Source organism: Carettochelys insculpta, chromosome 1, assembly GCF_033958435.1.
Source record: "Carettochelys insculpta isolate YL-2023 chromosome 1, ASM3395843v1, whole genome shotgun sequence".
Classification (NCBI taxonomy): Eukaryota; Metazoa; Chordata; order Testudines; family Carettochelyidae; genus Carettochelys; species Carettochelys insculpta.
This window is the reverse complement of record NC_134137.1, coordinates 8311310-8377144: the sequence shown is the minus strand read 5'-3', so window position 1 is coordinate 8377144 and position 65835 is coordinate 8311310. Positions and strand designations below refer to the sequence as shown.

Below are 65835 nucleotides of genomic sequence, written 5' to 3'. Positions count from 1 at the left end.
TCAATCTAATTCTTGATCTTCACCCCCACCCCTCCACTCTCTGATTTGCTCACCTTGATTATCTTTTTCTGATTTGTCCTCCTTGCTTACTGTTTTTAGTTCTCTGTGTCTTAAATATTGAGTGTGTTCTGGTCTGGCTATGGTCTGAAGAAGTGGGTCTGTCCCACAAAAGCTCACCTAATAAACTATTTTGCTAGTCTTTAAAGTGCTACTTGACTGCTTTTTGTTTTGATAGTGTATAGACTAGCACGGCTTCCTCTCTGTTACTATTTAACTTGAAGGGTGTATCTACACTTGCATTCCTCTTTCTAAAGAGGTATGCAAATGAGGGAAATTAAAAATGCAAATGAGGTGCAAATTTAACTATTTGGCATCTCATTTACATATTCTTATTTCAAAGGAGCTTTCTAAAGAAGAAAACCAGTGTGGAAGCTGATCTTTTGAAAGTAAACCCCATCTTTGAAAGAATCCTTCTTCCTTTTATTTAATGGACCTGGGGGGAGATCTGGGGCACCTTGCACACCCTCAGGGGCACTTGTGTTCCCTCCTCACAGGTGGTCTGTGCACTCAATGGCACACTGCTCCAGAGGGTTGTCTGAGTCAGGGACCTGGACACAGACATCGCCGGATTTCCTGCCATGGGGTTCCTGAACTGCTTTGGGGCCCTGGATGGGACCCACATCCCCATTTGTGCCCCAGACCACAGCGGGGGAAGATATGTCAGCTGCAGGGGCTACCATTCCGTGGTACTGCAGGCCATGGTGGACAGCTGGGGCTGCTTCCAGGACATCTGCATGGGCTGGCCCAACTGTACATACGATGGCCATGTCTTCTGGAACTCAGACCTGTACCTGCCCTCCCTCCCCACCCCCCTTCTGGGGGACACCACCCTGCCCCTCTGTCTCGTGGCAGATGCAACCTACCCCCTCCAGCCATGGCTCATGCACCCATACACTGGCCACATCACCACCTGACAGGAGCAGTTCTGCGCCCTACTGAATCACACCTGCTAAGTGGTGGAGAGGACCTTCAGCCGCCTGAAGGGCCACTGACAGTGCCTCCTTGCCCACCTGGACATCAGCCTCCAGAACATCCGCCAGGTTGCAGGTGCATGCTGCACGCTCCACAACATTGTGGAGAGAAAGGGGGAGGTATTGGTCCAGGGGTGAGCAGTTGAGACCAGTGCGGGCTTCCCCCAGCCAGCCGCTGCACTCAGACAGCAGACCTGCTGTGAGGGGGTACAGGTCTGTGAGGCCCTGAGGGCCCATTTTGATCAGGGAGACCCCTAAGCACCTCCCTGGCCTTCAATGGAGGGCCCCCCACACACCGCCCACACTGCCTGCCCACCTCCCCTACTGACCGCACACCATCCCCCCAACAAACACACGTCTCAGGTTCTTTGGAAAATAAAACTGTGGATTATTGAAAACTTGTAACTGTGTTATGTTCACAACAAAAACTGGAACCAATGTACAGAGGAGGACAACTACATACAAGGGGATCAACTATACACAAGGGGGACAACGATATACAAATGGGGGACCAGCGGATGGCTCGGCCATCGGCCCATCAATCTGGGGTGGGTGTAGAGGGGTGCGACCCCCCCGTGGGTACAGGTCGTGCCCTCCACCACCCTTGTCCGTGGTCCTCGGTGTGGCCGGCCGGGTCTGGGAAGACCAGTGGGTATGGCTGGAATGCCTCCACTGGCTCGTCTTCGTGGGCTCCACTCCTGTAGGGCTGGCAGGCGGCACGACAGGCAGTGCAGTATGTGGGGTGGCAGGTGGCGAGGCAGGAGGGGCAGTGGGGGGGGGCATCGGGTGGAGCGGCTGGGAGGGCGGCGGGGGGCAGCGGGGGGCAGGAGCCGGGTGACAGCATCCCAGATCGACCTGGCTATGTCCTGGAATACGTCCATGAAATCCTGCCACGCTGCCCAGTGTCAGGTGGAACCAACCCTCCCGGGTGAATCAGAACCTCTTCTCTGCCACCTCTGTCTGCCACCAGAGAGTCGCCAGGAGCTGTGGGTCCATGGGGGCCATCCCCTGGGTCTGGCGGTGGCATGCTCATCCCATTGGCCTTGAAGATGTCCCTGGGTGTTGGTGGTGTCTGACCTCCGGCTGGCTGTCAGGGACCGTGGAGGGTGCCTGGCTGTCTGGGGCTTCGGATGGTGCATCTGCGGAGAGGGAGAGAGGGACAGGAAGGCTGTTGGTACTGTGCCCTGGATCATGGCCCATTCTCCTCGCTCCCCCTTGGGTTCTGGGTCTCTGTCCCCATCGGTGGGTGTAGTGTCCTTGTTGGGTGTCCCCATTGCATGGTCCCCTCACCCCCTGAGTTAGGGCACAGTGCTCTCCATGGGTGTGGGTGCTCGGAGGCACTGATGGCCATGCCGCCATCCTGGGACCGTGCTGTGGCCAGGCAGTTGCGGGTTGGGGTCCACTGGGGGTGTGTGAGCCTCCCGGTCATGTCTGGTGCCCCTTCCCCATGGCCCAGGGTTGTGTGCGCTGTGGATACCTGACCGTGTACTGCTGCGGTCGGGGGAACCCCAGTGGTTGGATGTCCAGCTGGTGCTCTGGGAGGGGAGGTCTATGAAGAGCTCCCCCCCGCCCTGCTGCTGAACCCCTCCTCTGCTGTCCCAAGGGGTGGCTTCTTGGGTGGGTCCCAGGAGTGCAGGGCTGGCATCCGGGCCAGACTCTGGAACCAAGGCTTGCTGGGGGTCTTCAGTCGTAGTGTCAAGGGTGGATGGGGGCGGGGGGAGGAGGTGTCCCAGGGGCCCAGGATGGGCCTGAGCTCCCTGTAATAAGGGCAAGCAGCAGGGGTGGCCCCAGACTGGCTGGCCAAGTCCTGGTCTTGGGAATACCCCTGCTGCAACTCCTTCACCTTGCTCCGGACATGATCCAGAGTGCGGGCAGGGTGACCCCAGGAGGCCAGGACCTTGTCCAGTCAGGCAAATGCTTCTGAGTTCCACTGCTTGCTCCCCATGACGTGGAGCACCTCCTCCTCACCCCAGAGCCCCAGCAGGTCTCAGAGCTCGGCCTTCGACCAGGAGGGGCCCTGCCTCTTTTAGTCTCTCCCTTTGGCTGCCGGGGTGTCTGGGTCCCCTCAGGGGGGGAGCCCTGGGGGCTCTCTGGGGGCTGTCTGTCTGCCATGGGTGGTGGGTGTTGGTTTAGGGCCTCTAGAGGTTGTGCAGGGCTAGCACTTGCATGTGCTGCTGCCTGAATGATCTCGGCTTCCTGCCACAGGAAATCTGGGTCTGTGGTGCTTTAAGGGGTGCTGCACCCAGGGACCATAGAGCCCCGCAGGGGCTGGACAGAGTGCCTCAACCCCTCAGCTGATTGCCGCCATGGAGGACCCCACTAAATTGAAGTAGTGGGACGCAGATCATCTACACATGCCCTACTTCGACGTTAAATGTTGACGTAGGGTGCTATTCCCATCTTCAGGTAGGAATAGCAATTTCAATGTCTTGCTGACTAACGTCGATCTCAATGTCGAAATAGCGGATGGCACATGTAGATGGGATCCGTGCTATTTTGACATCGTGCAGGCTACTTTGAAGTAGCCGGCTAGTGTAGACGCACCCATATGAAAATTATAAATGGGATGGCCAAATTGGAGCAATGCTCTGAAGTAAATAGGATTGAATTCAATGAGGATATATTCAAAGCACTCTATTCACACAGGAGAAATCAGTTTCACATGAGCTGCACCCTAGACCGTAGGCACATCCTGGAAGTCAGGTGAAAAGACGGTACAGGCGGGAGACTCCATTCTGTCTCTGAGCTGCACTCCTTCACCCCTGCTCATTGTCAGAGGCCAACACACCCACCTCCACCAACCACTCCACCTTCATCCTGCTGGGAATGCCTGGCCTGGAGACAGCCCCTGTCTTTATCTCCATCCCTTTCTGTGCCATGTACATATTTATCCTCTGGGAGAACCTCACCATCCTGTTAATTGTAAAGAGAGCGCTCGGCCTCTGTGGCCCTGTGTCCTCTGCATGTTGGCTGTCACAAATTTGAGTCTGTACATGTTCCTCCTGCCCAGAACACTGAGCATTTTCTGGTTCAACTCCAGGGAGATCGGTTTCAGAGCCTGCCTTACGTAGATGTACTTTATTCACTGTTTTTCAGCAGTGGGGTCAGGGATCTTCCTGGCCATGGCTTTTGATTACTGTGCGGTCAGCTCTGGTCCCCAGGGACATTCCACCACCATGATGAACTTCATGGTGGTGAGGGTTGGCCTGGCCCATGGAGCCGCATGGCAGCATATGTATACTGCCTGACGAGACATGGCCAAATTGCAGAACCAACGTCATCCCCCACTTTTATTGTTAACACATAGCCCTAGTGAAGCTGGCCTGCACTGACATCCCTATCCATAGCTACAACAGCCTTTGCATGGCAAACTTTCTGACTGGTATGGATCTGGTTTTCATAGCTGCATCATTTCAGATGAAACATTTCTATTTGGCACCTGTCTATGCATGTTCCTTCCTGATATTTTCAAAAATACACCACTCTTCTTCACTTTTGTCAAACCGTTTTATCGTGTGCTACACTGAGGTGTTCTTGTGCTGGTGTGCAGGAAGAGGTTGCCATATTCAGTGTGTTGTAGCCGTGCTGTCAGGAGTGATGTCAAGCTCGTGTCCTAGGAGCTGATTTTCCTGCTAGCATCAGCTTTTTACTGTTGTTCATGGAATAAGTTTTAATGACTTTGGTCCAGACTCCAAGTCTTACACCAGGCTCGTGATTCAGGAAATATGCTGGTTTTGTCTTATCACGTATCCCTTTGTTAATGACTCCCAACATCCTGTTCACTTTTTTGACTGTCACTGCACATCGGATGGATGGTTGAAGAGAACTATCCACAGCAGTTTCAAGATCTCTCTCATGAAAGGTGCCGGGTTTAGGACTAAGAAGTGACAATCTGTGCTGCTCTTGATCTGATGGAGGCTATCACATGGGAGAGCCTATTACTCTAGCTGCGTCTACACTTGCCCCCATCTTCAGAGGGTGCTTATCAATCAGGGTGACGGGAGAATACTAATGAAGTGCTGTGGTGAATAAGCAGCACTTCAGTAGGCTAATGCTCCCCTGCAATAACTTCGGAGTGTCAAACTCCAAAGTGCCAGCATGCGTGTAGCTGTGGGCACTTTGAAGTGTCTGTTCTCCTTCCAAGTGCCTTTATTCCTCAAAATTTTGGGGAGTAGAAGTACTTTGAAGTAGCACGGACATTTCGAAGTGCCCACGGCTACATGCACGCTGGCACTTTGAAGTCTGACACTTCGAAGTTGCCGTGGGGGAGAATTAGCAAAAATGAAGAGCTGCTTATTCACCGCAGCACTTCATTAGTAACCTCCCATCACCCTGATTATCATGCCCCCTTCAAAGTTGGGGGCAAGTGGAGACAAACACTTTATACTAGAAACAAAGATGAATGTTGAATTCTCGGGGCTTCAGCACAGGGTTTCTAAGCCTTAAGCCAGGATACCCTGTTTTATAAAAGGGCATCAACATAAAAATACTGCGAGACAAGTGAGTATATCTAAACCTTGGCTCTTCCCTTTCCCTCCGGAGTTTCAGTCAAGCAACACCAATTTATCAACTCCACAAGAATAAGTTTTCCCTAACAATCTGAGCTTGTGGTATCAGAGAATCATTTCTTCACTCCTTGGGGTGGTTTGCAAGCTAAAGTCTAAGCTCTTCCGATTGCTCATGGGACTCAGGGAATTGTCCAGGACTCTGGAGCCCAAGAGTCTTCAGGGACTGTACAGGGGAATCACAAAGGTTGTTGCCCAGCACAGTGAGTATCAGACATGTGAGATACGTTCACGGATTCTCAGAACTCTGCTTCCCTGTCACAGTGAAGAGATTTCCTCTCCCAGCTGAACAGGACTTCGGTGAGTTCTCTGTTTCTGTATTAATGTTAATGCATAGGGCTGAGGCAGCGTCTCAGCATTCATGTCAGAACAATCCGATCAGGAATTGACTAGCATGGAGGCATGGAATATAGAAATGCCAACAGATTCACCTGGTAAGATTGGAACTATGAATGTACTGAAAATAGGTTTGTAACAGCAACAAAGGGTCCTGTGGAACCTTATAAGGTGCCACAGGACCCTTCATTGCTGTTACAGATCCAGACTAACATGGCTACTCCTTCGATATTTGAAAATAGGTTTGCGTTTCAGATAAGATCCTTGTCTCTCTCTCTCTCTCTCTCTCTTTTTTTTCATGTGTTTCACTCACATTTTCCAATTCAGAAACTTCACTACCCTGTTGGGAAGTACAGCCAAAGTCTATGCAGAGGGTATCTGAGTTGTGAGAGGGTTCACAATAAGGATAGGTCACACACTGGCCGCATTCTGCTCTCACATTCTGCCTTGTCAGGGTGACTCCAGACTGAGAATGGCCTCCCTGATCGCACAATTAGAGCCCTTATATTTTGGACTCCCCGTCCTTCTTAGCCAGTCTCAAAATGCCACATTAACTTAAAGTAACCTTCGGACTCCTTCAGCACCCGACAGAAGAGCAGTCTCTGTAGCAGGAGTCACAAGGATGATTTTCACAGCTGGGAGCTGAAAATTAACCACAAAAACTGACTGTGGTCACAATGACATCAAGGAGAAAAAGATCTGGTCCAGGAGTCCCCCCCACTATCCACATGTAGAAATGCAAATAAGGGTCCTGAGAAATGTCATTGACTTAAGGTGGGGTCCTTCTTTGGCTTCCTAAGGAGGGTGACCTGACAGGAGAGTTCCTGGAATCTCAGACTCACAGGTGTAGATGTTGAAAACAATCAGAAGACAAATCTTTTGTGGGTGGCAGTGGGAAAGGGGAGCATTTTCTCTTCTCGCTGCTGCTGTGTTTCTGGGTCTGGGGAAGGTGAGAAACAGCAAAAGGCTGTAAAAATAGAAGCCTGTTTCTGGCTTTGAGGAGAATGTCCCATGTTTCTGTTTCACCGTGAGCTTACGTTATGTGACAGGAGAATTCGTTCTCCATGAAGTCTCTATCAGTTGTTATTTTAGAACGGGGTCAGCAACCACCAGCGCACATGCTGAGAGTGGCACATGAGCTACTTTTCCTCGGCACGCGACAGGAGCTCAACCTCGTCCCTCCTCCTACGGTGTTTAGCAGGCGCCGCTCCACTGCGAGCACAGCTGGCAGGGACAGGTGGGCCCGGCCCCCAAGCTGGCTGGCAGAGGGGACGGGCTGCGCTGGGTTACAGGGGTGGGGTAGTGCAAGGATGGGCCCTCGAGCCCAAAGGTGGGGCAAGGCAGAGCTGCTCCCCCTGCTGCCCCACTGCTTTTCCAGCAGAGCCGAGCCCTGTGGTGCTTCCCAGGCTCGTGGGGTGGGAGGAGGTGGGGCAGGAGCTGGCAGCTTTGTCCCTGCAGCAGAGCAGGGAGGGGGCATCAGAGAGACATTCACTCTGCACACCCCGGGCGCTGCTTTTAAGGGGACCACCACCCGGGGCTGCTTCTGAGTCAAAGCCCCTGCATGCGGCTGCCTCCCTCTCCCACTCACCACCCGTGCAATGGTTCTTGCAATTGACGTGGCAATCCTGGTTGTGCAGGACCCAAGCTGGTGCTTCAGGCCAGATTTAACCCCAGTAAGTAGGACTAGCAGTGACTTTAAAGAGTATCACTGGCCCTCAGACAGTACATAGAGGTCAAAAGGTCACATTTCAGCACTCTGCCTCCAAAAGGTTGCTGACAGCTGTTTTAGAACCTTGTCCCTGATCCCCACATATTCACCTTCTTTGCAATGTACCTATCCCAGTGTTTTCTACGCCTCGTCATGTGAAAGTTTCCCCTGGCCTTGGATCATTCCGTGAGTCTCTCTAATTCCTCAATAGCCTGAGCAAGAAGGGATCCCAGTATGATACAGGGGAGTCCAGACGTGGGTGACACATTGAGAGACTGCTCTCCTGGCATTACCCGTTCCACTCCCCCTGCATATCCATATGTTACGTCATTTCTGGACATGCTCGCAATGGGAGCAGAATTTCATAGAGCTGTGTGCCATGATGCCCAGTCCTAATCCTGTGCTCATACAATTACATTTTAATCTTGTAAGGTGTTTGAGGAGTTCAAGCTATTTCATCCAATGGGCATTTATTTTGCAGCTTTTCACACTGAGCTTCATCTGCCACCATGTTGCCTATTCACCTCATTTTGTTAGTTCTCTTCAAGGACTTCTCTAGACTTGGCTATGGCCTAAATAATCTGGTAACATCTCCAAATGCTGTCACTTCATTATTCACCCGCCTTTTCTGGACTCATAGTACTAGAACACATATATTATATTATTTAATCTACATTTTGTAACCCTATCACTGTGTTTCTCTCACTTCACAGGTGCCTTCAGGATCTCTGAGCTCAACCAATGCATCAAACCACCTCATGGCTGGTTTCAACTTCACCCCATCTGGCCCTTCAGCATTCATCCTAATGGGCATCCCTGGCCTGGAAGACGCCCACCTCTGGATTGCCGTCACTTTCTCTGTGTTCTACTTCATTGCCTTGTTGGGCAATTTCACAATTCTGTTTATTGTACGCAAAGAGCAGACCCTGCACAAGCCGATGTACTTGCTGCTCTGCATGCTGGCGCTCACAGACGTTGGCATGTCTACCTCTATCACACCAAAAGCACTCTGCATATTTTTGTTCAATTTGAAAGCCATTACTGCGGTTGGCTGCTTCACCCAGATGTTTTTCCTTCACACAGTTATTATAACGCATTCAGCTGTCCTGGGGACAATGGCCTTTGATCGCTATGTTGCCATATGTAACCCTCTGAGATATACCACTGTCCTTACCAATGCACGAATAGCGAAGCTTGGGCTGCTGGGTTTGGTTCGAGCTGTTCTATTTGTTTTGCCCATGCCCCTGCTCCTGAGCAGGCAGCCGTTCTGTGCCAACCACATTATTCCCCACACATACTGCGAGCACATAGCCGTGGCAAAGATTTCGTGTGGGGACACCACATTCAACCGGATGTACGGTTTGATGGTAGCATTTGTAGTCAGCGGCTTAGATCTCACAATCATTGCCCTGTCCTATGGACTGATCCTCAGGGCCGTCCTCAGGATCTCCTCCAAGAAATCCCACCTGAAAGCCCTCAACACCTGCACAGCCCACATCTGTGTGATCCTCATGTCTTATGTTTCCTGCCTCTTCTCCTTTCTAACACAAAGGTTCGGTGAGAGCATCCCTCTCCAAGTACACATCACCGTGGCCAACCTCTACCTTCTTGTCCCCTGCATGTTGAATCCTATCATTTATGGGGTTAAAACTAAAGAGCTTCGTGTTAAAATGGGCATATACACCTGTAGAAGGTAAGTGTTTGGGGCCAGCAACAAAAAACCTTCATGACAAGAGGAGGAAAAGGTACCTCCTCATTAGGTGATTCTTCTGTGTCCCAGTTTGGCCGAGGTCAGCCCTGAGAAATTTACAGTCTGTAGCCCGACAGAGCCCCCCCCCACCTTTGCTATACTCCATCTTGCTTTCCTTAGGTGCTTCAGGCACGAAAGAGTTAAAAGGAACAGCCCAGTCTTGGAATGCCCAAGAGTGCACATGTGCCGATCTCCTAGCACAAGTCTTTGATGCTCCGGAGCAAGAGCCAGACTGACCCTGAGTGGGCCAGAACGAGACAACAAAGGACAATGGACTAACAGACCACCAGGGCCTCGGGCTGCCCTTGGCTGGTACCAGTGATTGATAGGCCCACACTTGGTCCCAGACGGATGAATCTCCGGCCCATTAAGAACAAAATGCCCTAAATTGTCTCCACCTCACAGATGCTAACTTAGCCCTTGAACTCCCTGCAAGAACCGGCATCACGGGACGATTTAATTCAATTGGCACCTTTTAGATAAGGAAGAAGCGTATGTGACCCAAGAGGTATAAGAGGAGGATCTGGCAGACCCCTTGTTGAGCTCCAATTACTTTTCCTGCCAGACAGGAGGGTCTTTGCCTCCCGAGGTCCCAGAGGATGCCCGTTTCCTCGTAAAAGGGTTCTTCCCAAGGGATTGAGAGAAGACACTGGCCACGCCATGTTGGTAACGCAGGGACGAGAATAAGCCCTGTAGGTATTTTACCTTTTGGCTTTGCGCGCATTTAACAAGTATAGATCTATGAATTAAAGTTTGTGCTAGCTCTTTGTGATCAAAGTATAAACCTTGTAACCTTGTCACCATAAGAGCTTAACTCTTTAGTTAAATAAACAAGTAATTGATCAAGTGGTAACCTGACTCTTCCTGTTACTGTGCAAACTGAACACAAAACAAAGAGCCCAGCTGCTTTTTCAGCTGTAACAGCCAGGACACTGGTGGGGCATATTGAGAGCTAAGCGCTGAGTCGGGCTGCCTCCACGGAGCAGACTCTTGGGGCACCCGTCAGCCTTCCTGGATGCCCGCTGAGAAGGGACCCCATCCTAGCAGTTAAAGACACAGGTGTAGGAGGCTCTCAGTACAACCCATGGGGCACCCGTCAACCTTCCTGGCTGCCTGCTGCAAAGGGACCCCATCCTATCAGTTAAAGATTCGGGTGTTAGGACCCTGGGCCATCCGTCAGCCTGCTCGGGCTGCCCGCTGCAAAGAGACTCTGTCCTAGCAGTTGAAGACTCAGATGAAAACAAGGGCATAGGCGATATCTCACCCAACCATTGGCTAACACAGTCCCAGAACCTCCCCACATCTAATGTCTTACCACTTTATGACTCCATTGATCAGTTCTCTTGTTTTGACCAATACTGTTACCCATCAGCCCCCCATCTGCACACCCTGTCCCTCGACATTTCCACATCTTCCATACCCCCAGAAAATACTGACATTTTCGCAAACAAGGTGAATTTCACCGAGTGCAAAGTGGAGTTGCACTTTCAGATTTTCAGTGAAAAAGAAAGAAACTCAACCGCTGATTTCTTTTTTTATCAGAAGTAGAGTGATCCTAGAGCAAGACTTACTTGATTTTTTTCTGTCTCCAATCCTTCAGGAAGCCTGGAGAATAAACTGAGTGTTTCAGTTGGGAAATGTAAATGTAGGAAAGCCTCCGCAGGAATTATTGAGTTTCAGCAGGAGCTTTTTGATAAGGCTTGTGAAACGGAGTGTTTTTTTAAAACAGAAATGCTATGTGAATGATAACTTTGGAATCAAATAAGTTACTGCTTTATGCAGTCCATTTTGGATTCACTTTTAGCTCAAATTGCAAAACATTCATTGACCATTCCTATTGTCAAAGATGTCAAAAGGAAGTGTTGGTTTTTTATGTTGGACTTTGTGAAATGGATAAAACAGACTGCCACCAAACATCCAGTTGACTAAATCACTTGCAGTACTAAGTTATTCTACTTTCTCAGCCCTTCATGTCCCAGATTGCTGATATCTCCTTTTTTGCTATTGTTTTGTGGAGACCACACTCAATTGGAGCAGCAGCGATTTGTCAAGGAGATCAGTTTTGAGCTGAAGTTCTTAGACACTTCTTGGATTTTGCTGGGGACAAAGACTACAGGAAACACGATCTGGCGGTTCTGTTTGCTGCAGTTACCTTTCAGAACTGAAACAGCTGAACGATTGTTTTCTCAGATGAATATGAAAAAACTAAAAAGCAAAACGCCTGCAAGAGGAACTGCTAGAAAATATTCTTTGTGATAAGACACACACACAATGACACAAATTCTCATGTGAATGGTGTGCACCACCACAAGAAAAGACTGTACTGGTCACTCGATGTATGTCCAGCAGGTGAGGTATTCAACTTCTGCTGAAGACAGTGTGAATGATATCTTCTTTTTGAAGACTAACAGAAAAATATAAATTCAAAATATGGCAGTTGACGACCAAAACCGAACTCCTTACGTATAAACAATTTAATAATGTTGTCATTGTTTTTGTACTACGGGTTGAACCTCTCTAATCTGGAACTCTCTTTCCCAGCAACATCCAAAATGGAGCATGATTTTAGCTAGCAGAGAACACTGAAGCTGTGTCGACAATTGAAAGGGGTGCGTTCGAAAAAGCCGTCATCGAAAGAGCACCTGCCACCATTTCTAAGATCGGGGCTCCAATCTGCCCTTTCAAAGTGCCATTGAGGTCTTTCGAAAGAGAGCGTCCAAACAGCCCCAAGCCCTCTTTCAAAACAGGGAGGCAGGAAACGCCGCTGACGGGGTCCCATTACCGACAAGACCTTCTGGGGCCGCAGCAGCCGCCTCCTATAAAGGGCCCTTCCCTCTGCTCTCCCCTCTGCATGAGCTGAGCACTGCCCAGCCTGTCCCAGCCCAGCAGGGCCCACTCGTGGCCACCATAGAGGCCCAGCGACAGCTCCTGCAGGAGGACACCCCATGGTGGACACTCTGCTGGCAGTGCTGTGCACCCTCGCTGCAGCTACAGCCGAGCTTATCGGGTGGCTGCACAGTCCCCCCGAGGCCACGGAACTCCCCCCCACCAGGACACTGCCGGGCGCCCCCCAACCTGGGTGCTTCGATGCCTCTGGACCCACCCCAGCAGCACCGACTGGTGGGAGCGCAGGGTGCTGGGCGAGTGGGGTTAGGAAAGATGGCTGTGGAACTTCCACATGTCGAGGCAGACCTTCAGCAAGATCTGCCACTGGCTCGCCCCCGCACTCCAGCACCACGACACCTGCATGCGGCCAGCCCTCACCCCGGAGAAACAGATTACAATTGCCATATGCAAGCTGGCGACCCCAGACTCCTATCAAAATGGCTGTGCCCTTAGGAGAAAGGGCAGGAGCAGAATAACAAAAACAGCTCTTAACAAACACACTAAACCTAGCTAGATACACCGGAGGATAGCAATAGGGCCCAGACTGACCTAGACAAATTGGAGGATTGGACCAAAAGAACTTTGATGTGATTCAACAAAGGAGAAGTGCAAAGTTCTATAATTGCGATGGAAGGATCCTCGGCATTGTTACAGGCTAGGGACCAACTGGCTAAATAGCAGTGCAGAAGAAAAGGACCTAAGGAGTACAGTGGATGAGAGGCTGAACGTGAGTCAATAGTGTGCCCTTTACCCAAGAAGGCTAAAAGCGTATTGGGGTGCATTAGAAGAAGGATTTCCGGTAGATCTAATTATTCCCCTCTACTCAGCGCTGGTGAGGCTACATCTGGTCGATTCTACACTAGCCCCCTCCTTTTGGAAGGGGCATGGTAATGAGCGAGGTTGGAAGATGCTAATGAGGTGCTGCCATGAATATGGTTTTAGGAAGAAAGGGCTGTTGAAGTACGGCGGGGGTGGCGGTCTTTTTGAAAGGTCCCCATCCAAATGGGTGTTGTGTGATTTGAAACCAGTGCTTTCAAATCGTGTGTGGTCAGTGTTATGCTAATGAGGTACTGCATATTCATGGAGTGCCTCATTAGAAACTTCCCAACTTACTCATTACTATGTCCTTTCTGAATGGAAGGGGCTATTGTAGACATAGCCCTGGAGTGGTGTATCCAATTTTGCCCCTCTCCCAGTACAGAAAGGATGTGGACGCATTGGACAGGGTTCAGTGCAGGACAATGGAAATGATTAAGGGTCTGGAGCACATGACCTATGTGGAGAGGCTGAGAGATTTGGGTTTCTTTAGTTTGCAGAAAAGAAAACTAAGGAGCGATTTGATAGCAGCCTTCAACTTCCTCAAAGTGGACCCTAAAGAGGATGGGGAGAGAGAGGTTGTTCTCAGCAGTGACAGACGGCAGAACAAGGAGCAATGGTCTGAAGCTAAAGAGGGAGAGGGATAGGTTGGATATTAGGAAAAACTCTTTCACCAGGAGGGTGGTGAAGCAATGGAATGTGTTACCAAGGTAGGTATTGGAATCGCCATCCCTTGAGGTGTTTAAGTCCCAGTTTGACATAGTCCTGGCTGGAATGATTTAGTTGGGATTGATCCTGCTTTAAGCAGGGGGCTGGACAAGATGACCTCCCGAGGTCCTTCCCAGCCATAGAATTCTATGATTCTATGATTTCTACCGCTCCATAGGCCAAATGTGGACAGACCTTCGCAGATTTGTCATTATACAAATATACCAGGGTGCCCCACATTTCCAGCCATTCAGACAGGTGGATGGACAGACAGACAGACACATTGTCTGAAATACATAGTAGATAGAGGAAGCCATCCTGGGTCACCACAGTTGTCCTGCTAGCTCAATAATCTGTCCTCTGACAGAGGCCAATGCCAGATGGTTCCGAGGGAATGAGCAGAGCATGTAACTCTCAATTAATTAGCTCCAATCACCCTTTGCCAGATTCCAGCAAACAGGCTGGGAACATCTCACAGTCCATTTTTGCAATCTCGCCCTTCCTGGATTATAGCCACTGTTGGGCCTGTCCTCTGTGAACTTATCAAGGTTTTCAAGTTCCATTATATTCTTACCCTGCACAACATGGACTGGCCAATTTCCAAAGGTTTACCCTGGCTTGTTATGAATTACTTCCTTTTGTTCATATTAGAACTGCTGACTATTAATTTCATTTGGTGACCTCTAGTTCTTGTGTTATGAGGAAAAGCAGCTCACCCTTTCTTGTCTAGCTTTTCCATGAGTCATGATTTGATACATCTCCCCTATAATCCCCTTTCCCTACCCAGATAAGAGCCACTGTTGGGACTATCCTGTGTGAATTTATCTTGTAACTGAACTCTTAGGACAGATTGACCTGCAGGTTATACATCCACTCTGGATCCCAAGAAGGGATCCTGGCAAATATCTTTGTTTCCAGGCTCATGCATTTGACCTCCACAGGATGACACTGATGCATTTCAGAATCTAACGAATTAGGTCGTGCCACTTCCTGGGCAGTATGAAGCAGAACACAGCCAAGATTGCATGAAAATTGTTCTTTTTCCATGTTTTGTAGCAGTATTGGCACACACAGTGTAACTAACAGTGTATTACACTCAGAAAAAAATGTCATCTACCATAGCGAGGTTGAACTCTGCAAGTCTCAGTTTGCCATTGCTATCTGAGCCCCTGCTTTCGCCTAATCATTTCTTCACTCCTGGGGGACACTTTTAGGATGAAGTCCTCTGGGGCCTGTTTCCTGCACTGCCCACTGGTCCCAGAACTCAGGGAATTGTCGGGGAATTCTGGCCAACCCAAAAGCCCCAGGGACTGTGCAGGGGAAAGATAAATGCTGCTTTGCAGCATGCTAAGGTTCGCATAGAAGAGATTCATTCACAGAATTCACGTCTCTTCCGTCCTGTACCAGGAACGTTACTTCATCTTTGGCTTGAGGAGAGCTTTGGTGAGTGGCTTTGTTCTGCACTACAGTTAGTGCAGAGGGTTCAAGTCAGGATGTACCAGTGCAGGAATTCTCCACCACTGGAACTGTTCAGAATATTTGTGTTCTCAGATCAGTTCCTTATTTCTTTCTATTTGTCTCAGTCGCTTCCTTATGTTGGGAAGAGAGGCTTTTCCTCCCCTTCAGTCTAGTTTTCTGATTCAGCAGCTTCACTGCCCACTGAGGAATTACAGCCACAGTGTCAGCACCTTTTCCGCTTAGGAAGAGTGAGCTCGTACAGAACAAGGAAGAACAAATCCAAGAGCTACTGAAATCTCAAACTCTGACATAGAGGTTCACAGCAAGTAGGATAATGGGAAGTTTTGCAAGGAGTGAGGTCTTGTAGCAATCTCTGCTCTGTCTTTGTCCCTGTATCTCTGGCTTAGGAGAGGATGAGGACCCCAAAAGTCAGGAAAAATAAAAGCATCTTTCTGGCTTTGGTTGAATCAGGTGTTGTGGAAAATCTCAATTGTGGGATGTGCAGGAATTCCCAGTGGTGTTTGTGTGTGGGGCTGGGGGTGGAGAGGGGGAACCGTATCTGATGGGCTGATAGTGCTGCTGAAATTCATTTATACTTTGAATGTTTGGCAAATGCTGGAAACTTTCCTGCCCCTTCTCCCCACATGTATGTTGGCTAAGTCTGTTTGCCCTGGAAAGCCACAGCCTCAGCTGAGGTGTTATGATCTCAACTCAGAGCAACAAGAAGTCCTGTGGCACCTAATAGACTAACAGATATTTTGGAGCATAAGCTTTCGTTGGCAAAGACCCGCTGCATCAGATGCATGAGTGGGAGGGTGGTTGCTCTACTTTCCCCCACACACTCCAACCTCCCTGGACACTCAGTGGCAGTTTTAAGGGTGAGAGTTCTGAAACAAAATAAAAATAAAAATCAAATGGAGAGAGAAATCTCTGAGCAGCAATTTATTTGCAAATTTAACTCCATTAACCCTGGATTAAACAGAGTCTGGGAGTGGCTCACAGCTTACAAAGGCAGTTTCTCTGCTCTGGGTGTTAATATCTCCCCATTAGACTATGACAAAGGCTCACATCCCCCTGTCTAACCTGACTTGTTTTTTCCTCCTTTGATAAGTGCTGTTGATACTGGGCCATTTCCACCTTGCTGAATAGACCTCATGGTCTCAACTTCCTTTCGTGACAATGAGTTCGTAGGTCTAATTAGGCATTATATGACGAAAACCTTATTTTCTCAAATCTCTCTTGAATGTCCCATGTTTCTGGTTCACCGTGAGCTTACGTCACGTGACAGGAGAATTCGTTCTCCATGCAGTCTCTATCAGTACTTATTTTAGAACGGGGTCGGCAACCAACAGCGCACATGCCGAGAGTGGCACGTGAGCTACTTTTCTGTGGCAAGCGACAGGAGCCCAACCCCGTCTCTCCTCCTCCCACGGTGCTTAGCAGGCGCCGCTCCACTGCGAGCACAGCTGGCAGGGACAGGTGAGCCCGGCCCGCAAGCTGGCTGGCAGAGGGGACGGGCTGCGGTGGGTTGCAGGGGTGGGGTAGTGCAGGGATGGGCCCTTGTGCCTAAAGGTGGGGCGAGGCAGAGCTGCTCCCCCTGCTGCCCCACTGCTTTTCCAGAAGAGCCGAGCCCTGTGTTGCTTCCCAGGCTCGTGGGGTGAGAGGAAGTGGGGCAGGAGCTGGCGGCTTTGTCCCTGCAGCAGAGGAGGGCAGGGGCATGAGAGAGACATTCACTCTGCACACCCCAAGCCCTGCTTTTAAGGGGACCACCGCCGAGGGCTGCTTCTGAGTCAAAGCCCCTGCATGCGGCTGCCTCCCTCTCCCACTCACCACCCGTGCAATGGTTCTTGTGAGTGATGTGGCAGTCCTGGTTGTGCAGGACCCAACCTGGTGCTTCAGGCCAGCTTTAACCCCAGACAGTGCGAGCGCTGGGCATCCAGGCTGCTGCAGCCACTGGCCCAGTGCAGATTCCAAGGCCTGGCTGCCACTCCAGGCCTCACAGGAAATCCTCTCTGCCCTATTCATACTCCCATCCCCCCTGCTCCAGTCCTTTACTCACCCCACTCTACCAGGCCCTCCCCACTGCACCGTTGTCTCCTTCCCTCCTCCCACAGGTCAGCACCACCACCTTCAAACGCACCCTGCCACCCCAGCACCCACCCCACATGGCCAGGCCCCAGCAGGGGAAGGAACAAAATAACCCTAAGTCACCCGAGGAATATTCCCCATTGTAATCACCATACGGTGTGAGTTTAATCTCCTTATAACACTGTTCACAATTCAGTTCATTAAAGAGCCTTAACACGCCACCTCAGAACGGTTCCTGAGCCCTGACCCGTAAAGGTAAAGCACTGTATATTTGTCTCTTAATGTAAATGTTGTAAGTAGGACTAGCAGTGACTTTAAAGAGTATCACCGGCCCTCGGACAGTACATACAGGTCAAAAGGTCACATTTCAGCACTCTGCGTCCAAAAGGTTGTTGACCGCTGTTTTAGAACCTTGTCCCTGGTCCCCTCATATTCACCTTCTTTGCAATGTACATATCCCAGTGTTTTCTACCCCTCGTCATGTGAAAGTTTCCCCTGGCCTTGGATCATTCCATGAATCTCTCTAGTTCTTCAATAGCCTGAGCAAGAAGGGATCCCAGTACTACACAGGGGAGTCCAGAGGTGGGTGACATGTTGACAGACTGCTCTCCTGGCATTACCCGTTCCACTCCCCCTGCATGTCCATATGTTATGTCATTTCTGGACATGCTCGCAATGGGAGCAGAATTTCACAGAGCTGTGTGCCATGATGCCCAGTCCTTATCCTGTGCTCATACAATTAAATTTTAATCTTGTAAGGTGTTTGAGGAGTTCAAGCTTTTTCATCCAATGGACATTTATGTTGCAGCTTTTCACACTGAGCTTCATCTGCCACCACGCTGCCTATTCACCTCATTTTGTTAGTTCCCTTCGAGGACTTCTCCAGACTTGGCAATGGCCGAAATAATCTGGTGACATCTCCAAATGCTGTCACCTCATTGTTCACACCCTTTCCTGGACTGATAGTAACTACAGCATATATAATATTATTTAATCTAAATTTTGTAACGCCCTCACTGTGTTTCTCTCACTTCACAGGTGCCTTCAGGATCTCTGAGCTCAACAAATGCATCAAACCACCTCATGGCTGGTTTCAACCTCACCCCATCTGACCCTTCAGCATTCATCCTAATGGGCATCCCCGGCCTGGAAGATGCCCACCTCTGGATTGCCATCACTTTCTCTGTGTTCTACTTCATTGCCTTGTTGGGAAATTTCACAATTCTGTTTATTGTATGCAAAGCGCAGACCCTGCACAAGCCGATGTACTTGCTGCTCTGCATGCTGGCGCTCACAGACATTGGCTTGTCTACCTCTGTCATTCCAAAAGCACTCTGCATATTTTTGTTCAATTTGAAAGCCATTACTGCGGTTGGCTGCTTCACCCAGATGTTTTTCCTTCACACAGTTATTATTACGCAGTCAGCTGTCCTGGGGACAATGGCCTTTGATCGCTATGTGGCCATATGTAACCCTCTGAGATACACCACTATCCTCAGTAATGCACGAATAGCTAAGCTTGGGCTGCTGGGTTTGGTTCGAGCTGTTCTATTTGTTTTGCCCATGCCCCTGCTCCTGAGCAGGCAGCCGTTCTGTGCCAACCACATTATTTCCCACACATACTGCGAGCACATAGCCGTGGCAAAGATTTCGTGTGGGGACACCACATTCAACCGGATGTACGGTTTGATGGTAGCATTTGTAGTCAGCGGCTTAGATCTCACAATCATTGCCCTGTCCTATGGACTGATCCTCAGGGCCGTCCTCAGGATCTCCTCCAAGAAATCCCACCTGAAAGCCCTCAACACCTGCACAGCCCACATCTGTGTGATCCTCATGTCTTATGTTTCCTGCCTCTTCTCCTTTCTAACACAAAGGTTCGGTGACAGCATCCCTCCCCAAATACGCATCACCTTGGCCAACCTCTACCTTCTTGTCCCCTGCATGTTGAATCCTATCATTTATGGGGTTAAAACTAAAGAGCTTCGTGTTAAAATGGGCATATACACCTGTAGAAGGTAAGTGTTTGGGGCCAGGTACAAAAAATCCTCATGACAAGAGGAAGAAAAGATACCTCCTCATTTGGTGATTGTTCTGTGGCTCAGTTTGGCTGAGCTCAGCCCTGAGGAAGTTTACAGTCCCAGAAGCTCCCCACATCTACTGTCTTATCACTCTATGGCCATGTCTACATGTGCCCCAAACTTCGAAATGGCCATGCAAATGGACATTTCGAAGTTTACTAATGAAGCGCTGAAATGCATATTCAGCGCTTCGTTAGCATGCGGGCGGCAGCGGTGCTTCGAAATTGACGAGCCTTGCCGCCGCGCGGCGCATCCAGACGGGGCTCCTTTTCAAAAGGATGCCACCTACTTCGAAGTCCCCTTATTCCCGTGAGCTCATGGTAGCCTATGACTCCATTGATCAGTTCTCTCATTTGACCATTACTGTTACCCATCAGCCCCCACATCTGCACACCCTGTCCCTCAGCATTTCCACATCTTCCATACTACCAGAAAATGCTGATGTTTTCTCAAACAAAGTGGATTTCCTCTAGTGCCAACTGAAGTTGCACTTTCAGATTGTCAATTGAAAAGAAAGAAACTGTAATGCTGAACGTTTTTTATCAGTAGTACAGTGATCCTGGAACAAAATTTACTTGATTTTGTTCTTTCTCCAATCCTTCAGGAAGCCTGGAGAATAAATCAAGTGTTTCAGTTGGGCAATGTAAATGTAGAAAAGCTGCCACATGCATTATAGACTTTTGGCTGGAGCTTTTTGATAAGGCTTGTGAATCAGAGTGTTTTTTTCATAACAGGAATGCTATGTGAAATGTTAACTTTTGAATCAAAGAACTTACTGTGTTATGCAGTCCGTTTTGGAGTCACTTTTAGCTCAAATTTCAAAACATTCATTTACTCTTCCTAGTATCAAAGATATCAAAAGTAGGTGTTGGTTTTTTATGTTGGACTTTGTGAAATGGGTAAAACAGACTGCCACCAAACATCCAGTGGACTAAATCACTTGCAGTACTAAGTTATTCTACTTTTCTCAGCCCTTCGTGTCCCAGATTGGCTGATATCTTCTTTTTTGCTATTGTTTTGTGGAGACCACGCTCAGTTGGAGCAGCAGTAATTTGTCAAGGGGATCCGTTTTAAGTTGAGGTTCTCAGACACTTCCTGGATTTTGCTGGGGGCAAAGACTACAGTAAATATGATCCGTCTGTTCTGTTCTCTGCAATTGCCTTTCAAAACTGACACAGCTGAACGATTGTTTTCTCAGATGAATATGATAAAACTAAAAAGCAAAACACATGCAAGAGGAGCTACTGGAAAACATTCTTTGTGATAAGATGCACATTCAATGACACAAATTCCCTTGTGAATGATGTGCACCACCAAAAGAAAAGATCGTACTGGTCACTCTTGATGCATGTCCAGCAGGTGAGGCATTCGACTGCTGATGACAACAGTGTGAATGATATTTTCTTTTTGAAGACTAACAATAAAATATAAATTCAAAATATGGCTGTTGACGACCTTAACCAAATGCCATTACATATGAACAACTTCATAATGATGTCATTGTTTTTGTACTACGGGTTAAACCTCTCTAATCTGGAACTCTCTTGCCCAGCAACATCCAAAATGGAGCATGATTTTCGTTAGCAGAGAACACTGAGAGCCAGGACTGTCTCTAAACGTTTGTTTACAGCCACGAGTCCTGGCTGTCAGCGTTCTCTGCTGATATTAAGCTGGAATTTACCCCATCTGTCTTCTAAGACCCAAATAAGCAATGGAGGTGTTGGAAATGCAGCTAGACAATACTGACCTCCTGTGATCCGACAAATTCTCTTGTCCAACCCAGGTCAGGTCCCGAGGGTGCTGGATTAGGGAGGTTCAATCTGTACATACATTATGAATTCATTTTGGGCTACTCCATCAACATCGTCTGTTTCTGTTTGAAACTCCTACCAACCCTCACTTGGAATACAAGTTCACATATGGGAAGGGTGTGGATTTTGAATTTGATTTTAATCTCAGACCTTTGTAGCTCATGTGTACTAGATATGTAACCAAAGCTTTCATTTGTTACTAAATGTATAGAGCAATGAGTTTAAAAAACAGACAAACCAAAAAAAAACCTTTGTTTCAGGAAATGGTGCTATATTTAGGAGAGTTTCTAAGTGATTTTTGGCTGCTCGTGAACATAAAAGAACATAAGAATGTCCATAGTGGGTCAGACCAAAAGTCCATCCGGCCCAGTAGTCTGTATGCTGACAGTGGCCAATGCCATGTGCCCCAGAGGGGTGGACCAAAGACAACGATCATGTGATTTGTCTCCTGCCATCCATCTCCAGCCTTTGACAATCAGAGGCCAGAGACACCATTCCTACCCTTAGCTAATAGCCTTTAGGGACCTACCCTCTATGAACTTATCTAGCTCTTTCTTAAATCCTGTTATAGTCCTGGCCTTCACAGTCTCCTCCGGCCAGGAGTTCCACAGGTTAACTATGAGCTGAGTGAAGAAAAACTTTCTTTTGTTAGTTTTAAACCTACTACCCATTAATTTCATTTGGTGTCCTCTAGTTCTTGTCTTATGGGCACAAGTAAATAGCTTCTCCTTATTCACCCTCTCCACACCTGTCGTAATTTTATATACCTTATAAATCAGGCACTTCCTCTCCGAGCTAAGCTGCAAACTGACCAGCAGCTGGCAGGAGCCTAAGAGCAGGAGAACCACCCCACAGGACATAAATGGGCCAGAGGCAGAGGAGCAGCAGTAAGGCAGAACTGGGATGCTGGAGCTGGGCAGAGCTGTGATCTGGGGTAGGCATGACCAGCTGCACCAAGAAGGAGCCATGACACTGCTGCAACAAAAAATGCAGGCCCAGAGCCACAATAATGAATGCCAGCCATGACATATGTAACATGGCAGAGAGCATGAGGAGCAGCTGAGGAGAGCAAGGCAGGGCTGTGGGCAGAAGGCCCAGTACAAGGAGACTTGACCAGACAGGAAAGCCTTCAATGTTGGACTCAGGGGAGGATATAAAGCCAATGGGAGGGCAGATGATCCCATCACCTTAGAGCCTGAGGGTGTGTGTATCTGGCACCCAAGGTAGATGGCAGGTCCATGGTTTCCCACAGATGTCCAAGCAGCTATTAAGATGGCCTGACTGCAGCTCTTTAGTCTCAGAGATTGGACAGGGTAAGGATCATGCAGGCAGCTCTGGGCAGCCATGGATCCACCACCTGCCTTGGGTGGGGACAAGGGCTTTGGGCTTTCTCGGACTCCGCCACACTTGGGGGGCGCCAGGCTCCCCAGTCTGGTTCTGGGTTCCCGCTTGCGTGGTGGTGGACCTTGGGCAGAGAAGATGCAGGGGCTGTGCCATGGAGGGGGCAGGACTTTGTGGCCTTCCCATTTTTTGGCAAGTCCTTGGCCCAGGCCTCTGAGGAACAGACTGAATTGTTCAGTGGCGGTGGCTTGGCGTTGCCTGGGCATTGCAAAATGGTCTGGAGCTCCAGGCCTCTTCAAAGTGATGGGCCCCTTGGCTACTCCTGTCTTTGTCTCCCGCCCACCTGTCAACAGGCTTGGAGGTGGGGGACCCTTTAGCTCCCTTCCTAAGTGCCCATGACAAGACTGGGGGCTGAGCCCCTTAGGAATAGCAGGCTTCATGTTGCAAAGATGAAGGGAGGATGAAAATCAGCGATCGAGGGAGGGTCTCCCTTTCCTCAGAGACCCCACAGGGGTTTGGGGCAAAGCCCAGTGGACTGGGAGGGCCCAGACTGTCCAACCTGCAACTCCCCTCCACATCGTGGTTCTGGGCCCTGTAGAGTTCCCCGTCAGCCAGCCCCAAGTGACGGCCGTCACTAGGTGGCAGAGTTGCCAATGCAGACATTTTAATTCAGACTGAACGGGTTTTACAGGTGTCCTGACAGACCAAATGCCCAGATTCCATGTTGCTTTCAGAGCGCACAGGGAGACCAGCCTTCCCTGCCAGCTGAGCGCTAGGGCGGCCATCCAGGAGAAAGTCAGGGGCTGCCCTTCTGTTTCCAGAGTGCTCACAGCTGTGCATTGTGGGCACAACGTGTGTCTATTGGTGGTTCACATTTGCACATACCTTGGTGCATATAACAAAATTTATTTTGCTCATGGATGAAAAGAAATGGAGGGAAACTGGTGCTGGCCAGCTCAGCACGGCTTGGAGAATGATACTTAATTCTGCCAGTGACGAGGCTCTTTAGACAGGAGCTGAAATCATTCCTACGGACCTTTCTCATGGCTTTGCTAATGAGCGGCTCTCTCACCAGCCCTTGGGAAGCAATGGGGACACACAATGCGAGGGAGGCATGGGAAGGTATAAAGGGAGATTCAAGACGTGTGCCTTTATTCTAAATAATGGGCTCTGTCTGTCAGCCCCAGGCAGCTGGAGCGCCTGCAGCAGGGCTGTGTACACCCAGGGCAGGGGATAATGGGGCAGCCAGAGCTCCAGCCACCCTGGACTGAGCAAAGGAGTCTGGGGGAGTCAATGGAGGCCACACAGGGTGCTACACTCGTCCCATGCAGGGGTCTCTTATAGCTGCGCCAGTTCAGAGGTCCATTATGTGTTTTTTTCCTTGAAATCTTCAAATCACAAGCTACAGACACTCATAAACAGATGCCTGAGGTACATCCTGAACACCTAATGGCAAGACTTGGTCACAAACAAGGAGCTTTGGAACAGAGCAGGAAAAGAACCACTTGATGTTGAAATCAAGAGAAGAAAGCGGAGAAGGTTAGGCCACACTCAGAAAACCATCATTTAGCATAGTCCATCAAGCTGTCCCATGCAACCCACAAGGAGAACGCAACAGAGGAAGACCTCAGACAACCTGGAGAACATCTACTGAGACTGACAGACAACAACTGGGATACTCCTGGAGTCACTTGCAAGTTTTGTCCCAAGGCAGAGTGAAGGTGGGGAGATTTGTAGATGACCTCTGCTCCCCTCACAGTACAAGGGTTTCGGTCATTAAAAAAGAATTGTAAACCCGTTAGCAGCAGCGCACTTACTGGAAGAAACAGCTTGCCTGAGAAATGGACCCTTTCGTGACTGAGGGGGAAAACTAAGAGACACAAACAGCAGCGAGGACAGCAGCGGTGGGGCTGGCCCAATGCAGCAGCTGAACATATGACAAAGGTTATTTCAAACTGAGCTTTACACGGCGCACGTCCAGTGATGTGTCCAGGCCACAGCATGTTGGATGCAGTGAAGAACTGGCACACAGCAGTGCATGGGCCTGCGAGATACCTCAGCTTCCCCGGACCACACACACTTCCTCAGCATCCAACCCCGGGGATTATTCTGACAGGAAGCTCAATAGCAGCTGTTCACCTACACACTCAGAGGACTATTATCTACCCTTTCTTCCAAGCCCCCCCTTCACTGAGGCCTCCTGAGTTGTGCCCAGAATGCAACGGACACGTTCGTGGATCTGGGTCTGCAAATCAATGTCCAAAAATCAGCCTTTACCTCTCTGCCAGGCCTAGATGTCATAGGGCTCAGTGTGCCCTGGAAGCTGAGTGTTGGGGCAGCCAACCAGGAGAGATTCAGCAGCTCACACTGATAGACAACAAACGAGAGGGAACGCTCATAGGTACGGATCTCGACTTTGCTACAGGCCAAAGCACTCCTGCCTCTGCGCACGTTCCCCTCCCCTTGGCCGCACGCTCGTAGAGACTGTGCCCAACAGCCCTCAAACATCAGCCCGGCATTACCACCAGCTCATGTGTCATGGGCGTTTTGTGCAAGGTTTCACAGGCAGGGCCTCCAGATTTGTTTCAGGTTGCGAAGGGGGTTGTTTGTCTGGGAGCACAAAGGGCAGAACAGAGAGAGGGATCTGGTTTCTTCGTAAGAAACTGAATGGCAAGACAGGGAGGCCTTAGCCTTGTAATCTAGAAGGCCCTCAGTAGCAAGAACAGAGCTGGGATAAAGGTGAACCATGCAGAACATATCTTTCCCGGGGGGGGTGTGTGTGTGTGTGTGTGTGTGTGTGTGTGTGTGCGCGCGCGGGTGCTGCAGTATCACTCAATCAACTTTGTGTGTTGTATGCGGTGAGTTTCCTCGTTCCGAAAGCAAAGCCTCTCAGTGCAGAAACACCCCATGAGACACCTGTGCCTGGTACCTGTCAGCTGCCTCTGTTTCTGGCTTGCAGAGTTCGGGCTCAGGAGTCATTTAATTGTGCTGTAGACATTCAGGCTTCGACTGAGTGTAGGACCATGGAGGGTCTATGTTTGGGTGCCAGGGAGGAGCTGATGGTCTGTAATGGGAAGGGCAAGAGGCAGGTCCCCTTGTTTCCCCAAGTTGAAGGACATGAAGGAGCTAATGGCTTGTGAGGGGTTGGGGAGGACAAGCCCCCTTTTCCCATCAAGGGGGGTGACTGGCGGCAGAGGGTGGATAGTCTGCAAAGGGCTGAAAAGAAGTTGAGGGGAGAGGGCCACATTGGTCATATATCTGGTGGTGGGGGTAGGGGAGGTTGAATCTGGAAAGGGAGGAGGTGGAAGAGGTGAGAAGCAGGAGAACTGGAGGCCTGAGAGGAAGCTGGTTGGGGGAGGGTGATGGTGGGGAAACAAAGGAGGACAACGGGCTACAGACCTGAAGCCGGGGGCTGAGACAGAGTCCCTGGGGCCTGGAGTGAAGATGTGGATGACAGGTAGAGCTGGGGAGCCTGTGGGGAGGAATGAGATTCATGGGAGACAGGATTACTGGGCAGGAGAAGGGACCACATAATGATGTATGGGTGGAGAGGGCTTTGGAGGAGTAGGCCAGGGGAATGGACTGTGCCAGGGGGTTCCGAGGAAAATATCTGCTGAGGCTACAGAATACTCCTGGGCAGGGAGGAGCGGGGTTTCCCTGAGCCTATGGGGAGACCTGGCTGCTTTGTTTTACGAGATAACCAACAGTTTCAAATCCAGCTAATGGAAAGATTTCAAACTCCCTGGCCTGTGTGCCGGCCAGCACACACTCTGTGGTGCCAGTCTGGAATGGGCTAGGGCGAATTTCAGCTCATTAAAACACAGACGACGCCGGATCTGTCGCTTTGTCACCACTTACAAGAGCTAAACGCTCTTAAAGAAAAAAATAGGTCAACTCCTAACCTCAAGCAAGTGCCTACCCCCTGACCAGAGGTGGAAAAAGTAACTCAGACAGTTACTTGAGCAAAAGTACAGCTGCTCTGGGGGGACATGTAATTAAATAAACGTTAAATTATCCTTCTGGAAAACTACTTGAGTAAAAGCCAGAAAGTATTTTGTCTTGATTATACTTGAGTATTTGGAAGTACAAAGTGGGAACCCATTGATACTTTGTGACACTTGAATACAATCAAGATGTGACACAGTTGTACTTTTACTTACGTAGTTTTCCAGAAAGATAATTTACTTTTTTTTTACTTAATTAAACTTATATTCCTTAAAAAACAAACCCTGTGCTTTTACTCAGATAACCTTTTCCACCTCTCCCCGACTGACTGCAGCTTCACCATTTACAGCAGCTCTGTGACGGACAATTGTTGCATATTCCAAACCATCTTGTGAATTGGGTTACCCCTTAATCCCAGAAGCTGCACCACTGGCAACTGAGTATGTAAGAAAATAATTCAGATCATTCATCTTGGAGATATTTTCCACTGGTGCTGGTAGAGCTAAAACATGTGACAGTCAGATCCACAGTGATTTCCAACTGATTCTCTAGAGCTTTTAGCAGCTGCGCTATAAACGCTTCCCCAGTGTGTGTCTGACACAAGGTGAGATATTACTGCCCAGAGCATTCAAACTGGGGTTTCTCGGGGGCAGATGATGATCACTCTCCAGCTTCTGTTTTAGTTGGGTTGGTAAGTGCAGGGCTCCTATTGTATCAATTTAATTCATATTAACAGACAGTCTCAACTGCTTGATGTGCATTGTCTGTAAAGAATGAGCTGCACATTTTTATTACCAGCGTCATTATCAGTTATTTGCTCAATTCAGTTGTTTTGTCTTCATTCAAATCATTGCTCTGGGGTGGAACTGGAGGTGAGGGGTTCAGGATGAAGCTGCCCCAGGGGGAAGGGGCTACCCCAGCTTGGGGGATAGTTGAGAAGCACCTTGTCATGGCTGCTGTAGGGTTGCAGCTCCAGCGAGCACAGCCAGGGGGATGGATGCATGTCCCTCTGCTGGGGCAGCTCCAGGTTCATCCTCCCGCTCCACTCCCCAGCCAGAGTGAGGAATGCAGAGGAACTTGCTGCAATGTTCCCATAGGATTCGGGGTAGGGGACCTTCACCCCCACTTTTTTTAAACAGCTCTTGGTGAGCAAAGGAGGTTTGGGACTGGAGCAGTCCTGGGCTGGGGGCTGGGGGCTGGGGGCTGGGGTGTTCCCAGCCAGCCCCTTCCACCCACCTGGTGATTTTGTCTCATTTTTAAATGTTCCCATAAGAATTTGTGGGGCAGGGTGGAGTTTAGGGCCCCCTCACCTTCCTAAAGGGCTCTCGGGAGCTGGGAGGCTGGGGACAGTCCCAGACAGGAGGGGTATGCCCCCAGCCAGCCCTTTTCAGCCATCTGCTGATCCTGTCTCTTTTCCTGGCCCAACCACACCTTTACCCTGGGTTCATTTATGATATGAGAAATCAGCCTCACCAAGTCTGGGGGCCTTAGCTCTTACCATTTTGCAGGAGGTTTTGAACAAACAGACAGGTGCACACACAGACTGGCAGATTGACACACAGAGCAGCAAACTCCCTTAAACGTGCAACAGATCCACCCCAGCCCATTAGGAAGACAAGTCCCCGCTCCACAGTCACAGTGGTACAAACATTGCCCATGTGCGGGCAATCGGGGTGGAGTGGGGATCACAAACCCCAGTGAAAGGCAGTTCGTGTCCCTAACTCCCTGTGTTCTAGGATGTGTATGGGAATAAAGAATCTCGGGATGCCAGGTCCAAGCTGTGGTCAGCCTGGCTCACAGTCACTAGCACCAGCCACTGAACAGGAAGCGTGAAAGGAGCCCTGAAGAGGTGGGTCCTGAATAACTGGTCTGTAGTTCGCAGCCAGTGAGAGAGTGTTCTGTAACCACTGAAAAATCACAGGCACCGCCTGTGCCTCCTGCAGCTTCTAGAAGCATGGTGCTTGCTGCGTGTATAGGACCTCCCAGAGCATCTGGCTGCCAGGGTACTCTAAGTGCTACATTTGAGCTCCAACAAAATTGAACGTCACTGAGGGTTTTGTCTCGGTGAAAGCCACTTTGGCCAGCTGCTGTCCCTAGAGTTATACACAGAAGTGAGGACAGGGTTTGTCACAGTAACCTCTTGTGGAGGGCAAAATTCCAGGCTGCACAACGTACGTGATGTGCCAGCTCTCTGCACAGAAGAGGATTTCACCCAGTGTGAGCAAAGGATGCATCTGGAGTCCAGACAGCACACAACTCATGTGCCTGCTCTCCAAATGGCTCCTTTTCATTTTACCCCCCTCTACAAACATAACATCATACACAACAGAAGGGCCAAGCTGGTGTTTATCGCTCCCGCATGGCAGAGATGCTTTTTGTTCCCTCTTCTGCAACAGCCACCTGGAATGGCTTTGGGGAACTCACTGGAAGCCACCACTGAGCTGTGCTCGGGAACACTTCTCAGCCTGAGGACCACTTACAATAAACGTCATTTTTCGTGCACTTTCAGGATTTTAAAAGAGCTGCACCACTATGTTTATCAGGCAGGTCTAAGCTCAACAGTTGAGATCCGGATCCAGACTGAATCCGTGTTCCAGAGTGCAGGAGTGTTGTGATCCAGTGTATGGTTTTCAGCACCACACCTCTTTTCAAGCGCATTTCACAGTGTGACTTCACACAAGTCTTTCTATGGCAAATCCCATCTCAGGGAGGGGGTTTGGTCTCGCGAAGGGACAAGCGGCAGAGAGTCAGGAGACCTGAGTTCTGTCTCTGATCTCCCGCACGACCTCAGGCAAGTTGCTTGACTCTTCTCTGCTTTTGTTTACCATCAGTGAAATGACGATCTAGATCCTCTTATTGACTCATGCTTGGGCTCTTTCTTACAGCACTCAGAGACACATGAACACGTAGCACCCTATAAGAACAGACAATTCTTAGTAATGAGCTGGGGATACTTTCACGTCAAGGTATTGACTCCAAATTGTCTGCAGAACAGTGGCAGGAAGGGTAACATTTTCCGTCGGGGGTCACTTGTTTTTTGATATTGTTTTTCACTGCAGGGAATGCGGATGAGTAATCTGAGCAGAACCTCTCCAGGGCATCATGCCAACCTGTAATGACACCAATATCCATCCTGCAACATTCCTCCTGGCCAGCATCCCAGGGCTGGGACCTGACCGCCTCTGGATCTCCATCCCTTTCTGTTTGCTGTACCTCACTGCAATTTTAGGAAACGGTCTGATTCTCTTTGTGGTAAAGTCCCAGCGGAACCTCCATCAACCCATGTACTTCTTCCTTTCTATGTTGTCTGTCACCGACCTTGGCTTATCTGCTTCCACCATGCCGACAGTGCTCGGTGTCTTCCTGTTTAATGCCAGAGAAATTGACATCGATGTGTGTCTGGCCCAACTTTTCTTTATTCACACTTTCTCCATCATGGAATCCTCTGTTCTCCTTGCCATGGCATTTGATCGCTTTGTTGCAATTCGACACCCGCTACAATACATTTCTACTTTAACCGATTCAAGGATAGGAAACATATGGGTGGCTTCAATAATCAGAGGTAGTGGTCTGCATATCCCAGCTGTCATTCTTCTCAAATGGTTGCCGTACAGCGGGATTCAACCTCTCTCTTATTCGTATTGTTTGCATCCAGATGTGATGAAGGTGGCCTGTGCAGACACTACGCCCAATAGCTTCTATGGTTTGTTTATTGTCCTTTCTACTCTTGTACTGGACTCAGTGCTCATTGTGTTGTCCTACATCCTGATCCTTAGGACAGTGCTGAGTATCACGTCCTGGCGCGAGCGTCTCAAGGCTCTGAACACCTGTGTCTCCCACATCTGTGCCACCCTCCTTTTCTACACCCCGCTGATCAGTTTGTCTATGATTCACAGGTTCAAGGAAAAGGCTCTTCCTGAGAGTCAGATTCTTCTGTCTTATCTCCACCTCCTCTTCCCCCCTGTGCTAAATCCCATCATATACAGCATAAAAACCAAAGAGATCCGTAAACAGATCAAGAAGATCTTTCAGAACTATTCCGCTAAGAGGTTCCAGTGTGAATACTAAGTTGGTTTGTCTGGTCTGTAGACACAGTCGTATTGTTGGAGAATCCGAAGTAGATAATCATATTTGTCTGTATTTACCTATATCTTCTTAGAAGTTCAATATTATGCAATTACCTTTACAATGCCATACTGTGATTTCAGTCTGCAGTGCTTCATTTCTATATTCTACTGATTTGGAGATCAAAGGGAGATGTTAACATTTAGATCACCTGCAGTGTAATTGTCTTTGTTTCTTTTTAAATTTTGCAGTAAACTACCCATGAACCATTTGAATTTTCAATTGCCTCATGCTAGTTATCAATGTAGGTCTAGAAAAGGAAGTTATTTCAAAGTAGCAATGTACATCACCCCTTCTTCCCTGTTTTGACATTTTGCTGACACAAGGCTAATTAGCTGAATTTCAGTTCTAAAGGGACTTTGGGACCTGATTCTTATCATCTAAGATCTGCTTAAATTTTGTTAGGAGATATCCAAGTCATTTGACAGAGGACTTCGGATTGTTGCTAGATTAGCCATGGAATTCGTATGGAAGAATTTGAATAAACTCTGCACATAGATCCCCTATTGGATTATGATATTTTCCATTTATTCCAGAAAATTTCTAGAAATCAGCAACTTCACCATCTGTGTCATGAAACTGACCTAAGAATTTGAGTCACACCTACATCTTACCTTTTAACCTCGGTAACTTTCTTTTCATTTTAAATAAATTCTCGTTTAGTGAAAAAGAATTGTCTGTCTACTTGTATTCGGGAAAAATCTGAACTATGCATTGACCTTGTGGGCAACGTGTTTGACCTCTTAGGTTTGGGAGTACTTTATTGATGGTGAATAACATTTTAAATAACTCAAAATATAAACATAAATGGCTTGGTGGGAGCCAATGGCTGGATTGCTTAAAGATAATTTTGTTTTGGTAACCAGCATGTTATGACAGATGTTTTGTACAGGTTTGGTGAATCTGATTATCAGAATAAATCCTACGTGGGTGATTGTCCTTGAAGTTTTCAGTGACTGAGCATTCTCAATACATTTCCTCCAGTGACTATTTGGATGCTGGGTGCTAATCGCACCCCACACACCCAGCCCAGAAGGACGGGCTACTGGGCCCAGGACACAAATGACTGCCTAGGACCACTAATGAGAAAACAGGAGCAGGAGTGCAAGTCACAGGTTTAAAATGAGGGAACCAGAGGGGGACCTGGAGCTGAAAGCCTCAGAGCGCTCACTGCTCCTAAAAGCCGTCGTCCCTCCAGTGACCAATGTCACAGCTACTCCAAAGGGAAAATTATAGTGTTCACGCCAAAAAATGGTGGTGCGACTATCCCGTTAGCAAACCTGCATCCTGTGCCTATAGATCGCCTCTTTCGTAAGCAAAGGAAGAAGGAACTTTTAAGGGGGCAAGACGACGTGCACTAGTTCACAAATTATCAAGGGAATTGACTTCAAAACCTCTATCTGTACTCAGAGGGTAAGTGCTGGCCAAGGCTACACGGCATTCTTCACATTTGCAGAAGCTGAATCCCTACTTTAAGTGCAAAACTTGATTCAGCTTTAACCATGGCTTTGTTCCCAATGTCTGTAGGATCAAATGTATTTTCAGCACTGTTACCTCGCTCTTAATTGGAAATAATTGTTATTAACCATGAGGCCAGGGCCCCTCTTTCCCTGGCCAGTGTTTGGGCAGGCAGGCAGGCTTCCCCTTTTGCCAGGGGTTTGAGCCTGCAGATAGTTTTTGGGGCTGGGAGCCCAGCCACGCCTGGGACTCCCTCCTTTGCTGATTCTGCCTCTGTAACTCTGGGTGGGAGTGTGCTCTGTCCCCCTCCTCCTTCGAGCTAGGCAGGCTTTTAAAATCCTCCAGCAAGCCTGAAGTGGAGTCAGCTGGCCCCAATCTGCCTGGACCAGCTCAATGCCATCTGCTCCTTACGGTCCTGCAGCCCTCCACCTCTAATGAGCAGACTGTTAATTTTTGCGGCTGCCTTTTTCCCACTATATTTCAAGCCTCTGGCTTGACTTTGTCACAAAAGTTACTTATTTTTGAAATCCTTCTTTAATATCCTCTTCTTTAAGAGAATCTGTGCACCATGAAATGCTCTGTTAAACCAGTGCTTCTCATCCAGGGGTACCTGTACCCTTGGGGGAACACTGAGGTCCTCCAGGGGGTACCCCAACTCACCTAGACATATCCTAGTTTTACATCAGGCTACACAAAAAGCACTAGTAAAGTCAGTACAATCTAAAAGTTCATTCAAACAACGACTTGTTTCTCGTGCTTCCTACGCCTTGTGTTGAAATGTAAGTACAATATTTCCATTCCCATTCATTTATTTGATGATAAGACGGTAGGAGGTCAGCAAGTTTTCAGAAGTAGTTTTCTGTGATAGTTTTGCATGTTTTTGCAAGTAGGTTTTCAGTGAGGTGTAACTTGGTGGTATGCAAAACAAATCTGACTCCTGAAAACTTTGCAGTAAACGGGAAAGGCTGAATGGCACTTGTTTCAAGGCCTCAGATTACTTTCAGACCATGTTTCTCAGCTGGTAGTACACACACCCTCAGGTGCATGCAAGCAATTTTTTTTTTCATGAGTACTTTATCAGATAAAAGGTTGAGAAACACTTTGTTAAGCTCTTCCATGCAAGCTGTCACCCTCATCTTGATAGATTGTAATGCAAGAAGAGACATCATGACCTTACCAAACCACCTGTACAATAGACCATTGAATTTCTCCCGCAAATTCTTCTCTCAAGCCAAATAACTTGTGAGTGAAATAGATGTCTTAGAAAGACACAGGAAGGTCACCACGCTCTTACAGTCACTTGTGTTGATTTCCTCGTCTTTACCAAGCCACCCAGAGGATTTTGGGTGTGTATTGCTTTTCAGTGAGAGCCCAGTCCTGCCAGCCTAGGTGAATCAATAGTTCCAAACACTTCTCAGGCAGAGTGAACCCTGTGGTTTATTTAGTCAGTTCCTTGAGCACACTTTCATTTCTTTCAAGGTAAGTTCAAAAGGCCAAACAAATAATGTCACGTTTACTGCTTTAATCACAAGTTACAGACATTCAGAAACAGATGCCTGAGGTACATCCTTCACAACAAACAGCATGACTTTGTCGTAAAGGAGGAGCACGAACAAAGAATAACAAGAACCACTTGACGTTCAAATCAAGAGAAGAAAGCACGGTCTGTCAAGCTCTCAAATGGAACCTGCAAGGAAAATACACAAGAGAAAGACAATGGACAACGTGCAGAGGATCTACTGCGAGTGAAGGACAGAAACTGGTGTACGCCTGGAATCAGCTGTAAGTTATGTCTTGAGACAGAGTGAAGTGGAGGAGACCTGCCAATGACCTATGTACTCCACTCAGAAGGTTGAAGTCAAGTCAAGTCAAGTTACTGCTCTAGCCCCACAATAAGAGAGTTCAGGGAAAAGGTTGTGCATGATACCCGTCTCTGCAAAGCTGTGCATGATACCAGTACACAAAGGACTCTTAAGGGGCTTCACCCACAATCCTGTCACAGCCACTTAGGAGAGGAGCTAAGATGTCCCCCTTCCAAGGTGCTGTCTCAGTTCTGGCCATATCCCTAACCTGCTTATCACTGCTTTACATTCAAAACACAATGAGAACGCAAGAATGGCCACACTGGGTCAGAACAAAGGTCCACCCAGACGAGTGTCCTGTCTTCCAACAGAGGCCAATGCCAGATGCCCCAGAGGGAGTGGAGAGAACAGGTAATCATCAAGTGATCTCTCTCCTGACATCCATTTCCAGCCTCTGAAAAACAGAGGCCAGGGACACCCTCCTACCCACCCTGGATAACAGCCATTGACGGACCCAACCTCCACAAATTTATCTAGCTCTTTTTTGAACCCTCTTTAAGTCGTGGTCTTCACAACATCCTCTGGCAAGGAGTTCCACAGGCCACTCTTCACTGTGTGAACAAAATCTTCCTTTTGCTAGTTTTAAACCTGCTACCCATTAATTTCATTTGGTGACCCTTAGTCTGTATGTTATGGGAGGAAGTAAATAACTTCTTCTATATTCACTTTTTCAACACCAGTTTTGATTTTACAGACTTCTAACATATCCCCACTGTGTATTCTCTTTCCTACGCTGAAAAGTCACAGTCTTTTTATCTTTCTTCATATGGCACCTGTTCCAAACCCCTCATCATTTACTTGGCTTTTTCTGGACCTTTTCCAAAGAGAATGCATCTTTTTTTTACAAGACATATTAAACATATTAAACAGGAATTGTAAATGGGGAAAAAAAGGAAGAAAATTGTGAAAGGGACAAGGAACCCACCCTACGGGCATGGAGACAACATAGAAAAAGTTCATAGTCTGTTCTTCATATTTCCCAATCGCAGGGGCAGCGGATTCTTCTTCAAATGGGAAGTCCACAAAGCCCTTGGCCCTCCTTGGCCTGTCCTTTGTTTTCCTCCCAGAAGCCCCTCTTGGTCTATATAACAAATGTAAGCTTGAGTGATTTGATTTAAAAGTATTTGTAAGCCCCAGCAGGAGTTTGTTCACCTCAGCAACATAACTATGAGATGCCAAATTGAAAATCAAGCCCCCAGTGCTGGTACATGCATTCTGATTGAGGGCTTGGAGGGGTTTCCAACCAAAAGAGAGAAGGATGGGATTAAAACACCTGTGGAGGAGCTCAAAATGTACATAGCACAGAAAGGGAGGGGAACCTTTCTCGGGCTGGGGCCCACAGATAAATCAGTTGGGGGCCACATAAAAGCGAGAGGGGAAGATAAGTCCTCATGGATGTGGCCCCTGACTGAGACACCTCACGGTCCAGCCCCACAGGTGGGGAAGGGAGGACGAAGGGGATAACTGAGGTTCAGAGGTTGTCCCAGGATAGATTAATTCTTCTGCGGGTGGGACAAAAATGGGGGTTTCAGGGTTCAGCATGTGGAAGGGGTCTGATGGGGAGCAGAAAGGGGTGTGAGGTTTGAGCAGGATGAAAACTGCAGGACCGTGCTGAGGGCGGGAGTCTGGGTGGGAGGGAGGTTGCAGGAAGATTCAGATAAGCCAAGGTCTGGATGTGACACATGAGCCATGTTTTCCAACCCCATATGGTACAAAACCAGCAATAAGAGGATGATGTTGTTTATTTCCAATTATCAGAGGGGTAGCCATGTTAGTCTGGATCTGTAGAGCAACGAAGGGTCCTGTGGCACCTTATAGACTAACAGAAAAGTTTAGAGCATGAGCTTTCGTGAGTTAACTCACTTCTTCAGATGCTGGTCCTGGAAATCTGCAAGGCCAGGTATAAATAGGCCAGAGTAAGGCTGGGGATAACGAGGTTAGCTCAGTCAGGCAGGCTGAGTTGTATTGTCATCAGTAGATCTGGAGGTGTGAACTCCAAGAGAGGGGAAGCTGCTTTTGTATTTAGCCAGCCATTCACAGTCTTTGTTTAATCCTGAGCTGAGGGCATTGAATTTGCAGATGAATTGTAGCTCAGCAATTTCTCTTTGGAGTCTGTTCTTGAAATTTCTTTGCTGCAGGATAGCTACTTTTAAATCTGCTACTGTGTGTCCTGGGAGATTGAAGTGCTCTCCTATGGGTTTTTGTATATTGCCATTTCTGATGTCTGATTTGTGTGCATTTATTCTTTTACGTAGGGACTGTCCACTTTGTCCGATGTATATGGCAGAGGGGCATTGCTGGCACATGATGGCATAAATTACATTGGTAGATGTGCAGCTGAATGAGCCCACAATGGTGTGGCTGATCCGGTTAGGTCCTGTAATGATGTTGCTGGTGTGTATATGTGGGCAGAGCTGGCAACGAGGTTTGTTGCATGGATGGGTCCCTGAGATAGAGTGACTGTGGTGCGGTGTATAGTTGCTTGTTAGGATTTGTTTTAGGTTGGCAGGTTGTCTGTGAGCAATGATAGGTCTGCCTCCCAAGGCCTGTGAAAGTGGGGGATCATTGTCCAGGATGGGTTGTAGATCCCTGATGATGCGCTGTAGAGGTTTTAGCTGAGGACTGTAGGTGATGGCTAGTGGTGTTCTGTTGGTTTCCCTCTTGGGCTTGTCCTGTAGTAGGAGGCTTCGTGGCACACGTCTGGCTCTGTTGATTTGTTTTCTCACTTCCTCAGGTGGGTATTGCAGTCTCAGGAATGCTTGGTGCAGATCCTGTAGGTGTTTGTCTCTGTCGGAGGGGTTGGAACAAATGCAGTTATATCTAAGTGCTTGGCTGTAAACGATGGATCGTGTGGTGTGTCTGGGATGGAAGCTGGAGGCATGGAGATAGGAGTAGCGGTCAGTGGGTTTACGGTACAGGGTGGTACTGATGTGTCCATTGTGTATAAGAACAGTAGTGTCAAGGAAGTGGATCTCCTGTGTAGATTGGTCCAGGCTGAGCTTGATGTTGGGGTGGAAGTTGTTGAAGTCCCAGTGGAATTCCTCCAGAGTCTCCTCCCCATGGGTCCAGATGATGAAGATGTCGTCAATGTAGCGTAAATAGAGCCGGGGTGTTAGTGGACGAGAGTTGAGGAAGCGTTGTTCTAGGTCAGCCATGAAAATATTGTCATATTGAGGGGCCATGCGGGTACCCATAGCTGTGCCGCTGATTTGAAGGTATATATTGTCACTGAATCTGAAATAGTTGTGTGTGAGTATAAAGTTGCAGAGCTCAGCCGCCAGATGTGCTGTAGCATCATCAGGGATACTGTTCCGGACAGCATTTATTCCATCTTTGTGTGGGATGTTGGTATACAGAGCCTCTACATCCATGGTTGCTAGGATAGTGTTTTCTGGTAGGTCACCAACGTATTGCAGTCTTCTCAGGAAGTCAGTGGTGTCGCGGAGGTAGCTGGGGGTGTTGGTGACATAGGGTCTGAGGAGAGAGTCCACATAACCAGACAGTCCTTCAGTGAGAGTGCCAATACCGGAGATGATGGGGTGTCCAGGATTTCCAGGCTTGTGGATTTTGGGTAGTAAGTAGAATAACCCTGGACGGGGCTCTAGAGGTGTGTTGGTATAGATCTGTTCTTGTGCTTGTGTAGGGAGTGTCCTGAGCAGACGGTGTAGTTTTTTAGTGTATTCCTCGGTGTGGTCTGAGGAAAGTAGCCTGTAAAATCTGGTGTTGCAGAGTTGTCTGGAAGCCTCCTTCTGGTAGTCAGACCTGTCCATGATGACAGTAGCTCCTCCTTTATCTGCCTCTTTGATTATAATGTCAGGGTTGCTTCTGAGGCTGTGGATGGCATTGAGTTCCGCACGACTGAGGTTGTGAGGCAAACGATGTTGTTTCTCCACAATTTCTGTCTGTGCGCGTCAGCGGAAGCATTCTATGTATAGGTCCAGACTGTTGTTTCTGCCCTCGGGAGGAGTCCACGTGGAGTTACTCTTCTTGTGCTGCTGGGAGGTTGTGTGTGTAATGGTGTGTTGGTCAGTGTTGTGTTGAAAGTATTCTTTGAGTCTGAGATGGCGAAAGTAGGCTTCCAGATCACCGCAGAACTGTATCATGTTTGTGCGTGTGGTGGGGCAAAAAGAGAGTCCCCGAGAAAGGGCAGACTCTTCTGCTGAGCTGAGTGTGTAGCTGGACAGATTGATGATATTGCTGGCTGAGTTAGTGGTACCACTGCTGTGGCTCTGTGTGGCAGGCAGGAGTTTAGAAAGTTTGCAGTCCTTTTTCTTCTGTATAGTAGTGAAGTGTCTAGTGTAAATCTCTTGTCTTATTTTAGTAAAGTTCAGCGGCGTGGAAGTTTGTGTTGAAGGTTGGTTATTGATGAAAGACTCCAGATTGGAGAGCTCTTTTTTGATGTTCTCCTGTTTGTTGTACAGGACGCTGATCAGATGGTTCCTCAGTTTCTTTGAGAGTGTGTGGCATAATCTCTCACTGTAGTCTGTGCAGTATGTAGATTGCAAAGGATTTTTCACAAATCAACAGAGCCAGACGTGTGCCACAAAGCCTCCTACTACAGGACAAGCCCAAGAGGGAAACCAACAGAACACCACTAGCCATCACCTACAGTCCTCAGCTAAAACCTCTACAGCGCATCATCAGGGATCTACAACCCATCCTGGACAATGATCCCCCACTTTCACAGGCCTTGGGAGGCAGACCTATCATTGCTCACAGACAACCTGCCAACCTAAAACAAATCCTAACAAGCAACTATACACCGCACCACAGTCACTCTATCTCAGGGACCCATCCATGCAACAAACCTCGTTGCCAGCTCTGCCCACATATACACACCAGCAACATCATTACAGGACCTAACCGGATCAGCCACACCATTGTGGGCTCATTCAGCTGCACATCTACCAATGTAATTTATGCCATCATGTGCCAGCAATGCCCCTCTGCCATATACATCGGACAAAGTGGACAGTCCCTACGTAAAAGAATAAATGCACACAAATCAGACATCAGAAATGGCAATATACAAAAACCCATAGGAGAGCACTTCAATCTCCGAGGACACACAGTAGCAGATTTAAAAGTAGCTATCCTGCAGCAAAGAAATTTCAAGAACAGACTCCAAAGAGAAATTGCTGAGCTACAATTCATCTGCAAATTCAATACCCTCAGCTCAGGATTAAACAAAGACTGTGAATGGCTGGCTAAATACAAAAGCAGCTTCCCCTCTCTTGGAGTTCACACCTCCAGATCTACTGGTGACAATACAACTCAGCCTGCCTGACTGAGCTAACCTCGTTATCCCCAGCCTTACTCTGGCCTATTTATACCTGGCCTTGCAGATTTCCAGGACCAGCATCTGAAGAAGTGAGTTAACTCACGAAAGCTCATGCTCTAAACTTTTCTGTTAGTCTATAAGGTGCCACAGGACCCTTCGTTGCTCTTTATTTCCAATGGCATTCAGGGATAGTGGCCTGTGTCCGGCTTTTGAATGTGTTTTTCACTTTTATTCTCCAAAAGGCAAAATTTTATCCTCACTGTTTCTGTCTAGCTTCTGCTGTAGGTCAGACACCTGCACTGACCAGGGAAATCATTTCTTCCACCTGTACAACCAGTACACAAAGGAATTTGCATCCTTAAATATGTATCCTAACAAAGAACATTTTCTAAGAGTTCCTCGTGTAACTTGTGGTGTAATTTTGTCTACATCAGGTTCATCTGAGACAATAATCTTTCAACTGCAGCATTGCTTAAAGGTTGGGTTAGCAAAGAAAGAGAAAACAGGTGACATTCATTAAAGCCTTTGTCCCTGTCACCATACAAATTGTGTTTGAGACCTTCAAGCCAAAACTGCTTGTCCTGGTTGCTCTGAGGTCAGGGAGCCAGAGTCTGATTCCTCTATGGCTGTTCCAAATGTCCAAGGTCTCCATAAAACACTGGCGAAAATGAGTTATCAGCCAGTCTTGGAGCACTGGTAAGTTATTGCATGCGCGCACACACACACACACCTTCCAGAGTACAGTAATTGTCAAGGCCTTAAAGCACTGGTGTAAACAGGCTTCCAGTGCTCAGAGCTACACTTTCAGCCTGAAAGCTACAGCCCTCATCAAAGTGATTTTTCTTAAAGTGCTGGTGGAGATCTCTCTTACGCTGAGGTGAGACCACACTGTTGCATTGCTGTGACAGTGTTTTAATCTGGTAAATGTAGACAAAGCCTGGGGAATAAAGGACTGAGGAAAGAAGGACTTAGTACTGTAAGACTACGTCTACACGTGAAGCCAACATCGAAATAGCTTATTTCAATGTAGCAAATATCGAAATAGGCTATTTCGATGAATAACGTCTACACGTCCTCCAGGGCTGGCAACGTCGATGTTCAACTTCGACATTGTGCAGCACCACATCGAAATAGGCGCTGCGAGGGTACGTCTACATGCCAAAGTAGCACACATCGAAATAAGGGTGCCAGGCACAGCTGCAGACAGGGTCACAGGGCGGACTCAATAGCAAGCCGCTCCCTTAAAGGGCCCCTCCCAGACACAGTTGCACTAAACAACACAAGATCCACAGAGCCGACAAATGGTTGCAGACCCTGTGCCTGCAGCATGGATCCCCAGCTGCCGCAGCGGCATCCAGAAGCCCTGGGCTAAGGGCTGCTGCCCACGGTGACCATAGAGCCCCGCAGGGGCTGGAGAGAGAGCATCTCTCAACCCCCCAGCTGATGGCCGCCATGGAGGACCCGGCAATTTCGATGTTGCGGGACGCGGATTGTCTACACGGTCCCTACTTCGACGTTGAACGTCGAAGTAGGGCGCTATTCCGATCCCCTCATGAGGTTAGCGACTTCGACGTCTCGCCGCCTAACGTCGAAGTTAACTTCGAAATAGCACCCGACGCGTGTAGCCGCGACGGGCGCTATTTCGAAGTTAGTGCCGCTACTTCGAAGTAGCGTGCATGTGTAGACACAGCTTAAGTGACTCAGTTACCTTGCTGTTGGGTGGCAATCTGTTCTATCTCCTTCACAAACTCCAGCATGAAATCTCCACAACTCCTTTTGACGTCTTCAACAAAGGAAATGGTAAGTGCATGCACTGGAGCAGTTTGCTAAAAGTCACTCCGAATTCAAATCTATAGAAGAGTAAGGTATTTGACACAATGGTGAGGTTGCAGTTTAACACAGTCGTCCGCTTCTGAAGAAACACAAACTCACAAGTATCGGAGGGGTAGCCGTGTTAGTCTGGATCTGTAACAGCAACGAAGGGTCCTGTGGCACCTTATAGACTAACAGGAAAGTTTTGAGCATGAGCTTTCGTGAGCACAGACTCACTTCTTCAGATGCTGGTCTTGGAAATCTGCAGGGCCAGGTATAAATAAGCCAGAGCAAGGGTGGGGATAACAAGGTTAGCTCAGTCAGCAAGGGTGACTCTAACTCAGGGACCCATCCATGCAACAAACCTCTTTGTCAGCTCTGCCCAAATATCTACACCAGCAACACCATTACAGGACCTAACCAGATCAGCCACTCCATCGTGGGTTCATTCAGCTGCACATCTACCAATATAATTTATGCCATCATGTGCCAGCAATGCCCCTCTGCTATATACATCAGACAAAGTGGACAGTCTCTACGTAAAAGAATAAATGCACACAAATCAGATATCAGAAATGGCAACATACAAAAACCCATAGGAGAGCACTTCAATCTCCCATGCCACACAGTAGCAGACTTAAAAGTAGCTATCCTACAGCAAAGAAATTTCAGGACCAGACTCCAAAGAGAAATTTCTGAGCTATAATTCATCTGCAAATTCGACGCCCTCAGCTCTGGCTTAAACAAAGACTGCGAATGGCTGGCTAAATACAGAAGCAGCTTCCCCTCCCTTGGTGTTCACACCTCCAGATCAACTGCTGGTAGTCAGCCTCACCCTTGCTGACTGAGCTAACCTTGTTATCCCCACCCTTGCTCTGGCTTATTTATACCTGACCCTGCAGATTTCCAAGACCAGCATCTGAAGAAGTGAGTCTGTGCTCACAAAAGCTCATTCTCAAAACTTTTCTGTTAATCTATAAGGTGCCATAGGACCCTTCCATGCGGTTACACTCACAACTCTTACCTAAAATCCCCGAGTAGAACATCCTCAGGTCCTGCAACAACTTACTCGCATTCACTTTTACAACTGAAATCTTTGGTTTGTCCTCCACACTGACTGAAGCATCCCAGGTAGAAAAGTGAGGTCAATTTTATTCCAGGATCACTGTAGATATGACAAAGAAGTTGAGCATTCTTGTTTGCTTTTGCTTCTAGCTATCTGACAGTGTAACTTCGGTTTGACGAAAGGAAAACCACCTGGTGTGAGAGGACGGCAGTATCTTCTGGTGGTCTGGAAGTCCGAAAAAGGCCAGGTGACAGAGTATGTGGAGCGTAGGCTGGTGGGTAATGCCAAAAGAGATCCAGTGACAATCAAAGAGAGAGAACTCACCAATGAAGAGAGCAGTGCCGGGTCATGGAGTGATAAGACATTCGGTATGAGGAACTTCTCAGGCTGTGAACTTCCCCGGTGCTCAGCTCAGCCAAACTGTGGCTCAGAACCCTTCATTCATAGACAGCTAACCTTTTCTCCTCTTACTGCAGAGATTTAAAGTCAGTGGCTGCAGGTAATCACCTTCTGAAGGTGTATTTACCCACTTTGTCACGAAGCTCTTTGGTCTTGACCCCATAAATGATAGGGTTAAGCACCGGGGGAACAAGGAGATAGAGGTTGGCCAAAGTGATGTGCACATGGGAAGGAATGCTCTTATCAAACCTTTGTGTCAGGAAGGAGAAGAGGCAGGAAGTATAAGATATCAGCAACACACCGATGTGAGCTGTGCAGGTGTTGAGGGCTTTTTGGGTGGCTTTCTTGCAGGAGATGCTCAGGACAGCTCTGATGATCAGTCCATACGACAATGCAATAAGCATCAGGTCCAACCCGCTGACTGCTAGTGCTGTCACCAAGCCATACGTCCTATTGAATGTGGTGTCCCCACAAGACAGCTTTGCCACTGCTATGTGCTCGCAGTAGGTATGGGAGATAATGTGGTTGGCACAAAACGGCTGTGCCCTCAGGAGCAAGGGAAGGGGCAGTACAACAAAAACAGCTCTTAACAAACACACTAACCCCAGCTTAGCTACATGTGCGTTGGTGAGGATGGTGGAGTATCTCAGGGGGTTACATATGGCAACATAGCGGTCGAGGGCCATGGTGACGACGATGGCTGACTGCATAGCAAGAACCATGTGAATGAAGAACATCTGGGTGAGACAGCCGCCCAGAGTAATGCCCTTCAAATTGAACCAAAATATAAGCAGTGCCTTAGGCACGACAGAGGTCGACATTCCAATGTCCGTGAGCGCCAGCATGCAGAGCAGCAGGTACATTGGCTTGTGTAAGGTCTGCTCTTTAGCTACAACAAACAGAAGTGTGAAATTTCCAAACATGCTGCTCATATAGAATACAGAGAAAGGGATGGAAATCCAGATGTGGGCCGCTTCCAGGCCAGGGATGCCCGTTAGAATGAATGTTGAAGGCTCAGAGGAGCTGAGGTTGAAAGCTGCCATGAGGTGGGTGTGGAACTGAGTAAGCTCAGCGGTCTTCATGGTTCCTGTGAAGGGATAGAAGCAGAGCAAGGGAGATTACACATAATGAAGTCCAGAGATGTCCTCCAAGGGAGCTAAGCAAGCCATGTGGATGGGTCACAGGATGGCCCATGAACTTCAGTGTCAATAATTTTAAGGGGTCTCCCCATTGGAGGAAATATCTTCAACTCCTCAAACACCTAACAAGGTTCTAACTTAACTGTGGGATGTCAGGACAAGAGCTGGCTGTCAAGGCACTCTGATCTTGGAATTCTGCTCTGGGAATTCCTGCTCACTGTTCGTGGTGAGAAACAGCACAAACCATTGGTCTGCAACAGGAATGGAATGGGTAATCGTTGAGAAAATACAAGACCAAAAGATAAAATAATGTTTCAGCCTCTCCTGGACTTCTCTGTGTAACACCTGGGCACTTTTTCTCTCTGTGATCATGTTGAATGGAGACCCCTGGGGAAAATAATCCTATGCTCTTGGAGCCTTGAAACTCTTACTAGAGGCGTGTATTTCATACGGTGGAGAGATCCCCTTAGGTACTGCATGGTGAGAAACGTAATGACTTGAGTCCATAAAATATCCGAAGGATGAACATACAACCCTCACCATGAATGGCAAACATAGGTGGCTTTCAAATGGTCCTGGAGTATTCAGGGATGAAATGTTTGTGTAAACACGGCCCACTCATTTAGGCAGGTGCCAGTGGCTCTGGTATTTATCTAGGCCCTCACATGTCCCAGGGTTGCAAGCTCTCATTAGAATGTGTATATATATCAGCCTTCAAGTTGTTGCTGTGAAGCAATCTCTGAAGTCAGGCACGGTGTCTATGGGTGCACAAAGAGCCACAGCAGCCGTGCCCTGGTGTTTGCCACTCTCCATGGGTGATTCTCCCTGGGAAAACTGATTGCCTCTCTGTCAAGGGAGCAGGACTTCAGGGGAGATACCTCCTGCCCTGCAGAGTAAGAGCTGTGGGGAGCACCAGGCAGCTCAGAGGGCATGTGTCATGGCTTCTTCCCCACTTTAGCAAGATAAATGCAGAAGTGGGGGCCAGCAAAGGTACCTGCAAAACCTTATCTACCAGGTTTTGGTATAAACGTCCCCAAAAAATCCTAAAAACCTTAGATTTTGGGGATAAAATTCACTGCCACCAACCAAGTAATAATAAGGAAACCAGGGAGAGACTACTTGGGAAATCTCAGCCCCAAAACTGAAAACCAGGACACAAACATTGACCAAAAACAGGTTAATAAAAAGAAAAAGAGAGAACCTTTATTATTACAACAATATTTCTGTTGCAAGCCTCATGACTAGATGGAAGAGTCACAAAGTAAAACACACGGGGAGTTTTCACTGTGGGCCTAGAACTTAGTTACAAGGGGAGTAAAAGAACGTTTCTAAAAAGTGCACAGACATCAGATCCCACTTCCCAAACCATAAAACAATAAAGCCGAAAGGACTCATCTAAACTTTACCCTACTTACAGAAGATTGGAGGGCCTGTTCTTGGAGGGAGATATTCTGTGTCTCTCTCCCTCATGGCTGGAAAGAAGGAGCAAAAAGACAGAGAACAGAAGAAGGAGGAGCCAAAATTCAATTTTTACCTACATTCCTATACAACAATCCCACCTGGCTAAGGAGGTTAACCCATTTGCCCCCAGGCTGCTGGCTAACCCTCATGATTACGACAGCATGGAAGCCAGGGAGCACAGAGAGGACAATGGAGGCCAGTGTGCTGCTGGAACGGGGGCAGCCTTGGATGGAGAAGGAACGTATGAAAAGGACATCAGAATGTGATGGAGACTGAACCAACTGAGGAACAAACACGCATGGTTCCTTCCCCCAGAGAAATGCTGGATGTTATGTTACTGTCATTCAACTCCAACAGACAGAAACACACAGGCTGCAGCTCTGTGGCTCGGAGGGGAAAGAGACTCCAGGAACGAGCTCAAACACACTGAGAGCAAATACACGTCCCAGCGCTGCCCACCTGTCTGTGTTCATGCCACTCCCTGCCCTGTAACCATCAGGGCTGCCCACCTCCCTTTGCACACACCTGGACTTCTCCACAACCTGTTACACTGCCTGCCGATCCACGAAGCCCCCGCCCCCTCCAACCCCTACCTTCCAGTACCTACCAGTGACCCTCCCTCACTCAGGACAAAACCTACAGGCCCCACAGCGACAGCTCGCACAAATACCTTCCCGGACTAGGTTAAGCTCAGTGTCCCCCTGTAACAAGGAAAAGGGGGAGATCTGCATGAACTGCCTTTCTGTCGGGGGGAGAGAGGGGGGAAGGGAAACCAAGCATCAGCTGAGGGCATGCACAGATGGAGAGAGGGACAGGCCTGGGGGTGGGAAGAGAGGCTATGCAGAGCAAAAGGCCCAGCATGACAATGACACAAACCCCTCCCGTCCCGCAGGCTGTCAGAAACCCAGGCACACTTTCCTGAGGCTGCTTTCCTTGGCAGGCAATTGCTGACTTTGCCAGGAGGCTGCAGCGGGATGATTCAGGGAAGCAGGGATGTTCTGGAGGAAGGAACGTGTCACAGAGTGTCTGCCTCAGTGCGGTCTACATGGTGGTAGTGTCTGAGACACCCCTAGGAGGCCTGGCTACACCTCTTTGCTCTGTGTATTAGGCCAGAAGTCCTTTGCCCCATTTCAGGAATGCACCACACTGCACACTGTTTACTGAATATCCCCCCTTGTCACTCCACGCACACTCTCTATGCACTCCTGGACCTCCCCAAGGAAAGTTTCACCCACCTGATTTCCTCAGAAAGAGGAACAGGCTTTTATTTCTGCAGCCTTTTGCTATTTCTCATCCTCCCCAGACTCAGAGACGCAGCAGCACAGAGAGAAGAGACAACTCTCCCTGCTGCCACCCACAAAAAAAATTGTTATTCTGATGGTTTTCCACCTCTCAGCTTGTGAGTTTGAGATTTCAGGAACACTCCTGTCAGATCTTCACTCCTAACAAGGGCTACGTCTACACGTGCACCCAACTTCGAAATAGCTTATTTTGATGTTGCGACATCGAAATAGGCTATTTCGATGAATAACGTCTACACGTCCTCCAGGGCTGGCAACGTCGATGTTCAACTTCGACGTTGCTCAGCCCAACATCGAAATAGGCACAGCGAGGGAACGTCTACACGGCAAAGTAGCACACATCGAAATAAGGGAGCCAGGCACAGCTGCAGACAGGGTCACGGGGCGGACTCAACAGCAAGCCGCTCCCTTAAAGGGCCCCTCCCAGACACACTTTCATTAAACAGTGCAAGATACACAGAGCCAACAACTAGTTGCAGACCCTGTATATGCAGCACGGACCCCCAGCTGCAGCAGCAGCAGCCAGAAGCCCTGGGCTAAGGGCTGCTGCCCACGGTGACCACAGAGCCCCGCAAGGGCTGGAGAGAGAGTATCTCTCAACCCCCCAGCTGATGGCCGCCATGGAGGACCCCGCTATTTCGATGTTGCGGGACGCGGATCGTCTACACGTCCCTACTTCGATGTTGAACGTCGAAGTAGGGCGCTATTCCCATCCGCTCATGGGGTTAGCGACTTCGACGTCTCGCCGCCTAACGTCGATTTCAACTTCGAAATAGCGCCCAACACGTGTAGACGTGACGGGCGCTATTTCGAAGTTACTGCCGCTACTTCGAAGTAGCGTGCACGTGTAGACGCAGCCAAGCTCAGCCATCCAAAGGAGGCCAGAGAACGACCCCCTCTGAAGTCAATGGCATTACTCAGGACCTGTATTTAATCCCCTATATTTAGATTATGGGGGAATTCCTGAGCTAGTCGCAAGTTTTCTCCTTGATCTCGATGGGACCAGAATCATTCTTTGTGATTAATTTTCATCTCCCAGCTGTGAAAATCATCTTCGCAGCTCCTGCTACAGAGACTGCTCTTCTGTAGGGTGCTCGAGGAGTCCAAAGGAAATGCTACATTAATGTGGCATTTTTAAGACTGGCTCTGAAGAACAGGGATTCCAAAATTCATGGGCTCTACTCATGCTCACAGGGAGGCCGTTTTCAATCTGGAGTACCCCCGTGAAGGCAGAATGACAGAGCAGAGTCTGGCCAGTGTGTGACCTATTCTTTCTTTGAATCATATAGTAACTCACCTACCTCCTGAAGAGACTTTGGCTGCACTTCCCAACAGGCAGCGCAATTGCTGAATAGGAAAACTTGAGTGAAACAGACGAAAATCAGCAGACGGTAAAAAGGAAGCTGGTGAGCCAGATAGAAGGACATAGAAAGAGACAAGGAACTAACCTGAAAAAACAGATACATATGTCTCAACTATTCCCAATAATTTTTAGCTTCAGTTTTACCAGGTAACCTAACTGGTAAACTAAACAGCTTTCAGAAAAAGGATACTCACCAACAACTTGCAGAAAGAGGAAACTCTCAGCTAAGAGAGGCAGTCCACTTACAGTGACAGAGAGGCAGACCCCTATTCATCGGTGCATGAATCTCTCATCTGACACTTGCTGTGTTTGACTACCACCTTTATAAATCCCCTGCACAGTGCTAGAGGACACACAGGCTGTCCTGGACTCTCAAACAATTCCCAGAGCCCCGTGAGCAGCTTGAGGAGTAGAAAACAGACCCTGGGGAACTTCAGCATGTGAGACTCCTTGGGGAACAAAGAAATGATTTGTTGATACCTAGGCTGGAGATTGTCTGGACAATCTGAATCTTTCAGAATCAATAGGATGATCCAGCACTAGGGAAACCCAGAAGGAAAACGGAAGAGCCAAGATTAAGATGCAGTAATTTGTCTCCCACATTTCCATGTTGCTGCCCATCATTTAGAGCGTGACCATCTTCTCCCCATCTCCCACCTGAATTCCTGGGAGCGCGAGCTACAATGGAGCTGCTTTTCCACATCCTTGTTTCGACAATGCAGTCATAACCACTCCCCTGTGACCAAAGGCACCCCAGGTTGACACTGCTTAGTCCAAACTGCCCCCCCAATGCTATATCGTAGGGGGTTTCATTTTAACCCCCATTTGAATGGAAATGTGCTTTTGGTTATGACTAATCATAAGTGGAATATATTTACGTGAAACAGGGCAAGTGACCAATCATTTAAGAACCTGTCATTGCCTGAGTGTACATGTTCTACAAGAAGAGTCACTGGGAGCAGGGGATGCGGGTGTAGGATTAAGGCAGGGGTTTGGAAGGAGTGGGAGGCCTGAGGAGAGGGAGGAGGGTTAGAGAAGAGGGTGAAGGTGGACGTCAGCTTCTTCCTATGAGTGGGACATGCACCCTGACCTTGGACTTCTCACTGTGGCTGGGGGGGTGCTGTGTATCCTGCCTCTTGTCTTGCCCAAGGAGGTCAGCTAAGCCAGGCCCATTATGTGGGAGGTGGCTGCACAGACCAGTCGTGAGGCAATCAAGCTGGAAGGACCCATGGTGCTGGGGTGTGGGCTGGAGCTCCTCTGGGAATTGGCAGGACTCTCCCACCCCCAGGGATCTTTTTCTTGGCTCCCCTTCACCCACTCTGGCACTGTGTCCAAGGGCTGTTGCAGGAGAGGTGGGTGTTGCAGGGGTGCACTTACCTAGTCCAGTGGCCGGCAAGACGGCATGCTCCAGCCGCAGCTGCCCGCTCCCTTGGTGGAGATGTTCCCCCCATGATCAACCTGCACTATGGCTCTGCCTCCTCTCAACTCCCTCCCTTTCCATGTGATCCTGAACCACCAGATTCCAGGCACATCCCAATTTCCTGGCACAACCCAACCCTGACTTTGCTTTAGGTTAGGAGAAGCAGAAGTTGCACGTCAAAGTCGGTGGCCCTCGTTCTTCTGCTTTTGGAGGAGTTCTTCAATTAACAGTCTCACAGACGCCTGGACGGATGGACTCACCGCCAGAGAAGGAAACCAAAAAAGAAAAAAACTCCAGAGTCCAAAAAGTTTCTTCCACCTTCATCCACTGTTTTCTGGGCCTACAATTTGCCTGACATGGATGCCAAACTTCTCTGGGATTTTTATATTATTCACAGGGATTCCAAATTTCAAGTAAATTTAATAGTAAGAAAGGGAGAAATTATGAAGAGTCTCCTCCTCAGGGTCACCTAAGTGAAACTGATTTTTTTCAGTCCAAAAGGCAGACCCCAAAGCAGACACTGGCTTCAGAAAGCCATAGGGAGCTCTTTTGAGACTGACAATGCCCTGCAGCCTGTGCTACCCGGTCACTGTCACAGCCTCTCTGTGAGGTCATCACTTCCCTACCAGCTTTGACCAATAATCTGAAGTCCTGCCAAAGGCCCTCGTGCTATCACTGCCAAATTTACAGCTAATGTTCTGCTCCAGACCATCACCTCTACTGCTAGTTTGGAGGAACCAGGAGCAATGACAGAAAGGGAATTGACTCCCACAACACACTTGTGAATCTGTTTTAAGTTACATACACACAATGGAACTTCACTAGGGCTGTACAAGTGAGTCTTAATTAGATGTTGCCTAATGTTTAAAGACCTGGACTAGACCCTTTTCTTTGTTCGTATTAGAAAAATTGTGAACAGGGATGTATTAATTTCTTTACTTCTATGGAAATAGTTCTCCCAGCACAGCTTCCGTTCTGTGCACAGTTGTATCAGCATGGCAATGCTTTACACTGATATAGCGTATTCCCCTAATTCTAATAGCATAAAGCAGCTTTCTAGTGGTATGGCTGTGTCCAGACCAGGGGACTAGACCCTTGAGCTGTGCAAGAACTGTTAAAAAAGCCCAACTTTCCAGTGCAGGTTTCTCAAACTCCATTGCACCACATCACTTTTCTGACAAGCACATGTCATTGTACCTCGTCCTCCCTCTGACAATATATAGCATGACATGACCCAGGAGGAGGGATTGATGCCAGAGCCCATCCACTCCTCATGTTCCTGTATCGATGGGCAAAGCCCAAGAGCCACAGCTCCAAGGGAGGAGGGCCAAAGTTTAACCCTCGAGTCAAACTCAAAAGAGACACCGTCTACGGCAAATCCCGAGGGAGCTCTGAGATTCCCACTGCTCTGCTGCCAGTCCTACCTGGTCTTTGTCATGGGCTCTGTGGGAGGTCACAGCCTCCCATTCTACTTTGACCAATAAGCCTGATGTCTTGCCCTGACCAGCTGCTTTGTATGTTTGATCTGGCCCCTGTATCATGCCTGCTGTACTCCCTGCTGCATACGGCATAGCAGCAGGCAAACCATAAAAACATCAGATGCTGCACAGCATGCCACACACAAGCTTTCATAGATGTTGTCATGATCATGAGACTTACCCAGCAACCTGGGAGATAAAGGGTTAACATCCTTAGCCAGGTGGGGTTGGCCTACAGGAATGTAGGTAAAAAATAAATTTTGGCTCCTCCTTTTTCTGTTCTCTGTCTTTTCTTTTCTTTTTTTTTTTTTTCTCTTCCCAGCCATGAGGGGGAGAGACTCAGAATATCTCCCTCCAAGAACAGGCCCTCCAATCTTCTGTAAGTAGGGTAAAGTTTAGATAAGTCAGTTAGGCTTTATTGTTTTATGTTTTGGGAAGTGGGGTCTGATGTCTGTGCACTTTTTAGAAATGTTCTTTTACTCTCCTTGTAATTAAGTTCTAGGCCCACGGTGAAAACTCCCCATATTACTTTGTGACTCTTCCATCTAGTCACGAGGCTTGCGACATAAATATTGTTGTAATAATAAAAGTTCTCTCTTTTTCTTTTTATTAACCTGGTATTGGTTAATGTTTGTGTCCTGGCTTTTACTTTTGGGGCTGAGATTTCCCACGTAGTCTCTCCCTGGTTTCCTTACTATTACTTGGGTGGTTGCAGCAAATTTTATCCCCAAATTCTAAGGGTGTTTAGGATTTTGGGAGGGCAGTTTATACCAAAACCGGGAAGATAAGGTTTTAAAGGTACTTTTGCTGGCCCCCACTTCTGCATTTATCTTGCTAGAGTGGGGAAGGAGCCATGACAGATGTGTAGCCTTTAAGAACATGAGCCCATGAGATCATCTAATCTGTCCCCACCTCATCCATATCACAGGCCTCCTGTATGAGGTAGAAACAAATTTAGGACCAAGCACTCTCCAGACAAACATCCTTCTTGGAAGTCATTAGGAGAAACCACCCCTATCCTTGGTAGTTTGGTGAAAAATGATGCAGTGAAGGGAAGAGCGAGCACCCCAAGGCCACACTTCTCAGTCTGTATCATAGCACACATGCTGAAAAGACAGGTACTAAGGTTGTACACATGGCCTGAATTCTGTTTTTTCCATAATGGTAGAGTCCTGTGCGACACATAGTCCTCTGGATGTCCAGAACTATTTTGGGTCAGGATGCATTGCTTTATTTATTTCTACCTAAAGAATTGTCCCAGGACAGCTTCTGTTGTGTGTACGGTTATATCTTTATGAAAGTATCTTACACCAAGGTATAGCTTCTTCCCCAACTGCACTAACATAAAGACCTTTCTGCCAATCTGATTGTGTCCATACTAACGGGATTTTTACCCCTTGTATTCTGCAAGTAGAACTCGAACAGGAGAACTTTCTCGTGTCAACAAGACCCATCTCCAGAACTCTGAGGGACACTAAGACTGAATTAAAAAACAAACAAACAAACAAACAAAAATCTGATTTTCTTTAATATGGTAGAGAGATTGCCTCCCTCCACACAAATGACACAGATACTTGGCCCTCAGATACTCCATTGGTACTTGTGGTCCGATGTCACTGGTGTGATGTCCTGCCCTCTTTCTGCTCCTCGCTCTCTGATTTGTTCACCTTGATAATAATTTTTTCTGATTTGTCAACGTTGATGACTATGTTTGGTTTTCTGTGCTTTAAATATTGAATCTGTTCTGGTGTGGCGATGATCTCCATAATTGGGTGTGTCCCACAAAAGCTCATCACCCAACAAATTATTTTGTTAGTCTTCAAAGTGCTACTGGACTGCCTGTTTGTTTTGATGGTACAGAGACTAGCATGGCTATCTCTCTGTTACTGGTCTGTCACATGTTCGTCACTGAGCTGGGCTCCGCACTTCCAGCTGGCTGAGTAGGCCACTAGAGCACCCCCAATAAACATACAATCAGATAAGAGAAGCCATATTTCTCTGTGAGACAAAGAATGGTCTCTAACTTCCCAGATCAGATGTCTGCAAGTCTTGAAGAACAAGAGTTGTCCCTGAAAATGGACCATCTCGCTCAATGCTGGAACTTTCAAGTGGAGTACACCAAGGATCGGTTCTAGCAGCAGTATTGTTCAATATCTTTATTAATTGCCTGGATGAGGGGATGGATTGTACCCTCAGGAAATCTGGAGATCACATTAAGCTGGGGTGTCAGCTGGATACACTGGAGGGTAGCAATAGGGCCCAGAGTGACCGAGACAAATTGGAGGATTGGACTAAAAGAACTTTGATGTGGCTCAACAAAGGAGAAGTGCAGAGTTCTGTAATTGCGATGGAAGGATCCCAAGCACTGTTACAGGCTGGGGACCAACTGGCTAAATAGCAGTGCAGAAGAGAAGGACCTGGGGAGTACAGTGGATGAGAGGCTGGATGTGAGTCAACAGTGGGCCCTTGTACCCAAGAAGGCTAAAAGTGTATTGGGGTGCATTAGGAGAAGCATTTCCAGTAGATCCAATTATTCCCCTGTACTCAGCACTGGTGAGGCTACATCTGGTCTATTCTACACTAGCCCCCTTCTTTTGGAAGCGGCATGGTAATGAGCAAAGTTGGAAGATGTTAATGAGGTGCTGCCATGAATATGGTTCTGGGAAAAGAGGGCTTTTGAACTCCGGTGGTGGGGGGTCTTTTCAAAAGGTCTCCATCCACATGGGTGTTGTGTGATTTGAAAGCAGTGCTTTCAAATCGTGTGTGGTCACCGTTATGCAAATGAGGTACTGCATATTCATGGAGCGCCTCATTATCATCTTCCCGACTTGCTCATTACCATGCCCCTTCTGAAAGGAAGGGACTATTGGAGACTTAGCCCTGAAGTGGTGTGTCCAGATTTGCCCCCTCTCCCAGTACAGAAAGGTTGTGGTCGCATTGGACAAGGTTCAGTGCAGGACAATGTAAATGATTAAGGGTCTGGAGCACATGACCTATGTGGAGAAGCTGAGAGATCTGGGTTTCTTTAGTTTGCAGAAAAGAAGACTAAGGAGTGATTTGATAGCAGCTTTCAACTTCCTCAAAGTGGACCCTAAAGAGGATGGGGAGAGAGAGGTTGTTCTCGGCAGTGACAGACGGCAGAACAAGGAGCAATGGTCTGAAGCTAAAGAAGGAGAGGGATAGGTTGGATATTAGGAAAAACTCTTTCACCAGGAGGGTGGTAAAGCACTGGAGCGTGTTACCAAGATCGGTGTTGGAATCTCCATACTTAGAGGTTTTTAAATCCCAGTTTGACCTCGTCCTGTCTGGAGTGATTTAGTTGGGGTTAATCCTGCTTGAAGCAGGGGGCTGGACTAGATGACCTCCTGAGGTCCTTTCCAGCCCTAGAATTCTATGATTCTATGATTTCTACTGCTCCATAGGCCAGATGTGGAAAGAGCCTCATAGATACATCATTATACAAACATACCAGGGTGCCACACATTACCAGCCATTCAGACAGGTGGATGGAGAGACAGAAAGACACATTGTCTCCAATACATAGAAGATAGATGAAGCCGTGCTGGGTCACCACAGTTGTCCTTCTAGCCCAATAATCTGTCCTCTGACAGTGGCCAAAGCCAGATGGTTCTGAGGGAATGAGCATAGCAGGTACCTGTCACTGAATTAGCTCCTGTCACCCTTTGCCAGATTCCAGCAAACAGGCTGGGGACATCTCAGAGTGCGTTTTTGCAATCTCACCCTTCCTGGATAATAGCCACTGTTGGGCTTGTCTTCTGTGAACTTATCAAGTTTTTCAAACTCCATTATATTCTTACCCTGCACAACATGGACTGGCCGAGTTCCAAACGTTTACCCTGGCTTGTTTTGAATTACTTCCTTTTGTTCATTTTAGAACTGCTGACTATTAATTTCATTTGGTGACCCCTAGTTCTTGTGTTATGACCCACATTTGGTGACCCCCTTTCTTGTCTAGCTTTTCCATGTCATGATTTTCTAGATCTCTCCCATATCCCCACTTCCCTTCCTTTCCCTTCCCTTCCCATCCCTTTAATTCTCTTCCCAGATAAGAGCCACTTTTTGGACCATCCTCTGTGAATTATCTAGTTGTAACTGAACTCTTAGGACAGATTGACCTGCCCGTTATACATCCACTCTGGATTCCAAGAAGTGATCCTGGCAAATATCTTTGTTTCCAGGATCATGCATTTGACCTCCACAGGATGACACTTATGCATTTCAGAATCTAATGAAATAGGTCGTGCCACTTCCTGGGCGGTATGAAGCAGAACACAGCCAAGATTGCTTGAAAATTGTTATTTTTTCATATTCTGTAGCAGTATTGGCACACACAGTACAACTAACAGTGCCTTACACAGAGAAGAAAATGTCATCCACCATTGTGAGGCTGAACTCTGCAAGTCTCAGTTTGCCATTGCTATCTGAGCCCCTGCTTTCGCCTAATCATTTCTTCGCTCCTGGGGGACACTCTAAGGATGAAGTCCTCTGGGGCCTGTTTTCTGCACTGCCCATTGCTCCCACAGCTCAGGTAATTGTCAGGGTGTCCTGGCCAACCAAAAAGCCCCAGAGACTGCACAGAGGAAAGATAAATGCTGCTCTGCAGCATGCTCAGGTTCAGATAGATGAGATTCATTCACTGAATTCACGGCACTTCTGGCCTGTACCAGGAATGTTACTTCCTCTTTGGCTTGAGGAGAGCTTTGGTGAGTGGCTTTGTTCTGCACTACAGTTAATGCAGAGGGTTCAAGTCAGGATGTGCCAGTGCAGGAATTAACCACCACTGGAATTCTTCAGAATATTTGTGTTCTCAGATCTATTTCTTATTATTTCTTTCTACTTGTCTCAGTCGCTTCCTTACGTTGAGAAGAGAGGCTTTTCCTCCCCTTCAGTCTAGTCTTCCAATTCAGCAGCTTCACTGCCCACTTAAGAATGGCAGCGACAGTGTCAGCACCTTTTCCACTTAGGAAGAGTGAGCTCGTACAGAACAAGGGAGAACAAACCCAAGAGCTACTGAAATATCAACCTCTGACATAGAGGTTCACAGCAAGTAGGATCATGGGAAGTTTTGCAAGGCGTGGGGTCTTGTAGCAATCTCTGCTCTGTCTGTGTCCCTGTATCTCTGCGTTTGGAGAGGATGAGGAGCCAAAAGTCAGGGAAAAATAAAAGCATCTTTCTGGCTTCGGTCCAATCAGGTGTTTTGGAAAATCTCAATTGTGGGATGTCCAGGAATTCCCAATGGTGTTTGGGTGTGTGTGGAGGTGGGGCGGGGGAAGGGTATCTGATGGGCTGATAGTGCTGCTGAAATTCATTTATACTTTGAATGGTTGGCAAAAGCTGGAACCTTTTCCTGTCCTTCTTCCCCGCCGTATGTTGGCTGAGTCTGTTTGCCCTGGAAAGCCACAGCTGCAGCTGAGGTGTTATGATCTCAACTCAGAACAACAAGAAGTCCTGTGGCACCTTATAGACTAACAGATATTTTGGAGCATAAGCTTTCGTTGGCAAAGACCCGTTTCATCAGATGCATGAGTGGGAGGGTGGTTGCTCTACTTTCCCCCACACAGTTCAACCTCCCTGGACACCCAGTGGCAGATTTAAGGGTGAGAGTTCTGAAACAAAAAAAAAATAAAACAAAAATCAAATGGAGAGAGAAATCTCTGAGCAGCAATTTATTTGCAAATTTGACTCCATTAACCCTGGATTAAACAGAGTCTGGGAGTGGCTCAGAGCTTACAAAGGCAGTTTCTCTGCTCTGGGTGTTAATATCTTCCCATTAGACTATCACAAAGGCCCACATCCCCCGGTCTGATCTGATTGTTTTTTTCCTCCTTTGATAAGTGCTGTTGATACTGGGCCATTTCCACCTTGCTGAAAAGACCTCATGGCCTCAACTTCCTTCTGTGACAATGAGTTCGTAGGTCTAATTAGGCACTGTATGAAAAAAAGATTATTTTCTCAAATCTCTCTTGAATGTCCCATGTTTCTGTTTCACCGTGAGCTTACGTCATGTGACAGGAGAATTCGTTCTCCATGCAGTCTCTATCAGATGTTATTTTAGAACAGGGTCAGAAACCACCAGTGCACATGCCGAGAGTGGCACATGAGCTACTTTTCTGTGGCACGCAACAGGAGCTCAACCCCGTCCCTCCTCCCACGGTGTTTAGCAGGCGCCGCTCTACTGCGAGCACAGCTGGCAGGGACAGGTGAGCCTGGCCCGCAAGCTGGCTGGCAGAGGGGACAGGCTGCGGTGGGTTGCAGGGGTGGGGTAGTGCAGGGATGGGCCCTTGAGCCCAAAGGTGGGGCGAGGCAGAGCTGCTCCCCCTGCTGCCCCACTGCTTTTCCAGCAGAGCCGAGCCCTGTGGTGCTTCCCAGGCTCGTGGGGTGAGAGGAGGTGGGGCAGGAGCTGGCAGCTTTGTCACTGCAGCAGAGCAGGGAGGAGGCATCAGAGAGACATTCACTCTGCACACCCCAGGCCCTGCTTTTAAGGGGACCACCGCCGAGGGCTGCTTCTGAGTAAAGCCCCTGCATGCGGCTGCCTCCCTCTCCCACTCACCACCCGTGCAATGGTTCTTGTGAGTGACGTGGCAATCCTGGTTGTGCAGGACCCAACCTGGTGCTTCAGGCCAGCTTTAAGAGTATCACCGGCCCTCGGACAGTACATACAGGTCAAAAGGTCACATTTCAGCACTCTGCCTCCAAAAGGTTGCTGACCACTGGTTTAGAACCTTGCCCCTGGTCCCCTCGTATTCACCTTCTTTGCAATGTACCTATCCCAGTGTTTTCTACCCCTCGTCATGTGAAAGTTTCCCCTGGCCTTGGATCATTCTGTGAGTCTCTCTAGTTCTTCAATAGCCTGAGCAAGAAGGGATCCCAGTACTACACAGGGGAGTCCAGTGGTGGGTGACACATTGAGAGACTGCTCTCCTGGCATTACCCGTTCCACTCCCCCTGCAAGTCCATATGTTACATCTTTTCTGGACATGCTCGCAATGGGAGCAGAATTTCACAGAGCTGTGTGCCATGATGCCCAGTCCTTATCCTGTGCTCATAGCATTATATTTTAATCTTGTAAGGTGTTTGAGGAGTTCAAGCTTTTTCATCCAATGGACATTTATGTTGCAGCTTTTCACACTGAGCTTCATCTGCCACCACGCTGCCTATTCACCTCATTTTGTTAGTTCCCTTCGAGGACTTCTCCAGACTTGGCAATGGCCGAAATAATCTGGTGACATCTCCAAATGCTGTCACCTCATTATTCACCCCCCTTTTCTGGACTGATAGTACTAGAACACATATATTATATTATTTAATCTAAACTTTGTAACCCTATTACTGTGTTTCTCTCACTTCACAGGTGCCTTCAGAATCTCTGAGATCAACCAGTGCATCAAACCACCTCATGGCTGGTTTCAACTTCACCCCATCTGGCCCTTCAGCATTCATCCTAATGGGCATCTCTGGCCTGAGAGACGCCCACCTCTGGATTGCCATCACTTTCTCTGTGTTCTACTTCATTGCCTTGTTGGGCAATTTCACAATTCTGTTTATTGTATGCAAAGAGCAGACTCTGCACAAGCCGATGTACTTGCTGCTCTGCATGCTGGCGCTCACAGACATTGGCATGTCTACCTCTGTCATTCCAAAAGCACTCTGCATATTTTTGTTCAATTTGAAAGCCATTACTGCGGTTGGCTGCTTCACCCAGATGTTTTTCCTTCACACAGTTATTATGACGCATTCAGCTGTCCTGGGGACAATGGCCTTTGATCGCTATGTTGCCATATGTAACCCTCTGAGATACACCACTATACTCAGCAATGCACGAATAGCTAAGCTTGGGCTGCTGGGTTTGGTTCGAGCTGTTCTATTTGTTTTGCCCATGCCCCTGCTCCTGAGCAGGCAGCCGTTCTGTGCCAACCACATTATTTCCCACACATACTGCGAGCACATAGCCGTGGCAAAGATTTCGTGTGGGGACACCACATTCAACCGGATGTACGGTTTGATGATAACATTTATAGTCAGCGGCTTAGATCTCACAATCATTGCCCTGTCCTATGGACTGATCCTCAGGGCCGTCCTCAGGATCTCCTCCAAGAAATCCCACCTGAAAGCCCTCAACACCTGCACAGCCCACATCTGTGTGATCCTCATGTCTTATGTTTCCTGCCTCTTCTCCGTTCTAACACAAAGGTTCGGTGAGAGCATCCCTCCCCAAGTACACATCACCGTGGCCAACCTCTACCTTCTTGTCCCCTGCATGTTGAATCCTATCATTTATGGGGTTAAAACTAAAGAGCTTCGTGTTAAAATGGGCATATACACCTGTAGAAGGTAAGCGTTTGGGGCCAGCTACAAAAAACCTTCATGACAAGAGGAGGAAAAGGTACCTCCTCATTAGGTGATTCTTCTGTGTCCCAGTTTGGCTGAGGTCAGCCCTGAGAAATTTACAGTCTGTAGCCCGACAGAGCCCCCACCACCTTTGCTATACTCCATCTTGCTTTCCTTAGGTGCTTTAGGCACGAAAGAGTTAAAAGGAACAGCTCAGTCTTGGAATGCCCAAGAGTGCAGATGTGCCGATCTCCTAGCACAAGTCTTTGATGCTCCAGAGCAAGAGCCAGACTGACCCTGAGTGGGCCAGAACGAGACAACAAAGGACAATGGACTAACAGACCACCAGGGCCTCGGGCTGCCCTTGGCTGGTACCAGTGATTGATAGGCCCACACTTGGTCCCAGACGGAGGAATCTCCGGCCCATTAAGAACAAAATGCCCTAAATTGTCTCCACCTCACAGATGCTAACTTAGCCCTTGAACTCCCTGCAAGAACCAGCATCACGGGACGATTTAATTCAGTTGGCACCTTTTAAATAAGGAAGAAGCGTATGTGACCCAAGAGGTATAAGAGGAGGATCTGGCAGACCCCTTGTTGAGCTCCAATTACTTTTCCTGCCAGACAGGAGGGTCTTTGCCTGCCGAGGTCCCAGAGGATGCCCGTTTCCTCGTAAAAGGCTTCTTCCCAAGGGATTGAGAGAAGACACTGGCCACGCCATGTTGGTAACGCAGGGGCGAGAATAAGCCCTGTAGGTATTTTACCTTTTGGCTTTGCGCGCATTTAACAAGTATAGATCTACGAATTAAAGTTTGTGCTAGCTCTTTGTGATCAAAGTATAAACCTTGTCACCTTGTCACCTTGTCACCATAAGAGCTTAACTCTTTAGTTAAATAAACAAGTAATTGATCAAGTGGTAACCTGACTCTTCCTGTTACTGTGCAAACGGAACACAAAACAAAGAGCCCAGCTGCTTTTTCAGCTGTAACAGCCAGGACACTGGTGGGGCATATTGAGAGCTAAGCGCTGAGTCGGGCTGCCTCCACGGAGCAGACTCTTGGGGCACCCGTCAGCCTTCCTATTTGCCCACTGCGAAGGGACTCCATCCGAGCAGTTAAAGACAAGGGTGTAGGAGGCTCTCAGTACAACCCATGGGGCACCCGTCAGCCTGCCTGGCTGCCTGCTGCAAAGGGACCCCATCCTAGCAGTTAAAGATTCGGGTATTAGGACCCTGGGCCATCCGTCAGCCTGCTCAGGCTGCCCGCTGCAAAGAGACTCTGTCCTAGCAGTTGAAGACTCAGATGAAAACAAGGGCATAGGCGATATCTCACCCAACCATTGGCTAACACAGTCCCAGAAGCTCCCCACATCTAGGCTACGTCTACAAGTGAAGCCAACATCGAAATAGCTTATTTCGATGTAGCGACATCGAAATAGGCTATTTCGATGAATAACGTCTACACGTCCTCCAGGGCTGGCAACGTCGATGTTCAACTTCGACGTTGCACGGCACCACATCGAAATAGGCGCTGCGAGGGTACGTCTACACGCCAAAGTAGCACACATCGAAATAAGGGTCCCAGGCACAGCTGCAGACAGGGTCACAGGGCAGACTCAACAGCAAGCCGCTCCCTTAAAGGGCCCCTCCCAGACACAGTTGCACTAAACAACACAAGGTACACAGAGCTGACAACTGGTTGCAGACCCTGTGCCTGCAGCATAGATCCCCAGCTGCCGCAGAAGCAGCCAGAAGCCCTGGGCTAAGGGCTGCTGCCCACGGTGACCATAGAGCCCCGCAGGGGCTGGAGAGAGAGCATCCCTCAACCCCCCAGCTGATGGCCGCCATGGAGGACCCAGCAATTTCGACGTTGCGGGACGCGGATCGTCTACACTGTCCCTACTTCGACGTTGAACGTCAAAGTAGGGCGCTATTCCAATCCCCTCATGAGGTTAGCGACTTCGACGTCTCGCCACCTAACGTCGAAGTTAACTTCGAAATAGCGCCTGACGCGTGTAGCCGCGACGGGCGCTATTTCGAAGTTGGTGCCGCTACTTCGAAGTAGCGTGCACGTGTAGACACAGCTAGTATGACTTACCACTTTATGACTCCATTGATCAGTTCTCTCGTTTTGACCAATACTGTTACCCATCAGCCCCCCATCTGCACACCCTGTCCCTCAACATTTCCACATCTTCCATACCACCAGAAAATACTGACATTTTCTCAAAAAAGGTGAATTTTGCCGAGTGCAAAGTGAAGTTGCACTTTCAGATTTTCAGTGAAAAAGAAGACACTGAACCGCTGATTTCTTTTTTTATCAGAAGTAGAGTGATCCTAGAGCAAGACTTACTTGATTTTTTTCTGTCTCCAATCCTTCAGGAAGCCTGGAGAATAAACTGAGTGTTTCAATTGTTAAATGTAAATGTAGGAAAGCCTCCGCAGGAATTATTGAGTTTCAGCAGGAGCTTTTTGATAAGGCTTGTGAAACGGAGTGTTTTTTTAAAACAGAAATACTATGTGAATGATAACTTTGGAATCAAATAAGTTACTGCTTTATGCAGTCCATTTTGGAGTCACTTTTAGCTCAAATTTCAAAACATTCATTGACCATTCCTATTGTCAAAGATGTCAAAAGTAAGTGTTGGTTTTTTATGTTGGACTTTGTGAAATGGATAAAACAGACTGCCACCAAACATCCAGTTGACTAAATCACTTGCAGTACTAAGTTATTCTACTTTTCTCAGCCCTTCATGTCCCAGATTGCTGATATCTCTTTTTTTGCTATTGTTTTGTGGAGACCACACTCAATTGGAGCAGCAGTGATTTGTCAAGGGGATCAGTTTTGAGCTGAAGTTCTTAGACACTTCTTGGATTTTTCTGGGGACAAAGACTACAGGAAACACGATCTGGCGGTTCAGTTTGCTGCAGTTACCATTCAGAACTGAAACAGATGAATAGCAAAACGCCTGCAAGAGGAACTGCTGGAAAATATTCTTTGTGATAAGACACACACACAATGACACAAATTCTCTTGTGAATGGTGTGCACCACCACAAGAAAAGACTGTCTTGGTCACTCTTGATGTATGTCCAGCAGGTGAGGTATTCAACTTCTGCTGAAGACAGTGTGAATGATATCTTCTTTTTGAAGACTAACAGAAAAATATAAATTCAAAATATGGAGGTTGACGACCAAAACCGAACCCCTTACGTATAAACAATTTAATAATGTTGTCATTGTTTTTGTACTGCGGGTTGAACCTCTCTAATCTGGAACTCTCTTGCCCAGCAACATCCAAAATGGAGCATGATTTTAGTTAGCAGAGAGCACTGAAGCTGTGTCGACAATTGAAAGGTGTGCGTTCGAAAAAGCAGTCATCGAAAGAGCACCTGCCACCATTTCTAAGATCGGGGCTCCAATCTGCCCTTTCAAAGTGCCATTGAGGTCTTTCGAAAGAGAGCGTCCAAACAGCCCCAAGCCCTCTTTCAAAACAGGAAGGCAGGAAACGCCGCTGACGGGGTCCCATTACCGACAAGCCCTTCTGGGGCCGCAGCAGCCGCCTCCTATAAAGGGCCCCTCCCTCTGCTCTCCCCTCTGCACGAGCTGAGCACTGCCCAGCCTGTCCCAGCCCAGCAGGGCCCACTCGTGCCCACCATGGAGGCCCAGCGACAGCTCCTGCAGGAGGACACCCCATGGTGGACACTCTGCTGGCAGTGCTGTGCACCCTCGCTGCAGCTACAGCCGAGCTTATTGGGTGGCTGCGCAGTCCCCCCGAGGCCACGGAACTCCCCCCCACCGGGGCACTGCCGGGCGCCCCCCAACCCGGGTGCTTCGATGCCTCTGGACCCACCCCAGCAGCACCGACTGGTGGGAGCGCAGGGCGCTCGGGGAGTGGGGTTAGGAAAGATGGCTGTGGAACTTCCACATGTCGAGGCAGACCTTCAGCAAGATCTGCCACTGGCTCGCCCCCGCACTCCAGCACCACGACACCTGCATGCGGTCAGCCCTCACCCTGGAGAAACAGATTGCAATTGACATATGCAAGCTGGCGACCCCAGACTCCTATCAAAATGGCTGTGCCCTTAGAAGAAAGGGCAGGGGCACAATAACAAAAACAGCTCTTAACAAACACACTAAACCTAGCTAGATACACCGGAGGGTAGCAATAGGGCCCAGACTGACCTAGACAAATTGGAGGATTGGACCAAAAGAACTTTGATGTGATTCAACAAAGAAGAAGTGCAAAGTTCTATAATTGCGATGGAAGGATCCTCGGCATTGTTAGTGGCTGGGGACCAACTGGCTAAATAGCAGTGCAGAAGAAAAGGACCTAGGGAGTACAGTGGATGAGAGGCTGAACGTGAGTCAATAGTGTGCCCTTTACCCAAGAAGGCTAAAAGCGTATTGGGGTGCATTAGAAGAAGGATTTCCAGTAGATCTAATTATTCCCCTCTACTCAGCGCTGGTGAGGCTACATCTGGTTGATTCTACACTAGCCCCCTCCTTTTGGAAAGGGCATGGTAATGAGCGAGGTTGGAAGATGCTAATGAGGTGCTGCCATGAATATGGTTTTAGGAAGAAAGGGCTGTTGAAGTACGGCGGGGGTGGTGGTCTTTTTGAAAGGTTCCCATCCAAATGGGTGTCGTGTGATTTGAAAGCAGTGCTTTCAAATCATGTGTGGTCAGCGTTATGCTAATGAGGTACTGCATATTCATGGAGTGCTTCATTAGCAACTTCCCAACTTACTCATTACTATGTCCTTTCTGAATGGAAGGGGCTATTGTAGACATAGCCCTGGAGTGGTGTATCCAATTTTGCCCCTCTCCCAGTACAGAAAGGATGTGGACGCATTGGACAGGGTTCAGTGCAGGACAATGGAAATGATTAAGGGTCTGGAGCACATAACCTATGTGGAGAGGCTGAGAGATTTGGGTTCATTTAGTTTGCAGAAAAAAAGACTGAAGAGAGACTTGAAAGCAGCCTTCAACTTCCTCAAAGTGGGCCCCAAAGATGATGGGGAGAGAGAGGTTGTTCTCAGCAGTGACAGATGGCAGAACAAGGAGCAATGGTCTGAAGCTAAAGAGGGAGAGGGATAGGTTGGATATTAGGAAAAACTCTTTCACCAGGAGGGTGGTGAAGGAATGGAATGTGTTACCAAGGTAGGTATTGGAATCGCCATCCCTCGAGGTGTTTAAGTCCCAGTTTGACATAGTCCTGGCTGGAATGATTTAGTTGGGGTTGATCCTGCTTTAAGCAGGGGGCTGGTCGAGATGACCTCCCGAGGTCCTTCCCAGCCCTAGAATTCTATGATTCTATGATTTCTACTGCTCCATAGGCCAAATGTGGACAGACCCTCGCAGATTTATCATTATACAAATATACCAGGGTGCCCCACATTTCCAGCCATTCAGACAGGTGGATGGTCAGACAGACAGACACATTGTCTGAAATACATAGTAGATAGAGGAAGCCATCCTGGGTCACCACAGTTGTCCTGCTAGCTCAATAATCTGTCCTCTGACAAAGTCCAATGCCAGATGGTTCCGAGGGAATGAGCAGAGTATGTAACTCTCAATGAATTAGCTCCAATCACCCTTTGCCAGATTCCAGCAAACAGGCTGGGGACATCTGAGAGTCAATTTTTGCAATCTCGTCCTTCCTGGATTATAGCCACTGTTGGGCCTGTCCTCTGTGAACTTATCAAGGTTTTCAAGTTCCGTTATATTCTTACCCTACACAACATGGACTGGCCAATTTCCAAAGGTTTACCCTGGCTTGTTATGAATTACTTCCTTTTGTTCATATTAGAACTGCTGACTATTAATTTCATTTGGTGACCTCTAGTTCTTGTGTTATGAGGAAAAGCAGCTCACCCTTTCTTGTCTAGCTTTTCCATGAGTCATGATTTGATAGATCTCCCCTATATTCCCCTTTCCCTACCCAGATAAGAGCCACTGTTGGGACTATCCTGTGTGAATTTATCTTGTAACTGAACTCTAAGGACAGATTGACCTGCAGGTTATACATCCACTGTGGATTCCAAGACGGGATCCTGGCAAATATCTTTGTTTCCAGGATCATGCATTTGACCTCCACAGGATGACACTGATGCATTTCAGAATCTAATGAATTAGGTCGTGCCACTTCCTGGGCAGTATGAAGCAGAACACAGCCAAGATTGCATGAAAATTGTTCTTTTTCCATGTTTTGTAGCAGTATTGGCACACACAGTGTAACTAACAGTGCATTACACTCAGAAAAAAATGTCATCTACCATTGTGAGGTTGAACTCTGCAAGTCTCAGTTTGCCATTGCTATCTGAGCCCCTGCTTTCGCCTAATCATTTCTTCACTCCTGGGGGACACTTTTAGGATGAAGTCCTCTGGGGCCTGTTTTCTGCACTGCCCACTGGTCCCAGAACTCAGGGAATTGTTGGGGAATTCTGGCCAACCCAAAAGCCCCAGGGACTGTGCAGGGGAAAGATAAATGCTGCTTTGCAGCATGCTAAGGTTCGCATAGAAGAGATTCATTCACAGAATTCACGTCTCTTCCGTCCTGTACCAGGAACGTTACTTCATCTTTGGCTTGAGGAGAGCTTTGGTGAGTGGCTTTGTTCTGCACTACAGTTAGTGCAGAGGGTTCAAGTCAAGATGTACCAGTGCAGGAATTCTCCACCACTGGAACTGTTCAGAATATTTGTGTTCTCAGATCAGTTCCTTATTTCTTTCTATTTGTCTCAGTCGCTTCCTTATGTTGGGAAGAGAGGCTTTTCCTCCCCTTCAGTCTAGTTTTCTGA

The 65835-nt window shown here is 48.1% G+C and overlaps 5 protein-coding genes across 5 annotated transcripts; 4 read left to right on the top strand and 1 right to left on the bottom strand.

Annotated features, from left to right (window-relative positions):
* Nucleotides 1-8398: 8398 nt before the first annotated feature.
* Nucleotides 8399-9337, top strand: LOC142002880 (olfactory receptor 52E2-like). The gene has a single exon (XM_074979359.1). The coding sequence runs from the start codon at nt 8399-8401 to the stop codon at nt 9335-9337; it is 939 nt and encodes a 312-aa protein (XP_074835460.1).
* Nucleotides 9338-18429: 9092 nt separating this feature from the next.
* On the top strand, nt 18430-19368 carry LOC142002875 (olfactory receptor 52P1-like). Its single transcript, XM_074979345.1, has one exon. The coding sequence runs from the start codon at nt 18430-18432 to the stop codon at nt 19366-19368; it is 939 nt and encodes a 312-aa protein (XP_074835446.1).
* Nucleotides 19369-29626: 10258 nt separating this feature from the next.
* On the top strand, nt 29627-30592 carry LOC142007671 (olfactory receptor 51G2-like). Its single transcript, XM_074984358.1, has one exon. It carries the CDS (start codon nt 29627-29629, stop codon nt 30590-30592), a length of 966 nt encoding a protein of 321 aa, XP_074840459.1.
* A 12039-nt stretch (nt 30593-42631) lies between these two features.
* LOC142002867 (olfactory receptor 52D1-like) lies at nt 42632-43570 on the bottom strand. Its single transcript, XM_074979332.1, has one exon. The coding sequence runs from the start codon at nt 43568-43570 to the stop codon at nt 42632-42634; it is 939 nt and encodes a 312-aa protein (XP_074835433.1).
* A 14536-nt stretch (nt 43571-58106) lies between these two features.
* Nucleotides 58107-59045, top strand: LOC142002859 (olfactory receptor 52P1-like). Its single transcript, XM_074979319.1, has one exon. It carries the CDS (start codon nt 58107-58109, stop codon nt 59043-59045), a length of 939 nt encoding a protein of 312 aa, XP_074835420.1.
* Nucleotides 59046-65835: the final 6790 nt, after the last annotated feature.

Bases quoted from the DNA above. Each gene is read 5' to 3' on its own strand.
- LOC142002880 (XM_074979359.1), top strand. From the start codon at position 8,399: ATGGCTGGTTTCAACTTCACCCCATCTGGCCCTTCAGCATTCATCCTA.
- LOC142002875 (XM_074979345.1), top strand. From the start codon at position 18,430: ATGGCTGGTTTCAACCTCACCCCATCTGACCCTTCAGCATTCATCCTA.
- LOC142007671 (XM_074984358.1), top strand. From the start codon at position 29,627: ATGCCAACCTGTAATGACACCAATATCCATCCTGCAACATTCCTCCTG.
- LOC142002867 (XM_074979332.1), bottom strand. From the start codon at position 43,570: ATGGCAGCTTTCAACCTCAGCTCCTCTGAGCCTTCAACATTCATTCTA.
- LOC142002859 (XM_074979319.1), top strand. From the start codon at position 58,107: ATGGCTGGTTTCAACTTCACCCCATCTGGCCCTTCAGCATTCATCCTA.